At 41.1% G+C, this 71,091-nt stretch overlaps 1 non-coding gene across 1 annotated transcript; it reads left to right on the top strand.

The window, feature by feature from the left end:
- The first annotated feature begins 35,011 nt into the window (after positions 1 to 35,011).
- LOC141610156 (small nucleolar RNA R71) lies at positions 35,012 to 35,118 on the top strand. Its single transcript, XR_012528053.1, has one exon. It is a non-coding gene; the product is annotated as a small nucleolar RNA R71 (small nucleolar RNA).
- Positions 35,119 to 71,091: the final 35,973 nt, after the last annotated feature.

Genomic DNA, 71,091 nt, shown 5'->3' with positions numbered 1-71,091 from the left:
AACATCATCAGGGAAGGAGTTCTGACCAAGGTCAATGGTTTCATTGGCGAGAAATTACAGATCCTGAAGCAAGTAGAAAACAGACGGAAAGTAGCGCGGAAAGGAGATAAAAAACCTGCGAAAAAATAGAATGCATCCCTTTGATTCTGTATTCTATTTTTTTGCAACTCTAGAATGTTGTCAAGAAACTCCTTAACAACTTAGACAACTTGTTGGAATAGATTGTTACTATATGATCTTGGTCAGTCATAATTAAAATCCAAGTTTTACAGATAACTGTTAGAGTTATACACTCTGTGAAGTAAAGTTATACAAATTATGTGCAGGAGTTATACAACACATGATTGCAGTTATGATAAAAGGCATAATTTATTAGACAGCTAAGAGTTATACAAAAAACATCAAGAGTTATACAAACTGTGTACAAGAGTTATACAACATATGACTGCAGTTATTTAAAGGCAAATTTTGAACAAGAGTTATACACTCTGTGAAGTACATTTATCCATATATGGGTAAGAGTTGTACTTAAAGCACTGAAATTATAATTCCTTCTTAAAGCCACTTTTAAATATTGGATATGTTGCCATGAACAGAAGTCATCAAAATAATGTAAAAGAGTTGTACAACATTAGCTTCAAATTTCACACACCATATTACTGAAGTTATACAATGTGGAAGGTGCAATCCCCCTTCAAAATAGACAAAAGCTAGCTATTAAATACCCGTTCCATCTCACCAGATTTTTTACCTTTTAAAGAAAAAAAGATTGTAAATAATTTGTTGAGACGGGGGTATTTTTCTACTGCCTACTACTACAACATGTTAAGTTTCTCTATTCTTCTTCTTCATCGTCTTCGTCTTCTTCTTCTTCTTCTTCTTCTTCTTCTTCTTCTTCTTCTTCTTCTTCTTCTTCTTCTTCTTCTTCTTCTTCTTCTTCTTCTTCCTCTTCCTCTTCTTCTTCTTCTACTCCTTCAGATGCTGGTGAAGACGGTGGATGCTCAGAGAATGGGTTAGGGCGATTCCGTTTATCGTGGTGTGCCATTTGTTTACGAGTTATTACACATGCGCTTTGGCTTAGAAGCCAAGGCAATGGCTTTAGCCTTAGATGACACCATTCTTTTACCATTTGCCTTTGTTTTTCGATTGTTTTGGTGGAAGTATTGTTACCTCGTCACTGGCGGGGCAACCAAGGATTTGCTCAAATTCCTGTTGCTTTGTTAAATCCTTCTTGTACGGTAAAAGTTTCTCCTTGAACTCTCTAATTAACGAGCTTAAGTTCACAACTTGGTCTCACTCGCGCCACGAAGTAAACCAATGGTAGAATGAACTTCTGACCACAACTTCACCATCGCAACTTCTTTTGCATCAGCGCTACTATTTGTTTCCATTTGTTCACCATCACATTCGATAATCAATTGCAATGCATCCTTTTTCCATCTTGTAGAAACGTAATCAACTGGAATTGTCTTCATGCCGTTAGCCGACAAAATCCGGACTATATGTCGGCATGAGTAAATCCCATCCTTTCAAACATCATACGGCTGCCTTTGTGTAGCCTGTGTCCCGTAATCCAATTAAATTATGCCGTTAGTAGTCTTATACATATAATAATAAGAGTTAAACATTATCACTCAGAGTTATACATATGGCAACAAGAGTTATACATTCTGAAAGCCACAGTTATTCAAACTCTAATCAGAGTTATACTACAAATAGCTGCAGTTCAGTGAAAAATTGAATAAGTTCTAATGTTATTCTGAAAGTAGAGTTATACATATGGCAACAAGAGTTATACATTATGAAAGCTAAAGTTATTCAAAATGTAATCAGAGTTATACTACATATGGCAACAAGAGTTATACATTCTGAAAGCTAAAGTTATTCAAAATGTAATCAGAGTTATACTACATATGGCAACAAGAGTTATACATTCTGAAAGCTAAAGTTATTCAAAATGTAATCAGAGTTATACTACAAATGACAACAGTTCATTGAAAAATTGAATTTCTAATGTTATTCTGAAAGTAGAGTTATACATATGGCAACAAGAGTTATACATTCTGCAAGTAGAGTTATGCATATAATAAGAAAAGTTATACATTCAGAAAACTTAAGTTATTCAAACTGTTTTCAGATTTTATACAGCAGATAACTGCAGTTCACTGAACAATTGTATAACTTCTACGTTCAGACAATGTAACTTTGGCACTATATCTAGCAACTTCAGTCAACTACTACATAAAGTTTATGCCAAAATGTTGTTACCTGGGTTGTACTCTACGTTGAAACTTTTCTGTCTGATTGAATCCTTTACGACAGTCACTTCAACTCCATCGACTTCAGCATAGCCGACACTCTTACATGTATCGATTGAGCAAATGACCTCTAGTTGGAATTCCTTGAAAACCTCACGGGTATAAACATCCGACGCATATTCCTCTATGGGTAAATGCGTCCCCATTGCCGGTGTTGAGTGTCGGTTTTCATGGTCAAGTCTCTTCTGCGTATGCCGTTGATGGTCCATAGCGCTTTCAAAACGCATCCAAAACTCCACTAACGTACCTGACTTCTGCTCGAACTTCTTAAAAAAACTATTAATGCTCTCGATCTCCGGGTTGTCCTCATTACACCACCCATGTTCAAGGCCCCGCAATGTGCCATCACCCATTGGCTCCTTTTATCGTACGCACGTAAACCACTCTTCGTTCACAAGACCATGCGCTTCCATTATTTGTGCCCACCTAGCGTCAAAGTCGTGCGCTTCTATGTTGTCGTCCCATATAATGTTGTTCAATTTATGAACGAACTCCTTATAATCCTCCCTTGTCACCCCGACCTTTGATGGCACCTTGTTCATTATATGCCACATGCAAAATCGGTGGCGTGCAATCTTGAAGGCAAGGGGTACGGCCTTAATAATGCCGGACAACGATCCGTGATAATGTACTTGGGTTCCTTTCCTCCCATAGCATTCAAAAACCTGTTGAAAACCCACTGGAAGGATTCATGGTCTTCATGGGCAATCAATGCCCCACAGAATGTCACTGATCGCTTATGGTGATCTATGCCAGTGAATGGCGTGAAAATCATATCGTACTTGTTTGTTGAGTATGTTGGGTCGTACGACACTGCATCTCCAAAAACGGAGTAGTTCCTTCTAGCGGTTCTATCAGCCCATATTGCGCTTCGAAGGCTGTTATCCTTGTCAACTTCATAATCAAAATAAAACCCCTGCCTATTTTGTGCCATATTCTTGAACCGGTCAATGAACAATTGACCGTCCCGTTTATGGATGAAGCACTTCACATCTCGGTGGAAGTTCTTAAAATCAGTTAAGGATGCACCAATGTTCTCGAACCCGTTTACGAACTCCTTACACATGTTGTACGTCCTAGTTGCTCCTATCCTCAACTGTAGTGGACAACATATCCTTATCAGTGCTGATTAATAACCAAGAATTCCTCAACTATAAATCTTTCAGCTATTCTTATAACTTCTTATTATTTATAACTTTTAGGTTTACATAACTCTATCATCTCGATGAATAACTTTAGAAGTTTGCCATTTAATTAGTGGATGTTTGTTTAATAGTAAACTAACCCTTGAGTTGTACATTATCAAGTACTTGTGAAAATCTTCTATGTTCCGCGACATCTTTTGAAACTGACGATCCTCACTCGATACAAGCTCGTGATTATGCCCCATGTGGAATCAGTCAATTACTAGTACTCCATTCTTCATAAATAGCCTGACATGTGCTTTACACCCTACCCTCTTGATTGTATATTTCCTCTCGGTTCGCAGATTCTTTTTCCCCATTGCATTCCTTCTTCCCTAACCCCGATCTCATTTTTTTTTAATTCTCGCCTCTCCTTTTGGGACATATGTGAATCCCTCTCTGTTGCAAACCAGCAACTTTGACCTGATTTCACCGTCGCGCCATTTTTTCGTCGAGTACTTCCGAACATCAAACCCGGTCGCCAATGCATAAACTTTATAGAATGTCACTGCCTCGTCGATTTCAAAAAATTGTTGCCCTACACAAGGTGTAAACTCCGCTGCCAAATGCTTACAATACTCGGTTTCACGCCTTGCGACCATCCGAGCGAGAATCAATCATCCATGAAATGATTAAGAAATACATAACTCTACGCATATACTGTATAACTCTATTCACATACGGTATAACTCTGGGCACAGACTGTATAACTTTGGGTGTATAATGTATAACTTTAGTCATACAATGTATAACTCTGGGCACAGAATGTATAACTCTAGTCAGATAACGTATAACTCTAGTCATACAATGTATAACTTCCGTCACAGTTTGTATAACTCTAGTCATACAATGTATAACTCTAGTCACAGTTTGTATAACTCTAGTCATACAATGTATAACTCTAGTCATTTAATGTATAACCCTAGTCACACTGTATAACTCTGGGCACAGAATGTATAACTGTAGTCAAATAATGTATAACTCTAGTCACAGTATTTATAATTCTAGTCATTCAATGTATAACTCTAGTCACAATGTATAACTCTACTCATACGATGTATAACTCTAGCTACACACTGTATAACTCTGGGCAGAGACTGTAAGATGTATAACTCATTCTACACAATGTATAACTCTTAGCAAATAATGTATAACTCTAGGTATATAATGCATAACTCTAGGCATACTTTATATTCTAAGAGTTATACATTTAATGAAACGGCACAATATATGGAATGCAAAGGGTTATAAGATTTCAAGTAGGGATATGGCACAACTTCCTAAACAAAATTCTTATTAATTTAAGCATCAAACCCCAAACATATTAATTAAAAAAGAACTCAAATGACACATTACTAATTATAAATTCATTCCACTATCTAAAAAACCAGTTCATTATATCCCTATCTCCACCCTAAACCCCAAACCCTAAATCGTTAAAACCTAATAATAAATTCCAAACTTCCTTCAACAACAATGAATGATGCCATTCGTAATACATGCATTATGACCGAGTACAACAAGAGTTTCATACGCCGGTTGCTGGACATCGAGAGGAGGTACAGGACCTACCTTGAGGACGCTCAGATCGCACTCAAGGACGCCAAAGAAAATGGCTTGTCAGAGCAGCAGATAATGCAGCTATTAGAAGATATTGCATCTGCGGAACGAAACCTCCAAATTGCAAAGGAGGAGAGGATGAATATCATCGAAGAGAATTCATCCCTATATGAACATCTAAGAACTGTATTTTTAGCAATGCATTAAGTTTATGTATCTATATCTATTAATTAAGTTCATGTATGTTAAATGTGGGTTTGTTTTACTATCCTCTCCATCATCCTCTTTGTTTTGTTTTATTTAATTTGTTTTACTAACAAACACAGAAAAACTAAGCGAATAATAATTACAGCAAAAAACAATGACGGAGAAAAACACATGCAAATAACATGTATAACTCTGGGCACAAAATGTATAACTGCAGGCATTTAATGTATAACTCTAATCATACAATGTATAACTCCAGACAAAATGTGTATAACTCTAACCATACAATGTATAACTCTAGACACAGCCTGTATAACTCTAATCATACAATGTATAACTCTAGACACAGCTCGTATAACTCTATGCATTTAATGTATAACTCTATGAACAGTCTGTATAACTCTAGTCATGCGATGTATAACTCTAGCTACACAATGTATAACTCTTAGCATATAATGTATAACTCCAAACACAGTCTGTATATGCTAAGAGTTATACATTATACTTTACGAGTTATACATTATATACTGTATAATTCTATGCACAGACTGTATAACTCTGGGCACAGACTGTATAACTTTGGGTATATAATGTATAACTCTTACCATATCATGTATAACTATAGTTACACTCTGTATAACTCTAGGTAGATACTGTATAACTTTAGTCATACAATGTATAACTTGTATAACTCTTACCTATATATGAATAACTGCAGTGATGTGTTGTATAACTCCTGTACAAAACGTGTATAACTGTAATCATACAATGTATAACTCTATACACAGTATGAAGAACTTTAATGATACAATGTATAACTCTAGACACAGCCTGTATAACTATATCAAAATTGGTTCTTTAGTAAGATTTGTACGCACAATTTAGGGTTTGAATTACTGTGTTACCTGAAGTTGCAGGAAATTGTCAAAGAATTTTACAAAAAACCTCTGGAGTTATAACACGATGAATATAAGAACTGCATGTGTACCCTGTATTATTGAAGTTATACATATTTGGGTCAGAGTTATACTAAAACCCACTGAAGTTATAATTCGTACTTGATCAAGCTTTTAAATTTCCATCATTTTTTGCGATCAACAACAAGCTACCAAAATGAAAGCACAAATCTGATGAACACCATGAAAGTACAACAGCATTAAGAATAATGAACACAAATTATATAACTACAACCTACAATAATGAACATTCGGAACTCACCATCGACGGCAACTTCAATCTGCATATAATCGTTTTCACGAACACTGACTGTCATTTTGATCGTGTTTTTGTGATGAACAATGACAAATTATTTATTTTCAACAAAGCAAATGAATTTTATACGGACAGATGATGTAGTTAAACAGTTGGAATGAAATTTCTTTTCTCTTTTTGATGATTTATAATGGATTTGCAGAATTATTCAGTTTTTTTGGATGATTTTTATGGGTTTTGCTTGTTGAGAGGTTTTGAATGGTGAAAAGAGGAGGGAAGCATGCAAAATGATATAGGAGGCTTGTTTGTTTTGCTATTGTCGCGGGATTTGATATGGAGGCGATACATAAAAACGGTGAAAGTGGTCCCCCTCTCACACAATCAACATTTTCTTTTTTTTTTTGCTCTAAAAAACACGCCCTCTCTCCTCATCTCATCCCTTCAATCCCTTCATCCAAGGGCTCTTATAAAGACTTAGGGCCTTATAAGGTATGAAGGCCTTATAAGAACCCTTCTCTATATATATATATATATAGGTGGGATCCGGTGAGTCCACCTAAATATTTGAGTCCATGAGTCCATAAAACAATATCACGTACTATACAAAACAATATCACGAATTTTTTTTTCCAAAATTATTTTTTTTTAAAAAAAAAAAATTTTTTTCGAAATTTTTTTTTTTCGAATTTTTTTTTTTCGAATTTTTTTTTTTCAAATTTTTTTTTCGAATTTTTTTTCTTCGAATTTTTTTTTGTCGTGTAAGCTGTGATATTGTTTAGTATAACGTGTGATATTGTTTAGCATAACTTGTGATATTGTATTACAAAACAATATCACGAAATTTTTTTTTCAAAATTAATTTTTTTTAACAATTTTTTTTTCGTGAAAGCTGTGATATTGTTTAGTATAACGTGTGATATTGTATTACAAAACAATATCACGATTTTTTTTTCAAATTTTTTTTTCTAGCTGTGATATTGTTTAGTATAACGCGTGATACTGTAAGCTGTGATATTATTTAATATAACGTGTGATATATATATATATATATATATATATATATATATATATATATATATATATATATATATATATATATATATATATATATAATCGGGATCCCGTGCGAACTATTTTACGGTGCGAATTGTACGAACTCAATAAGAACTAGTAGATTATGTCAAATGAAAGGGCGGGATTAAGTAGAAAAACAACACATGAATCTCTCTTCCTCCCTGTACAACCAGCAACTCCAATCCTAACTTCCCCTTACACTCACTCTTACCATCGTACAACTCCGGCGAACACTCTGATTCCGGCGCACAATGTTGCCGACGAACTCAGGCGACCACCCCAGGTCCGTTGCGCACTCGCGGCACCGCACGGTCACCAAATGGATCCGGCCATCTTTCACTTTTTTCCATCTTCAGTCGCTTATCTTACTCCGTTCACTTCCGCCGACGATAACGAAGCCGACGCATATTTTTGGCCTAAATCTCGCCGAACACCATTAATAATCCACAATTTCTCGTCGAGAATCGTTGACCAAGGTTGAACACGAAGAGTTCGCTCTTTATGTAGATCTACAAATAACAACGAAGAATTCCAAAATAAAAAAAATGTACTGGTGAGTTTTTTGTTTCCGAATGCGGTGGTGCGTCATTTTCTGCTGTAGTGGGTAGTGTGGTGGTGCGTCATTTTTTGCGGCAGTGTGGAGTCGTAATGTAAGCCAAGTATACGGCGATAGATCTTGGGTATGGTGCTAGTTTAGGGATTCGTGGTGGTGGTGGTGGCGACAATGAGTAGTGGTAATTCAGGTTTGGTGTTGGATGCACAATATATGACCCTAGATACACATATCAATACTCTAGATACACAAATCAATTTATGTATTCGGGAGTATTGATATGTGTATCTAAGTTACTAACATGTGTATCTAGGGTGGTTGTGGGGGTTGTAACACCCGTAATTTTATAAAATATATTTTTAGCTTTTAGTCACAAATTTATATTTTAAATTGAATTTATAAAAATATAGGTTGATATATATATATATATATATATATATATATATATATATATATATATATATATATATAGAGAGAGAGAGAGAGAGAGAGAGAGAGAGAGAGAGAGAGAGAGAGAGAGAGAGAGAGAGAGAGAGAGAGAGAGAGAGAGAGAGAGAGAAAGAGAGAGAGAGAGAGGTTCTTATAAGTCCCTTATATCATATAAGGCCCTAAGTCTTCATAAGAGCCCTTGGATGAAGGAATTAAATGGATGAGCTAAGGAAAGAGGGCGCCGTTTTTAGAGCAAAAAAAAAGGAAATGCTGATTGTATGAGAGAAATTAGACAGTGCACTGTTTGTGTACTTGTTGCAGTACAATCCCGCGGACAAAAGGAATAAACAAAGCCTCCTAATTCATTTTGCATGCTTCCCTCTTCTTTTCACCATTCAAAACCTCTCAACAAGCAAAACCCATAAAAATCACCATTACAATCATCCAAAATTCTGTAAAATCCATTATAAATCATCAAAAAAATAAGAGAAATTTCATTCCCACTGTTTAGCTACATCATGTTTCCGGATAAATTTCATTCGCTTTGTTGAAGATAAATAATTTGTCATTGTTCATCAGAGAAAGACGATCAAAATGACAGTCAGTGTTCGTGAAATGGATCATATGCAGATTGAAGTTGCCGTCGCTGGTGAGTTATTTGCCTTCTTATTTGTGTCTTGGTTATTGTTGTAGCTTAATATTCATGAATAAAATGCTATATGTAATTTTAGCTTGATATTCATGAATATCATTTGTGTCGGTTCATTGTTCTTTCATGGTGTTCATTAAATTTGGTATCATTGTTCTTTCATGGTGTTCATTAAATTTGTTCTTTCATTTGGTAGCTTGTTGTTCATGGCAAAAATGATGGAAATTTAAAAGTTTGATAAAGAACGAATTATAACTTCAGTGGGTTTAAGTAAAACTCTTACCCATATATGTATAACTTCAATACAGTTTGTGTATGGAACCTCAAGCATATTATATTCTTAGAGTTATACATTCTCTGCTACAGCTTCAGGTTAAACATTATATTCTTGGATCATACAATTTTATATACATCGTGTTATAACTCCAGTGGTTTTTTGTATAACTCTTTGACAATTTCCTACAGCTTCAGGTAACAGAGTATATAACTCCTATAATTCTAACCCTAAATTTTGCATAAAAAATATTACTAAACAACCTATTTTGATATAGTTATTCATGTTATAGCTGAAGTTATACATTCATTAATTGAAGTTATAGGATGTAGAGTGTTATACATTGTATACTTAGAGTTATACATTATATACCTAGAGTTATACATTGTATACTTAGAATTATACATTATATGCCTAGAATTATACATTATATACTTAGAGTTGTACATTATATTTTTGGAGTTATACATTATATGCCTAGAGTTATACATTCTACGCTTAGTGTAGTACATTATATTCTAGGAGTTATACATTATATGCCTAGAGTTATACATTCTCTGCTTAGAGTTATACATTATATGCCTAGAGTTATACATTATATTCTTAGAGTTGTACATTATATTCTTGGAGTTATATGTCTAGAGTTATACATTCTATGCTTAGAGTTGTATATTATATTCTTGGAGTTATACATTATATGCCTAGAGTTATACATTCTATGCTTAGTATTGTACATTATATTCTTGGAGTTATACATTATATGCCTAGAGTTATACATTCTCTGCATAGAGTTATACATTATTTGCTTAGAGTTATACATTATATGCCTAGAGTTATACATTATATTCTTAGAGTTGTACATTATATTCTTGGAGTTATACATTATATGCCTAGAGTTATACAGTCTCTGCTTAGAGTTATACAGTATATGCCTAGAGTTATACATTCTATGCTTAGAGTTATACAGTAAATGCTAAGAGTTATACAATATATGCCTAGAGTTCACTACTACAAATACAGGCAACCACAACGGCCCTTTAACAACGCTTATTCACGAAAATCATCAAAACACGTTGTAGAATTGATTCCGCGAATTTTACCAAACTTAATTACAACGGTTCTGTGTTGATAACCGTTGTTATTGGTTTTAACAACGGGTCATACTTTAAAAACCGTTGTTAATGAAAAAACTAATAACAACGGTTAAATTTTAACCGTTGTTAATGGTTTGGCGCCAAATTAGTGAAAAGTAATCACAACGGTTATATTAGAACCCGTTTTTAATACTTTTTAACAACGGTTGTAGACTCAATAACCGTTGTTATTAATGTTATGAAAATCTTAAGAACAACAGATTGCTTTATTCTGCTATACGCTACAAAACACAAACACAAGCTAATACTGCTACTATATCATCCTCCATTCCTCCCTGATCGTCCCTCTGTCTTCATCTCCGTCACTTTTGTCACCGTCTTCTCTCCCTCATCGTGTTTATCAATCAGGTATATATATGTTTCTTAGCAACGCTTATAGATATAGGATTTTTTGGGTTATTATCTAATTTGTTGATAATTTAGCTTAATTGCTTTCCTGAATTTCGTTTATTTGTTTGCCTATTATTGTATTTTCTGAATTAGTTGCCTATTATTACGAATGTAGAATAATGACTCGAACTTGGATGATTGATGCAAATATGAGTGACCGCACCTACAAGGATGGTTTAGCTGAATTTTATGAATTCGTTTCGAACAATTTGAAAGGTTCTTCTAGTATTGCATGTCCTTGTGAAAGATGTGGTAATATTAGCTATATGGCTTTTATGGACGTTAAAATACACCTAGAAAAGTGGAGATTTAGTCGATCTTATACACGTTGGATTTTTCATGGGGAATCATTAGAGGAAGAGAATAACTCTGAAGAAGATGATGTTGAGGTACACGAAAGGCTAACCGATGATCCTGAGTTTGCCGAGTTTTTGAGTTGGAAGAGTTGGAAGTAGAGAAGTTGAATGTTGGGTCTATAGATAATGAAGAGAATGATGATGAGTCCATTGCTTTTGAAGATGTAGGTGATGACACTAGTAATTGGGATGACCTTAACAACATGTATGAGAAGTTGTGTGAGTCCGAAGCACCTCTGTATCCTGGTTGTAAGTTCACAAAAATGTCGTTTGTGGTGAAGTTGTATAATATCAAGGGGGCAAATGGGGTGAGTGATACGTGTTTCACTAGTTTTTTAGCCTTGATAAAGGAGTTGCTTCCAGATGGTAATGTTCTACCTGTTAAGACATATGAGGCGAAAAAACTAATAAGAGGAGTGGGTATGAAATATGAGAAAATACATGCATGTGCAAATGATTGCATATTGTATCGGAAATTATATCAAAACTTAACCAATTGCCCTAAATGTTTGGAGTGGCGTTATAAGGATAAGGAAGGGATCCCGGCTAAGGTGTTGTGGTATTTTCCATTGATACCAAGAGTCATAAGGATTTATGCGAATCCCGATGATGCAAAAATGTTAACTTGGCAGGAAACGGGGAAGAATAAATGATGGAAAGCTAAGACACCCGGCAGATGGTAAGCAATGGAAATCGTTCGACGCTAAGTATCCCGAGTTCGGCAATGAACCTAGAAACTTACGTCTAGCGCGTCCCCGATGGAATGAACCCACACGGAAACATGAGTAGCCAACATAGTACATGGCCAGTAGTGTTGGCTATTTATAACTTACCTCCATATGTGTGCATGAAAAGAAAGTATTTGATGTTGTCGTTGTTAATTTCGGCCCTAAACAACCTGGAAATGATATAGATGTATATTTGGAACCTCTTCTAGATGATTTGCGATTGTTGTGGGATAGTGGGATAGAAGTATTTGATGCATATAAGAACGAAACTTTCAATTTGAGAGCGATGTTATTGTGTACAATAACTGACTATCCGGCTTATGGCGACCTTTCTGGGCACACAGTTCATGGGAAAGAGGCTTGTCCATTGTGTGGGGAGGATATCGAGTCTGAATACTTGAAGTCTTCTCGTAAGTATGTGTATATGGGAAATAGGAGGTTCTTGTATCATGACCATTGTTATCGCAAGATGCGGAAAGCATTCAATGGAAGACAAGAACTTCGTCAACCTCCTAGAATTTTGAGTGGGCATGAAGTTTATCATAAAGTAAAGCATATTGAGATAGATTATGGGAAGAAGAGCGGCTCTAAATTGTCTACTCGTGGGTATAAGAAAAGATCCATATTTTTTGATAAACTTCCATATTGGCACGACTGGAGGTCGGCATTGCCTCGATTTCATGCACATTGAGAAAAATGTCCGTGATAATATTATCAATACCCTTCTGAATGTTCCTGGTAAAACAAAGGATAACGCCGCAGCTAGGGAAGATATGAAAATGATGGGTATTAGGCTAGAGTTGGCACCACGGAAGAGAGGTAATCGTACATTTTTACCGCTTGACTTATACCCTTTCACGGAATGAGAAAAAAGAGTTCTGTGCATGCTTGAATGGAATTAAAGTGCCACATGGTTATTCGTCAAACATCAAAAGCCTAGTGTCGATGCAAGACCTAAAACTCACCGGGTTAAAGTCACATGATTGTCACACTTTGATGCAACAATTACTACTTGTGGCTATTCGTTCCATTTTACCTGAAAAGGTAAGATATGCTATAACTAGATTCTGTCTCTTCTTCCAGTCCATATGCGAGAAAGTCATCGATCCCGATGAAGCGGATTCATTGCAGGACCTCGTTGTAACCTCTCTTTGTCAGTTGGAAATGTATTTTCCACCCTCTTTCTTCACTATCATGATTCATCTGACCATTCACTTGGTTAGGGAGATTTTGTACCTTGGGCCCGTGTACTTGAGATACCAGTATCCTTTCGAAAGATTGATGAAAGTCTACAAGGACTATACATCTAATGGGTATCGTCCGGAAGGTTGTATTCTTTGAACGCGCTATTTTAGACGAAGCTCTTTCATATTGTTACGCTCATCTCTCCCCGAAGGAGTTGATTGGCGTTCCTAAGAATCGTCATAGTGACTGGATGACCGGAAAAGGTATTAGGGGCCAGGTTGAAAAAATTGTGACACGTGAAATGTTGCATTTAGCACACATGTATGTGCTAAACAACGAAGATGAGGTGCAACCTTATATTCAACAACACAAAGATGAGCTCAAATACGATCACCAAAACAAGACCGAGAAGTGGATTGCGAACGAGCATACGAAGACGTTTGCAGAGTGGTTTAGGAATATTGTCTTAGAGTGTATTGATCAAACTGGTGATGACATCTCTCCTAGGTTACTACGTCTTGGTTTAGGTCCAAATGCCGGGGTCACCTTTTACAACGATTTTGCCATTAATGGATATACTTTTTACACCATGAGCAAGATGAGTTGAGCACAATGCAAAATAGTGGTGTGAGTTATGAATTTGAGGCAATGCACTTTGCTACTTCAAAAGATAAAAAGCCTATTTGGGGAAAATGCCTTTATTATGGTGTTATTCAAGAAATATTGGTACTAGATTACATTGATTTCACAATGCCTTTGTTTCGATGTAATTGGGTTGATAACAACATCCATTGTGTCCGAAAGGATAAGATGGGATTTACGTTGGTCAATCTGGGTAAGGTTGGCAATAATAAGGATGATCCTTTCATAATGGCATCCCAAGCTAAACAAGTGTTCTATGTCACCGATCCTATGGATAAGAAGTGGTCATTGTCTTGTCTATAAGGAGTAGAAGGAGTAGTCCATCCGATAATGGTGATGATGATCGGGATGTCGTTTTTGAGGGAATGGATCAGTCTACCACTGTATCTTATTTCGACGATGTTGACACTGATCATGAGGACACTTAAAGCATCTATATGCGTGATGACCATGGTGAAGGTATTTGGGTTAACGAAGAAACTATGACATCAAGAAACGCCCCGATCCCGAGATAGTTCATCGGGACACGGTGATATGGATGACCAACATTTTGAGTCATTTTCGGACCAATAATTTGATGGTTTAATTTATTGGTAAATCAATAATGGTCATTATATTGTTAAATAAAAATTCCCAAATTTGCATGGCATGGTAAATCCTGTAGCTTAGATATGCAGTATGCATGCATGCTGGTGTTGTCTTATTTTCTTGATCTTATTATTAGATGTGGATCTTTGGTGTTGAAATTCTTTGAATAATGTTGCAGTATATGGTGTGCTTTGTTATAGTATGTATTATTCTGAGTTTGGACTGTAATGGAATTCTGATAATTTAAAAAAAAAAAAAACGGTTCAACAATAACAACGGTTATATTTAAATTACCCGTTGTTAATACTTTCAACAACGGGTGTAGTACCTCTACCCGTTGTCAATGCTTTTTTTTGACATATTTCATTTTGGCGCAAATTTGGTAAAAATATATTACAACGGGTATATTTTAACCGTTGTAATAAAGTTTTGACAACGGTTGACTTTTATTGACCCGTTGTTATTAACATATAACAACAGTTCTTCTTTGAGCACCCGTTGTCAATAGTTTGTCTTAATAAAAAACTAATTAACAAACCCATACAGCATACCATACACAAACACACACAACATTAGTTCAACCGTTGGTATCCTGAGTTAATTCTTCTCTCGCTTTCTACATTCTCGTTGCCGACCGTCGCCCAATTTCCGACGCCCAGATTCCGTTGCCTTCCCTTATCATCCTGCTCGTTTTCTTTATCATCATCATCATCAGGTATGTTCACTTTAATTTTGTGTTTCGTCATTAGGGTTTTAAGACGATCATCTTTTTTCTTTTTCATGCATCTGTTTGTTTTTCGTCTTCTTTGTTATCTTTATCATCCCGCATCATCTACTTCACTCCTCTTATTAGGGTTTAGGATTTTAGAAGCTCAATCTGTTGTTTTAAATTTTTATTCCTATTAGGGTTTAGGGTTTTAGATAATACTCTGCATGTATGTTGTTAAGTTGTTCATTTCCTATATCATTCATATTTGGGTTTTAGGATTATCATGGGTGAAAAACGTAAAAGAAGTCAAAAGAATAATAAGCCTGGTGATAATAAGCCTGGTGAGAGGGGTGCTACGAAGTGCCAGAAAGTCCTTGCAGCTATAGCCGCTAAACAGCCGTTCGAAATAACATGGAGTGAGATGGGTTTCCCTACTGGTCCAAATGCGGGTCTTTTCTCCAGTTGGATTGGTACTTGCACAAGACAGTTTGTGCCTATCCATTTAGATGATGTTAGAACTTTGAATCCAAAATTGGCGGAGTTATACTTGGCTCGTGTAAAGGAAGGCTTTATTATACCCGATGAAAGTCATGATAAGTATTTAATGCATAAGGCAGCGGATGTCCACAGGCAGTGGAGGTGTGACGTTGCTAGGGATTGGTTGTATGTGGACAAGGCAACGAGGGAGATGTGTAAGAGCCCACCGGAAAACAAGTGTCCCACCATCAAGCAGGAACAATGGGATCTTTTCAAAAAGATGAGAACTACTGAGAAGTTTCAAGTTAAATATCCTCGCCTTTTAACGATTTAGCTATCATTTTTTAATTAATGAGTCCTTTATATAATCTTTTTATTATCTCATCTACTTGCGCTTTTATATAATTATTTGAAGGCCGTTAGCAGAAGAAATCGTGCTAACATTTCATGCAAGAAGGGGAAATGGTATGGTTCTCGAGGCGGTTACAGAAAGATAGAAGAGAACCTCGTAAGTAGCATGCATTATTCCCCTGTGATCAGACTTTATTTTTTTAATCACACTTGGACTTGCATTGATACACATTTACGTGTATAAATGTTACCATGTTAATGTGTAGGTGGCAAAGGGAGTGAAAGAGGTGGATCGGCATGTAACTTATAAAGAAGGGCACACGCCTAAAGGATCCCGGTCGCGTGACAAATATGATGAGGAAGTGTTGGCCAACATAGTAAGCATTATTTTATTAAGACGAGTTCATTACTAACTTTATTATTTTAGTCACAAATATAATTTGAAGTTTATTTAATATATTATAGGACAACGTATTGAAAGAGGTAGAAGAAGGGAAATTCACTCCCAGTGGTCGTAATGACGTTCTTGCTAGAGCGATCGGCCGACCCGAACATCCAGGTCGTTTGAGGGGCGTCCCGTTACAGGTTGGAGTAACGAAATATTATGGGACAACTTCCCGATAAAGAATAAAAGGAAGACTAAGTCGAGAGAAGGTGACATGGTAACATTTATTCTATTATTTTCATTTAAGTTCAATTCACATGTTATTGTTGGGATAAAAATGGCTGACACATTACATTCTTGGCAAGCGACTTGATTAATGGCATCCGTACTACTAAAGTGAATCTTTGGAGGTAAGCTTTTCGAAGAAGAAGTGAAGATGATGGAGGATGTCATTTCTAAAGGGGGTAATAATAAGGTACAACAGATTGGTCAAGAGGCCGCTACTACCTTGGCAATACATGAGAAGGAAGTATCGGTCAACGAGATTCAGAAAGATCAGGTACCTAATAATGCTTCTGAAGTTGTAACAACTAAAGCCGATCAGGTACCTAATACTTCCTTATTTTTTTTTTTGGGTAAGATCAGGGGGTGTGTTCCCTGCCAGCTCTAATGCTATAACTTCTGACATGGTGCCATTGGTTAATTTTATTAGGTAAATAATGGGTCTGAAAAGGAGATGCAACTTGAGAAGACGGCTGATGGAAAACAGCATACATCCCCTTCAAGTCAGTTCCATGTTTTCAGTAAGGTATGCATGAAGTGTTTAATTAGTTAAATTTATATGAATACTGAAGTTTGTGCAAAAATCGGCTGAGACGAAAGCGTTTTTGCAAAATCTTTTGAATCAAGCGTTTTTGCAAAGATATAATAATGTATGTGTATATTCTTCAGGTTGTAAACAAGAGGCCGATTATTCTTGCGACCTAAAACCGAAAAGCCACATGTGCGTGTTGGCCGGGCTCTCGTAGAAACCAAATCTGCAGCAATGAAAGCGTAGTTCATGGCGAAAAACTTTTGCCGAATCATACCAAAGTAGAGATAACTACAGTCTTACCAGGCCATGAAAACTTGTAAATGTACTGTCCCGATTCGTGACGACATTACCATTACGGGAGATGCGCTTGGAAGTTTTATCCAATGGCCGATACTCACATCTACTTGGCTCGGCCGTCTCGCCTCGGCGGAAAGCGATTGGGGTTAGAAGAAATACCTTTATATATATATGTTAAATTTTTAATTGTTGAATGTTTTTATATGTTAAATTTATATGTTATTTTTTTTTTGTAGGGAACAAAAAAGCCGGCCAGCGGATAAGCCTAAGTCCACAGACATGCCAACGACCTCGTCGAGACAACAACTTGATGAGGTATTTAATTAACTTCTCCATTTTTTAAAAACCTCCCTTTATTTATATTTTGTCTGTATTTCTAAAAAGCATGGAAATTTTGTGTAGGGGACAAAAAAGACTGATAAGCCTAAGTCCCAGTCTTACCTGCTACTACTACCTCATCATTGAAAGAAGCGAGGTTGACGAGGTATTTAATTAATTACGCTTTTATTTTTATTACTCCAACTAGGATATGTTACCTTTGGATTTTTTATTATTTTAATTATCTACTACATGTGTAGGCTGGTGGTAGTAGCACAAAATCAAAGACTCATTCTTTCCCGAACCTGAAAGTTAGGAGTTTAAACTCCACACAATATAAAGGGAAGGATTACATGGGATATGTAAGAACGGTGACGATGAGGAAACTGCATGAGGAGGCTGGCCATCACATAGCCACCGAGCAATTGATAGTTATTCCGCTCGAGGAGGATATTCTAGGGGTTGAGCGCCAAGCACATCTATCATGGGATATGCTAGCCGTATGGGCTGGCCTAGACCAGATTGATATAGCACACGTATTTGTTTGGATGAAGTAAGTTTCTTAATAAATAATTTCATAGTCTAATATTCTGACTACTAGATAGTGTTTTAAATACCGGAATTAATACCGTAATAATGTAGGATATTGAAATTGAGAGTGATCCCCGAGAAGAATATTCCATCTGATCAATACGGATTCCTGTGCCCCTATGTTTTATCTTTATTTATTGCGGATTTCTCGTTCGAACAACGGGTAGATTATATTGCTCAGCAATTGGCGACAACCAAGAAGCTGATTTTTGGCGCTTATAATGAAAAAGGGTAATAAACAAATTAATATTACGTTTCCCTCTACAATTGCATTTTCATAACTAATATATGTACTTGTTAATAATGATGATGTCTCTTGATGTAGGACTCATTGGGTGCTAGCAGCCATCATGCCGACAAGGAATAAAGTTTTACGGTTGGACTCTTTACATCATCAACCAAGCGAGACTTTTAAGCGCTTGATTAATATGTAAGTTTATAATACTGATTTATTTATAATAACATTAAGTTTCAATTTTTATTTATAGAAAAAAGCTCATTTTTGCCCCTAAAAAAATGAGTTTCTGCCTCCTTTTTTATTTTTTAAAAAAAGGGCCTTTGAGAAGAAAAGAGCAAACGAGCAGGATCAACCCACGAAAGATTCTGATGTTGGCCCTGATTTTATTACGATAACAGGGGTACGTGCTCAAATACAATAACATTAAGTGCAAAATCTGTGTTTAATACTAATACAATACCTAAAGTTCAAGATTCTGATGTGAGCCTTCTCTCGTCTGTTTTTTTTATGTAATAATAGGCCCCTCTTGAGCCGGATAGCATACAATGTGGATACTACGCTTGTCGGTTCATGTTGGAGATTATTAGGCGAAGATATATCATTATTCCAGAAAAGGTTAGTAATTTAATAATGTGTTTATTACTTTTTTTAAATTAGAGCTAATGTTGTCTTGCTTGCTACTATATATACCGTGATGTTGCTAATGTTGTCTTGCTAACTTTGCTATATATACCATAATGTCTTCTCTTTGTTTTTTCCCAGTATGCAATCAACCCGTCAACAGATTGAAAGTACTCAAGTATAGATATAGACGAGGTAAGAGACATGTGGGGCAACTACGTCTTAGAAAATCGAAATGCATGATACTCAGAGTTTAGATCAACTTATTAGTAAATTTTTTGTTGAAGTTAGGGAATGATTAGTTCATGTAAATTCAACTCCTTGTAAGTATATATATATATATATATATATATATATATATATATATATATATATATATATATATATATATATATATATATATATATATGATCTTCTTTGTTGTGGTTGAATTGAATCTATTGAATTCGATGAACCCATTTGTGATTTATCTTTGGTCTTTGGTATATGGTGTCTTCTTTGATATATGCGAGGTTTTGAATGGCATGAAACAAATTTAATTTTTCAAAACATTAGGAGTTCGTAATAAAAACGGTTACTAAAAAAAAACCGTTGTGAAGACCTTTCACAACGGTTAATAAAAAAAACACCGTTGTGAATGACTTTTACAAATACCCGCGCATAATATTCAACAACAGGTTTTAAACGAAGAACCGTTGTTAAAAGTCTTCACAATTTTGAAGGTAAAGTTACAACAACTGTTTGCTTCAACTAAGAACCGTTGTTACTAACAATTTCAACAACGGGTATGTAGCATAAACCCGTTGTCAAAAGACTTCACAATTTTGGAGGGAAAGTTACAACAACGGTTATACATACGACAACCGTTGTTATATTATTCCCTCCAAATTTTTGAAACACTTTCAACAACGGAGAACACCCAACAACAACGGCTTTTAACCGTGGTGAATACTTTAGACAACGGTTTCATTAAATAACCAAACCGTTGTAAATACCTTCTACAACGGCCGCTTTTTGTTTTTACAACGGTTTTTACCCGTTGTTATAGCCTGTATCTGTAGTTGTGGTTATACATTTTATACTTAGAGTTACACAGTAAATGCTAAGAGTTATACATTATATGCCTAGAGTTATACATTATATACTTGGGGTTATACATTCTATGCTTGGAGTTATATATTCCTTAATCATCTCATGGATGTATGGTTCTACTCAGATGGTCGTAAGGAAGCGGAAACTGAGTATTATAAGCATTTGGCAGCGGAGTTTACACCTTGTGTAGGACAACAATTTTTTGAAATCGACGAGGCAGTGACATTCTATAAAATTTATGCACTAGCGTCCGGGTTTGATGTTCGGAAGTATACGACGAAAAAATGGCGCGATGGTGAAATCAAGTCAAAGTTACTGGTTTGCAACAGAGAAGGATTCACATATGTCCCAAAAGGCCAGGCAGTAATTAAAAAAAATGAGATCGGGATTAGGGAAGAAGAAATGCAATGGGGATTAACAACTGCGAAACAGAGGAAATATACAATCAAGAGGGTAGAGTGCAAAGCACATGTCAGGCTATTTATGAAGAATGGAGTATTAGTAATTGACCGATTCCATATGGGGCATAATCAGGAGCTTGTATCTAGTGAGGATCGTCAGTTTCAAAAGATGTCGCGGAACATAGAAGATTTTCACAAGTACTTGATAATGTACAACTCAAGGGTTAGTTTACTATTAATCAAAACTCCAGTAATTGAATGGCAAACAAGACTCGTTGATGTTATACATAAATGTGGAAGTGTTATACGTAGTGTAGTCTAAAGTTATACACCGAGATCTTAGAGTTATAACTCTAAGACACTTCTGTATAACTCTTAGACCCTTCTCTACAACAGTATGTACAACTTCAGACAAGTTTATGTAAAACTCGAGTAATTGATTGTGAAACTTCTAATTATTTTTAAAAAATCTAGAATAATTTATAACAGCCTTAGAGTTATAAAGAAAGTTATTAGAGTTATACATAATCGCAGTCAAGGTTATACTTTCAGATGTAAGAGTTATAAATAATAAGAAGTTGCACAATCCATGAATGGAGTTATGCATATGTTTCATGAAGTTATACGAAAAGGTGTAAGAGTTATAGTTAAGGAATTTTTGATTATTAGTCAGCACTGATCAGGATATCTTGTCCATTGCAGTTGAGTATAGGAGCAACTAGGACGTACAACTTGTGTAAGGAACTCGTAAACGGGTTCGAGAACATTGGTGCATCCTTAACTGATTTTAAGAACTTCCACAGAGATGTGAAATGCTTCATCCATAAACGAGACAGTCAATTGTTCATAGACCGGTTCAAGAATATGGCACAAAATAGGCAGGAGTTTTATTTTGATTATGAAGTTGATAAGGATAATAGCCTTCGAAGGGCAATGGGTGTGAAGGCTAGAAGGAACTACTCCGTTTTTGGAGATGCAGTGTCGTACGACCCAACATACTCGACAAACAAGTATGATATGATTTTCACGCCATTCACTGGTATAGATCACCATAAGCGACCAGTAACATTTTGTGGGGCATTGATTGCCCATGAAGACCATGAATCCTTCCAGTGGGTTTTCAACAGGTTTTTGAATGCTATGGGTGGAAAGGAGCCCGAGTACATTATCACAGATCAGGATGCGGGGATTATTAAGGCCGTACCCCTTGCCTTCAAGACTGCACGCCACCGATTTTGCATGTGGCATATAATGAACAAGGTGCCAACGAAGTTCGGGGTGACAAGGGAGGATTATAAGGAGTTCCTTGAGAAATTGAACAACATTATATGGGACGACAACCTAGAAGCAGACGACTTTGATGCTAGGTGGACAGAAATAATGGAAGCGCATGGTCTTGTGGACGAAGAGTGGTTTACAGAAGCGTACGATAAAAGGAGCCAATGGGTGATGGCTCATTGCAGGGACTTGAACATGGGTGGTGTAATGAGGACAACCCAGAGATCAGAGAGCATTAATAGTTTTTTTAAGAAGTTTGAGCAGAAGTCAGGTACGTTAGTGGAGTTTTGGATGCGTTTTGAAAGCGCTATGGACCATCAACGACATACGCAGAAGAGACTTGACCATGAAAACCGACACTCAACACCAGCAAGGGGGACGCATTTAGCCATAGAGGAATACGCGTCGAATGTTTATACCCGTGAGGTTTTCAAGGAATTCCAACTAGAGGGCATTTGCTCAATCGATACATGTAAGACCGAGGGCTATGCTGAAGTCGATGGAGTTGAGGTGACTGTCGTTAAGGATTCATGCAGAGAGAAAAGTTTCAACGTAGAGTACAACTCAGGTAACAACATTTTGGCATAATGTTTATCTATGTGGTAGTTCACTGAAGTTGCTAGATATCGTGCCAAAGTTACATTTTCTGAACATAGAAGTTATACAATTGTTCACTGAACTGCAGTCATTTGTTGTATAAATCTGATTACATTCTGAATAACTTTAGTTTTCAGAATGTATAACTCTTGTTATTATATGTATAACTCTACTTTCAGAATGTATAACTCTTGTTGCCATATGTATAACTCTACTTTCAGAATGTATAACTCTTGTTATTATATGCATACCTCTACTTCTATATGGACGGAGACGTTATTTAGATGACAGTAACTTCATAATTTAATTTGATTACAGGGACACTGGCTGCATGGTGCAACTGTGTGATGTTTGAAAGGATGGGAATTCTATGCCGACATATAGTATGGATTTTGTCGGCTAACGACAAGAAGACAATTCCAGATGATTACGTTGCTACAAGATGGAGAAAAGATGCATTGAAATTCAGATTATCAGAATGTAATGGTGAACAAACAGATTCAAATAGTAGCGCTGATGGAAAAGAAGTTGAGATGGTGAAGTTGTGGTCAGAAGTTCATGTGACCATTGGTTTACTTCGTGGCATGAGTGTGACTGAAGTTGTGAATTTAAGCTCCTTAATTAGAGAGTTCAAGGAGAAACTTTTACCGTACAAGAAAGCTTTGACTAATCACCAGGAATTGGAGCAAATTCTTGGTTGCCCTGCCAGTGACGAGGTAACAATACTTCCACCAAAACAATCCAAAAACAAAGGCAGCGGTAAAAGAATGGTGTCAGCTAAGGCTAAAGCCATTGCCTTGGCTTGTAAGCCAAAGCGCATGTGTAATAACTGCAAACAAATGGCACACCACGATAAACAGAACTACCATAACCCATTTTCTGAGCATCCACCGTCTTCACCAGCATCTGAAGAAGAAGAAGAAGAAGAAGAAGAAGACAAAGAAGAATAAGGAAACTTAACAGGCTGTAGTAGCAGGCAGTAGAAAAATACCTCCGTCTCAACAAATTATTTACAATCTTTTTTCTTTAAAAGGTAAAAAATCTGGTGAGACGGAAGGGGTATTCAGTAGCTAGCTTTTGTCTATTTTGAATGGAGTTTGCACTTAAATGATATAATTTGGTAACTTCAACTTCCAGATTGTATAACTTCAGTAATATGATTGTGCAACTTCAAGCTAATGTTGTATAACTCTTTTACACAATTTGGATAACTTTACTTCACAATTTGGCATTCAGTAGCTAGCTTTTCACAACTGCAGTCATTTGTTGTATAACTCTTTTACACAATTTGGATAACTTTACTTCACAGAGTGTATAACTCTTATAGTTATCTGCATAACACTTCTAATTATGTCTAACTTTTACCCTTATTTGTATAATTGTGGATATATTTGACTAAAGCCTTCAACGTATAACTCTTAGCCTTTTTTGTATAACTCATAGCTTATTATATTTTGCCTTTTCATAACTGCAGTCATTTGTTGTATAACTCCTTTACACAATTTGGATAACTTTACTTCACAGAGTGTATAACTCTTATACTTATCTGTATAACACTTCTAATTATGTGTAACTTTTACCCTTGTTTGTATAACTTTGATTTTAATTTCAACAGACCAAGATGATATAATAACAATCTATTCCGAAAATGTTTCCTAAGTTGTTAAGGTGTTTCTTGACAACATACTAGAGTTGCAAAATAGAGACTATCTTTCTATCAAAAAACAAAAAACAAAACAGAGACTACAGAATGAATGGAAATACATTCAATTTTTTCCCAGGTTTTTTCTCTAATTTTTCGCCTGTTTTCGTCTAGCTTCTAGTTGCTTCAGGATCTGGTCTTTCTCGCCGATGAAACCGTTGACCTTGGTAAGAACTCATTTCCCTATGATGTTCATATCAGCTAGCACAAGGGTCGCTGCCAGCTGGATTACCAAATATCGACGGTTCACCTTCCTCTCAAGATGAACATGACCAAAAGTATCACCTTTGTACATTAACATATGCATCATTGTGAACAAGTCAGACTCTGTGTCGTTGATCGTTTGCTTCTGCCAAGCAAACTGAACCTGACGAAATTGGTACTCCGGTAGGAATTTCCCTCCGTCCTCGTCCCTAGATTCCATATAGTCGCTCATGTGGCTCGCCTGGCACAAACAAGAAACGTCAAAAGTGAAATTGTAAAGCGATAACAACACTTTTGAGTTGAACGTAATTACATGTCACCTCCACTTACATTTATCTGACACGCTTTGCATATCTCTGACAAGCCCGCATTTGAGTAGTACTTATTGTCAAGGAGATCAATCGTACGTGAATTAAAGTTGATACACGCACATGCATTGTAACACCCTCATACTCCAAGTGCCTTACCAGGACCACTCAGGTATAAAGATGCTACCATCTCGGTTGCCCGAGGCAATGATAATCATAAGACAATAACGAAACAGCATTTAAATAGTATAACTTTAGTGAATAAGATACAATCCAAAACCAAATACCAAAATACTGTTACATGTTCTCAAAACCAACTGTCTACTCAACTAAATGAAATGTTTAATAAACTACTCAGGCTACAGCGGAAGACTCTATCATTTGAAAGTGGCACATCCCAGTTATCCCATGTAACTCGACTCATACCTGCTCAACAACTGCTCACCATCCCCGAATGGATCACCACAGTTTTTAAAACAATAAACGGGGTCAGTACTAATCACACAATTTATATAATCCACAACACAACAAACAACACAGCTCAATCATCACAGATATACTCCGAACTCCATTCCCAACTCTACAATACTGACTACACACTAAAGTGTGTAGCCCTGCCCAGAGTGCCCATCGCAACAGGTCACTCCACGCCGCCAGTGGGGGACCGCAACCGTTCCCACCTAATCCCCGCTCATCTCTGTCGAGCGATAAACCCAAATTCCTTAATGTGCACATCCCTTCTATGGCGGGTTCCACAGAAGGCGAATAATGGGCGTGAAGCCACTCCCGCAAGTGACTCCACTCAGCCAGGGACGCACCCCGAAGAACACAGACAGATACAAACAATCACAACTACTAAACAACAATCAACACCAACAACCGTCACAATACTCGTATGATAACAATCAACAATCACAAATCACCACCACATATTATGGGACTAATACTGAGTAGGGAAACCCTACATGGAAAGCAACACAGCCAGACGATCTCAACAGCTGTTATCAAAAGGCTTCTTCTACGAATCCTCCTCCTAACATACAATTATACAATTACTACCAATCAAGAAATACAACAAAACCCACAATCCCCAAATTAGGGTTTGACTAACTTTAACGAAATACCATAAAAACAGTACGTAGATATTACCCTTGACACAAGGATCACAAAGGTATAAAGAAAGACGAACTCCGACCTTCCAAGCTCCGGGATTTGCCAATAATGCGATTGATGCGAAGAACGTAGATTGTTTTCTCTCTTGAAAGTAATTAGGTTTGTAAAAGTGTATTAAGAAAGTGACGGAAGTGATTATATATTAAATCGCATTATTAACAAAATCCGACAAATCATCCCCCCGTAAACCGGCTACTCGATCGAGTAGATGACATACTCGATCGAGTGCCGCCTACTCGATCGAGTATCGAGGTTACTCGATCGAGTACCCAACAGGTCAGAAACTGTTTTAAATCATAAAACACCCTTACTCGACAGAGTAAGGCCCACTCGATAGAGTAACCAGAGGCTCATAAAACCGTAGCATTACAGTCTTCCCTCCTTAAAAAGAACTTCGTCCCCGAAGTTCAAACCACAACAAAACAAAGACACACACTACTACACTCCCGACTCAACAACCAAAACAAAACTCAACATGAAACATGTTACTAACCCAAACTCAACCCGACTCAACCACAACAAACATACTGGTCGGAGACAATCTTTCGGTAACTTGTCGTTAGGAGCACCTAGACCAAAACACAATTTATAGCTTCACAAACAACTCTACAATTAGTAAAGAGGCAAGTAAAGGTCGGATCCCAAGGGACGGGAATTGAGATGAGATTTCTATTGCAACTAGTGGTGTCTTAGGGGTGTCACAATTGGGGTTTGAATAGAAGGTCACTAAACTAAATAACAATGAACGTAAACAAGCAAGATGAATTAAAAGGGTTGTAAACAATTGATAAAAAGCACTAGGGTGTCATGGGGTCATAGGGGATTCATGGGAATTGATCATACAAACATGTTCTCAAATTATAAGCAAGCAATTATTGTTGTGATGGATCGAGTTGGTTTATATCTTACAATCCTAGGAAAGTTTGGGTCCCGGAGCCGAATCGATTAGATTGTACAACACCTACAAGTCGACTTAGTCTTCCCTACTCAACAACATGCATGGTCTAATGAGACTCGAGTTGGTTTATGTCTTACAAGTCTCATTGAAAAGATAGGTGATGGGTAAAAAATGCAAGGATTCATAGGCTCGCATTTCATCAAACATAACATGTGCATGAGTTGAGATCAAAACAAGCAAGCAAATAAACCATGAAAGCATATTAATTTAAGCATGAATCATTCCCCATGTTGGTTTCCCCTAATTACCCATTAACCCTAGCTAAGGAACTACTCACTCATTATCATGTTGAACATGCTAGCAAGGTTGTCAATCATACCAACAAAGTGAAACATGATGAATAAATGAAAGTAATTAACAATAATTAAAAAGGGATTAAGAGAATTATACCTACTAATGATTCCAATAATAAAGCAAGAATAAAAGAAGTACTTGATGCTTGATTGAGAGGTTGTCAATCTCCCAATAATAACCCAAATAATCTTCAATTACCCAAAATAAAGGATGAACAAGAGAGAGATTAAGGAAATAAAACTTGTATTAAAACTTGATTAATTGTTGATTACAAGATTAAAGAGAGATTTGATTGATATTAACTACACTAGAGATTTCTAAGAAGAACATGCTCTTCCAATTAGACTAATGGGGTATTTATAGTGGAAATTAGGTGGATGCATTAGGGTTAACTAAGGGCTTAAATGACGATTAAGTCCCTACTTAAGGAAACGCCGGTATTTTTAGAAGGATGGGCATCTTTCTTGAAACTTGAAGAAACGAAGTTGTGCTGTCTTGGAATTCGTGCGTCTTAGGCACAGGACGTGCGGATTCAGGGGTCTCTGCACGGGCGTCTTTGGGAGAAGACGGGCGTCTTTGGGATGCTGCTGCCCGGGCGTCTTTGGGAGAAGACGCACGGATTGTGGTGCAGGGGACGGGCGTCTTCAGGACAATCCGCACGGATTGCTCCTCAGTCTTGTTTCTTCTTCTTTTCTTCCCTTTTCTTCATAAAATCCTTGGGGATTTCCTTGGGGATGCAAGGATCTTTACTCATCATTGCCCATCTACTATAATATGTACAAAGGCCTTCTAATCTTGTCTCTCCTTGATGCTTGGTCATTGAATTCAATCAATTTAGTCTCATTTTGCCATGAAAATGCAAGATTTATACTCCTTTCCTACCAAGGGATCAAAATCTCAAAGAATATGCAAAACAAAGAACTAAAGACAATAAATGACCCAAATATGCACTAAAAAGCATGGGAACAAGGCTAATTCAGGGGCTAAATATGCTCTAATTATGGTCACATCAAATATCCCCAAACCGAACCTTTGCTCGTCCCGAGTAAAGAGGTGACAAAGACTAGGACCATTATTTAAACTAACCTAATAACATAGCCGATATGAGACAATTAGCGGGTGTCACTCCGCCCCTTCAACTCACAACAAGACAACCATGAGGTAGGATGCCTTCTTGCAAGGCAAGGTGGGTCTTGCCAAAATGGCGACACATCCAAACATTAAGCACACAAAATCAAATAATGGATGCATATACAAAAGAATAGCCACTTTCCTCATCTAAGTGGCGGAAATTATCTACAAGGGAAGCAATTCAAGGGTACACACTCCTTCATAGATGCAATTTATTCAAACCACTAAGCCTAGAAGGATACCAATAAATCACCTCCAAGTTAGGTCAAGCTAGGGTACCTTTTTCCTCAATCTTTAAATGCTTTTGTCAAGAGTAGACTCCCTATGGTGTTAGAAACACTGGAGGATCGCGGAATTCCCCCTCTTGCCTAGGCAAGAAGAATGGTCGTCCCCTCTCTACCATGCACAAAAATGGATACGATGGATAAAGGGATCGATAGAATTTGAGTTTCATTTTGGGAGTTTGCTTTTGTTGATGTTTTCCCCCCCAATTTCTTGTGGCATATAACATTTGAGAACACTTTCTTGCCATTTCTTTTTGATTTTTGGCATTTCAATACTTGACAACTTTCAACTTTTCTTTGCATTTCTTTTGAACATTTTCAAAGTCACCCCATATGTAGGGAGGGTGCTTTATATTTGAAGCTTTAGGAGTCTATTTTTGCTCCTCCTTTCATTTGATGCATTTTGCAAACTTTCTTTCACTTTTCATTTCATCGAACTCAAATTGATTTCTTTTTGTGCCCATTCCCTTTGATGACAAAAATGTGGTAGAACATGGATGATGGATGGATGCATGGTTTCAAGGGTCACCTTGGAATAAACGGTAGCCAAGGAGTTATCACACCACAAGGTACTCTTGACTAGGCCTTAATCCATGGGTCAAAGGATACTAGCATTACACATCCTAGGGTGTTTTACAAGCATTCTAAAAAGCAAAGTCTTAAGAACAAAAAGCATCTACTAGGGCCTATATACACTTGTCAAGCTTCCCAAGTAGACGGTTTCACAAAATTTTTCTAACATGCAACTACATGCCATGATGCAACTAACATTTATACATCCTAATGCAAATAATTCTACCAACTAAAATGACATATAAACTAAATGCAAGTCCTAAGTTCAGATTGCTATACCGTATCAATCGAAATAAAGCCACATAGTCATTAACATAAAGAGGAAAAAGGAGATTGGAAAGATCATACCATGCGGTCTTCAATATCCTCATGTCTCGGATGTGGCGTAGTCGATCAATGTGAACAAGGATAAAACAAACACAATATATACAACAATATATACATGACTACACTACAAAGGAAATGAACTTGTTTTTGGTTTTTCAATTTTTCAAATTTTTATGGTTTTTGAAATTTTTCAATTTTTTTATTTTGGCTTTTTGAATAAAAGTTAAGTTAGAATTCCCCATCCCCACACTAATATGGGCATTGTCCTCAATGGCCAAAATGATGGGAAATTATGCAAACATGATGCATGATTTCTACACTAAATGCAAGCTACACTACTTTACACTACATGATGCATGAGTTTTTGTTTATGACGGAGAGGATAATTTAGATTACCTCCCGTTGCGTATGCATGTACTTCCCCAAACCGAGTTAGACATTATTTCTAATGTCCTAAGGTTGGGTGTAGTTCATGCACACAAATGCAATGCATGAAACTAAATTTGTCATTTTGGATTTTCAAAAGTGGGAACAATGAAATAAGAACACCTCAATGGGGCCGAGGTGTTAGTCCTCTATGGTGCTAGGACTACTCCAACCATGATCAAGATAAATAAGTAAATCAAAGAAAGAAAGAAACAAACCTCAAGAGGGTAGGAGCCTCCAAAGCTTTGCTAGTCTTCCACCATATCATCGCTATCATCATCTTCCTCACTAGAAGTGGAATCATAACCACTTCCCTCTTCACTTCCTTGTTTGCTTTCTTCATCATCCTCTTCTCCTTCATCACTAGTCTCTTCATCAATGTTATCATCAACAACCTCATCACCGACAACCTCATTGTCACCCGGAATCTCACCCCTAGATGCACTCGGAAAGAAGACTTCCCTATCCGCCCAACTAGGCAAAGGACATGAAGGATCAAGTAGTCATTGCCTAGCTAAGTGAAGGAGGGGTGGATATTGAGCTAAGTAAGCATCTTCCCGGTCCTTGAAGGCTTGCTTGTGCATCTCTTGCATAAGAAGAGTCATATAATCTTTGCTTGCTTCAACACCTTCGGGTTTGAACTCTTGGTACTTGAAAGGATAGGGTGGTGTGACAATGGAAGAGGAGGGCATTTCAATTTCACCCTTTTGTTGTCGGATGATATATTCGGCCTCTTTTGAAAGGGGAAGGAGATAGTTGGTCCGATGGACACTTAAACGACAAATCTTCGAAGGCAAAGTAAAAGATCTAGCCTCACTTGTGAGCCATCCATACTTGTTGTCAAGAGGGTTATGAGAGACACACTTGTATTTGTTTATCAAAGTGTCAATATCAATGAGATGACCACCCTTCTTTGCCACATACTTGCTATCCTTTTTGAAGTTCGGATCAAAGTATTTAGCTAGAATAGTGACTAGACCTCCATTCACAATAACGGTAGTGCCTTGCTTCCCACAATCGACATTTAGCCATCTATCCACCAAAAGCCTTAGAGAGTTGAAAGGCTTGGTGTGTTCCCTACCAATATTCAAGGCCGACTCAAGAAGAACAAAATCGAGCTTTGTAAAGTGATTGGTGTCTTTTCTTGCAATGATTGTGTTCCCTATGACCTTATGCCACACTCTAATGCCCGGATGGTGGACTAATAGAGCGCGACTAACATGATAGTTCTCAAATTTCCTTTCGGAAATCGCCTCCCAAAGAGGAGCGGGGTCATACTTTCCAACATTCTTGAAATAACTCGGTGAATCACTAAGACCCAAAGCTTTACCTAATTCCTTAAAGGAGATGCGCCTACTAACATTAGCTAGGCGGAACTCGATGTTTTCCATAGTCTCAACCTTGGTAACTTTCAAAGAACTCAAAAATTCTAAGGTAAGGGAGGGGTATGTCAATTCTTTTGTTGTAAACAATTCTTCCAACCCCATTTTTTCAAAGAAGGCTCTAGTTTGCTCAAGGACACCCAACTTTTCCAAGGCATCTTCACAAATAAACTTGGTGGATAGAAATGATTTTCTAGCATACTTGGCAAAAGTGTCCCTATGGGATTTGGAAATGAAAATTACCTCCGGATAGTTCGAAAGTTGAGCAATTTCCGGAGTAGTAGATGTTGTTGCTTCCAAGGGAGGTTGTTGTGGTTGCACTTCCAAGTTTGGGCTAGCTACCACCATAGCCAATGCTTTCTTTGCTTGAAGACTCTTTTGTCTTGTTGAGAGTGCCTTTGCCTTTGGTGCCTTTGCCTTTGTTGCCTTTGTTGCTCCCTTTGTCCTTGCCATTGATGATTAAACCAAGAAAAGAGTGAAAATCTTCAATTTCCAAGTGTACCCAAATCGATTTAAAGATGAAAGGCTTTGCCTTTATGAATTCAAAAATCGACTCAAACGTTGAAGATTTTGGTGCTTGGTTTTGATTTTTGTTGGAAGAGGAGTGATTGATTGTTGTTAAAAGGAAGTTTGGATTTGACTTGGTTGAATTTGGTTGAGGAAATTTTGTTTTGGTGGTGGAGAGGATGAGGGTTTTGAGGGTTTTGGTAGTGTTTTGAATGAAGAAATGAAGAAGTGAATGTGGGAGGGGTTTATAAAGAACCCAAAAAATTCGAAATGCAGGGGGAAGACGGGCGTCTTTCCTTCGGGACGGCCGGATTCTGTCTGGATGGGCTACAGGAATTCTCGCCTAAAGACGGGCGTATTTCAGCAAAGACGCTCGGATTTGTAAATGCGGGACGGGCGTCTTGTGGTGAAGACGGGCGGATTCCTTTACAGGGATTTTTCTTGTTTTTCTCAGCCAAAAAGACGGGCGTCTTTCTGAAGACGGGCGGATTCTATTGCAAGACGCCCGGATTTGCTAACAGTCAAGAATTTCAAAAATTCAGCTCATGAAGGACGGGCGTCTTCTGCCCAATATGCCCGGATTGCCTGAAGACGGGCGGATTCTCTTGAAACCGCTCGGATTCTACCCCTTTTACCCGGATTCAGTTCCATCCGTGTATTTTTCATATCCCTTGTCATTTTTCATTCTTCAAAATCCCGTGTTCTTCATTGTGGGGGCACTACTAAGGCATGAATAGCCTAGGCAATTGCTATCCCCACACTATGCTAAAGCACTACACATCAATTGAAATCATTAGTCCCTCCCTCACTTCTCTCAAACATGATAATTATCTTGATCAATGCATAAAAATCCAAAAATGACAAAAAAATGCAATACAAAAATTGAAATGCGAGTTAGGGAGTTAGAAATATTTACAAATGGTGGTTTAGGGAGGACTCCACCAAACTCTCATCCTTAGTGAGATGTCAAGGGGGCATGTCTAAGGTGTTGTTGATGTTGCTCAACACCTAGAAGAAGTAATCAAAATCTTGTTCATTATCGTGATAAAGATCTCCAATAGACCTTTGCCCTTGTTGTCGGTCTTGATCGATAGCATTGCCAATGTAGGGATTGAAAATCCCTTCAAACTCATCGTCCCAAAGACCACAAACTTCATCTACTTGATCACTAAAGATCTCTTGAGTTGATAGAGGCAACTCTCCCAATTTCTTATCTTGGCCAATGAGGCCATCTTCTTCTTTGCTTGACTTTGATGAGATTTGCAAGCTCTCCTTGTCACAATTCACTTGCTCTTTGAATGGAGCATCTTCAATTTTCTTTTTCCATTGGAGTTCCGATTTCTTCCTTTCATCCTTCCGGCTATAATGATCAACCATAAAACATGGTTCATGCAAACGGGGGGCTCTCATGGTCTTGTCAAGATTGAAAGTTATACTCTCATCTCCCACTTCTAGAGTGAGCTCTCCATGCTTCACATCAATCACCGCACCCGCGGTGTGTAAGAAAGGTCTTCCTAGGATGATTGGAATGTTGGAGTCTTCTTCCATGTCAACAATGACAAAGTCCACCGGGATGAAAAATTTCCCAACTCTTATGGGAACATCTTCCTATATCCCTAATGGTGTCTTCGTCGATCTATCGGCCATTTGGAGTGTGATTTTGGTGCGCTTAAGCTCTCCCATACCTAACCTTTTACTCACCGAATACGGCATAACACTCACACTAGCCCCTAGATCACATAAGGCTTTGTTGATCGTGGTGTTGCCAATGGTACACGGTATTGAGAAGCTACCCGGATCTTTGAGTTTTGGAGGTGAACTCCCTTTAAGTATTACACTAATCACCTTAGTGAAGGCGATAGTCTCAAGCTTCCGGATCGACTTCTTCTTTGTGAGGATGTCTTTCATGTATTTTGCATAGGCCGGCACGTGATTGATTAATTCCGTGAAAGGAATTAAGACTTACAAATTCTTCACAATTTCCATAAATTTTCCAAGTTGGTCATCAAATTTGGGCTTGGCTTGACGACTTGGAAAAGGAAGTCTAATCACAATGGGCTCCTTCTCCTTGACCTTGTCTTCATTTTTCTTTGAAATTTCTTCTCCATCCTTGGAGTTTTGCACAATTTCTTCTTTGTCACTAGCTTCCACAACTTCATCCTCAACTTGCTTCTTCGGTGCTTCATACCTTGTACCACTTCTAAAGTGAATGGCACTAACCGTTTCATGTCTCGGGGGATTACTTTGAGGTGGTAATTGCCCTTTTTGTCTTTGTGAGCTTGAAGATGCTAGTTGAGTCAATTGGGTTTCCAACATTTTGGTGTGAGCTAGAATGTTGTTGATGGTGATTTCCTTTGCTTGACTATCTTTTTGCATTTGAGTGAAAAACTCTTGTTGATTCTTTTGCATTTGGAGGACCGCTTTTTGAACATCAAAACCTTGGTCATTTTGTTGATTGTATGGAGTTTGATTTTTATAACCTTGGTTTTGGTTGTAAAAGGGTCTTTGATTTTGGTTTCTCATGGGAGGTGGGGTGTATGTTGATTGAGGGTTTTGCACATTTTGGCTTTTGTATGAGAGATTTGGATGGAATTTGGTGTTTTCATTGTAATAGTTGGAGTAAGGGGTACCACTCTTGTATGCTTGGAAAGCATTCACTTGTTCATTTGTTCCCCTACACTCACTTTGGTCATGTCCCAAAGTTCCACAATTCTCACATATCCCACTTGGGATTGATGAAGATGCCGTAATGGCATTAACATGATGCTTTGGTGATTTTGAGGCTTCTTCAAGTCTAGCCATTGCTTTTTCAAACTTCAAGTTAATGGTATCAATGTGAGCACTAAGTTGATTACCCAATTGAGTAATGGAGTCCACTTCATGCTTCCCTCCTCTAGTAGCCTTGCGAGGTCTACTATATTGTGAGTTATGGACCGCCATTTCCTCAATTTTGTTCCAAGTTTGATTATCGTCAACTTCCGTGAACATTCCATTTGATCCCATGTGGAGAATGTTCCTTGAATCTTCATAAAGACCGTTCCAAAATTGTTGTACCAAGAACCATTCGCTAAGTCCATGATGAGGACATGAGCGACAAATTCCCTTGAACCGCTCCCAAGCTTCATACAAAGATTCTTCATCCCTTTGCTTAATGCCCGTGATTTGAGCTCTTAGCATGTTGGTCTTTTCCGGTGGATAGAACTTTTTGTAGAAAGCTAGAGCCAATTTCTTCCAAGAATCAATACGAGAGTAGCCTTATCAAGGCTTTTCAACCATTGTTTGGCGGTGCCAATTAGAGAAAAAGGAAATAAGACCCATCGAATTTGGCCTTGAGTTACACCGGTTTGTGAGATCGCATCACAATAGTCACAAAAAGCCTCCATATGAGAATGAGGGTCTTCACTAGGCATCCCCCCAAATTGGCTTTTTTCGACTAATTGGATAAATGCAGATTTGGCAATAAAATTTCCGGTTAGATGTTGTGGTGTGGGAGTACCATTGGGTAAATTATCCTCGGTGGGTACGGAATGTGATGAAAACTTAGGCATTGTGGGTTGATTTTGTGTTGGGTTCTCCTTACCTTCTCTTGCAAAAGGGTTGATGAACTCAATAGTTGGTTGAATAACCTCACTAACACCTCTCAAAGTTCTCCTAGCAAGTCTTCTATTGGTTGTCAAAGTCCTTTCAATTTCACGATCAAAAGGTAACAAGTCACCTTGTGACCTTCTAGACATGCAAAATATCAAACAACTCGAAAACAATTAGAACAAACCTTGAGGAGTTTTACTTCCCCAAGGTAAATAAAGACACAACTAATAACAATACAAGAAAATCTAAATCAAGTTAACACCGTCCCCGGCAACGGCGCCATTTTTGGTCGGAGACAATCTTTCGGTAACTTGTCGTTAGGAGCACCTAGACCAAAACACAATTTATAGCTTCACAAACAACTCTACAATTAGTAAAGAGGCAAGTAAAGGTCGGATCCCAAGGGACGGGAATTGAGATGGGATTTCTATTGCAACTAGTGGTGTCACAATTGGGGTTTGAATAGAAGGTCACTAAACTAAATAGCAATGAAAGTAAACAAGCAAGATGAATTAAAAGGGTTGTAAACAATTGATAAAAAGCACTAGGGTGTCATGGGGTCATAGGGGATTCATGGGAATTGATCATACAAACATTTTCTCAAATTATAAGCAAGCAATTATTGTTGTGATGGATCGAGTTGGTTTATATCTTACAATCCTAGGAAAGTTTGGGTCCCGGAGCCGAATCGATTAGATTGTACAACACCTACAAGTCGACTTAGTCTTCCCTACTCAACAACATGCATGGTCTAATGAGACTCGAGTTGGTTTATGTCTTACAAGTCTCATTGAAAAGATAGGTGATGGGTAAAAAATGCAAGGATTCATAGGCTCGCATTTCATCAAACATAACATGTGCATGAGTTGAGATCAAAACAAGCAAGCAAATAAACCATGAAAGCATATTAATTTAAGCATGAATCATTCCCCATGTTGGTTTCCCCTAATTACCCATTAACCCTAGCTAAGGAACTACTCACTCATTATCATGTTGAACATGCTAGCAAGGTTGTCAATCATACCAACAAAGTGAAACATGATGAATAAATGAAAGTAATTAACAATAATTAAAAAGGGATTAAGAGAATTATACCTACTAATGATTCCAATAATAAAGCAAGAATAAAAGAAGTACTTGATGCTTGATTGTGAGGTTGTCAATCTCCCAATAATAACCCAAATAATCTTCAATTACCCAAAATAAAGGATGAACAAGAGAGAGATTAAGGAAATAAAACTTGTATTAAAACTTGATTAATTGTTGATTACAAGATTAAAGAGAGATTTGATTGATATTAACTACACTAGAGATTGCTAAGAAGAACATGCTCTTCCAATTAGACTAATGGGGTATTTATAGTGGAAATTAGGTGGATGCATTAGGGTTAACTAAGGGCTTAAATGACGATTAAGTCCCTACTTAAGGAAACGCCGGTATTTTTAGAAGGATGGGCATCTTTCTTGAAACTTGAAGAAACGAAGTTGTGCTGTCTTGGAATTCGTGCGTCTTAGGCACAGGACGTGCGGATTCAGGGGTCTCTGCACGGGCGTCTTTGGGAGAAGACGGGCGTCTTTGGGATGCTGCTGCCCGGGCGTCTTTGGGAGAAGACGCACGGATTGTGGTGCTGGGGACGGGCGTCTTCAGGACAATCCGCACGGATTGCTCCTCAGTCTTGTTTCTTCTTCTTTTCTTCCCTTTTCTTCATAAAATCCTTGGGGATTTCCTTGGGGATGCAAGGATCTTTACTCATCATTGCCCATCTACTATAATATGTACAAAGGCCTTCTAATCTTGTCTCTCCTTGATGCTTGGTCATTGAATTCAATCAATTTAGTCTCATTTTGCCATGAAAATGCAAGATTTATACTCCTTTCCTACCAAGGGATCAAAATCTCAAAGAATATGCAAAACAAAGAACTAAAGACAATAAATGACCCAAATATGCACTAAAAAGCATGGGAACAAGGCTAATTCGGGGCCTAAATATGCTCTAATTATGGTCACATCACATACCGACACAACATAAAAAGGTATAAAAGCTCTTAAAAACTCTTCGCGATCATCTCCTACCCTCCTAAAAGAAACAAGGTTACGTTCCCGTAACCATACATACCTGATAAAAAAGGAAAGGGTAACGCTCTCTCATGGCCTCCTTTGCCTCCCATGTAGCTTCCTCAGACTCGTGGTTAGACCAAAGGATCTTAAGCAAAACTGTCTCACCACTCCTAGTCTTCCAAACCTTCCGGTCAAGAATCTGCTTAGGCACCTCAAGGTATGACAAAGACTCATCTAGCTCTAAGCTCTCTGCCTCTAACACATGTGACGGATCACTCACATACTTCCGCAGCTGAGATACATGAAACACATTATGCACCCTCCCTAACGCAGCTGGCAAAGCCAAACGATATGCAACCTCTCCAACCCGCTCTAAGATCTCATAAGGCCCTATGAACTTCTGACTCAGCTTGCCTTTCTTCCCAAATCTCATAACCCCACGCATAGGAGACACTTTCAGAAGGACCTTACTCCCAACCTGAAACTCTATATCCCGGCGATGTAGATCTGCATAACTCTTTTGCCTATCCCGAGCCGCTCTCATCCTTTCCCTGATCATCTTAATCTGCTCAACCATCTCATGTACCATCTCTGGTCCTAGAACCATTGCCTCAAAGATCTTTGTCGTCCCAACAAATCGGACTCCTACATCTCCTCCCATATAAGGCCTCAAACGGTGCCATACCAATACTAGTGTGATAGCTGTTGTTGTAAGAAAACTCTATCAAATCCAACCTTTGTTCCCAGTTACCACCAAAGTCCATCACACAAGCTCGTAACATATCCTCAAGAGTCTTGATCGTTCTCTCGATCGACTGTCGTCGCGCAGGATGAAATCTTTGTACTTATCTTCAAAGTTGTGCCCAAAGATTCCTGCAACTCTTTCCAAAACCTTGAGATAAACCTCGCATCTCTGTCAGATACTATGTCCTTAGGGACTCCATGTAACTTAAGCACATTCTTCCGATAAGCCATAGCTAATTGTGCCTTAGTCCATGTATCTTCCATTGGCACAAAGTGAGCTGACTTGGTCAGTCGATCCACTATTACCCATATCATATTGTTACCCTGTTGACTCTTTGGCAAACCCACGATAAAATCCATAGAAATGGATTCCCACTTCCACTCAGGTACCTCTAAAGACTGAATCTTACCTTGTGGTCGTCGCTGTTCCCCTTTAACTTTCTGGCATGTCAAACAACGGGCCACAAACTCAGCTGTTTCTTTCTTCATCCCAGGCCACCAGAACGTGTTCTTTAAATCCTTGTACAACTTGTCACCACCTGGATGTACTGAATACGGTGTACAATGTGCCTCTGTCATGATTGTCTTTTTCAGCTCCTCATCATTAGGGACACACCACCTACCATCAAACCTCAAACTACCATCTGTATGAATAGAGAATCGAGACACTGTCCCTTTCTCTACTCCAGCTCTTCACTCAACTATCTTAGGATCCAATGCCTGTTTACCTCGAATATCGTCATAAAGATCAGGCTGCACTGTCAAATCTCCCATGGCATCCCCTCTCTGCATCATATGTATCCCAAACCTCCCCACCTTATCTCTCAACCTCATCAAAGATAGAGCTGTACACAAGTAATGTACACTCTTCCTACTCAAAGAATCTGCAACAACATTGGCTTCCCTTCATGGTAGATAATATCCATGTCATAATCGCCAATCAGCTCCATCCACCTCCTCTGTCTCATGTTCAACTCCTTTTGAGTGAAGATGTACTTGAGACTTTTGTGATCAGAAAATACCTTAAAGGTCGCCCCATAAAGGTAATGTCTCCAAATCTTAAGAGCAAACACCATTGCACCCAACTCTATATCATGTGTAGGATAGTTCTCCTCACAAGGCTTCAACTGCCTAGAAGCATAGGCAATCACCTTACCGTTCTGCATCAACACACATCCCAACCCATTCTTTGAGGCATCTGTATAAACCTCAAAGTTCTCGATCCCTTCAGGCAATGTTAAGATAGGAGCTGTGGTCAAACACTCCTTTAATGTTTGGAACGCCGTCTCATAACTCTCATCCCAACGGAACCTGTTCTCTTTTCTCATCAAAGCTATCATAGGTCTAGCAATCTTGGAGAAATCTTTCACGAACCGTCTGTAGTATCCAGCTAAACCCAAGAAACTCCTGATCTCAGCAACATTCTTTGGTGCTTCCCACTTTGTCACTGCCTCAATCTTTGCCGGATCCACAGCTACCCCATCCTTAGAGATCACATGCCCCAGAAAAGCAACTTTCTCTAATCAGAACTCACACTTGGATAGCTTAGCATATAACTCATGCTCCCTGAAGGTCTGCAACGTAATCCTCAGATGTTCCTCATGCTCCTCCTTAGTCTTGGAGTAGACTAGGATGTCATCGATAAACACCACCACGAACTTGTCCAAAAAATGTCTGAAGATTCTGTTCATCAAGTCCATAAACACAGTCGGTGCATTAGATAACCCAAACGGCATCACCACATACTCATAGTGGCCATACCTCGACATGAAAGCTGTCTTTGGTATGTCCACCTCTCTGATCTTCACCTGATGGTACCCCGACCTCAAATCAATCTTGGAAAAGACTGATGCACCACTCAACTGATCAAACAGGTCATCTATCCTTGGCAAAGGATACTTGTTCTTCACCGTCACTCGGTTCAACTCCCTGTAGTCTATGCACAACCTCAAGCTCCCATCTTTCTTCTTCACAAAAAGAACTGGTGCTCCCCACGGTGATACACTAGGTCTAATGTATCCCTTCTCTATCAGATCATCTAACTGTTTCCTGAGCTCCTCCATCTCTTTAGAACCCATCCGGTACGGTGCCTTAGAGATTGGCCCCGTCCCCGGTTTCAACTCAACCGTGAAATCTATCTCCCTCTTCGGTGGTAACCCTGGAATCTCCTCTGGAAAAACATCTGCAAACTCCCCCACAACTGGTATCTGATCTATCGTCGAACTCTCTATCCAATCATCTCTCACATGGCACAAGATCAAAGGGCACCACTTCCTCAGATAGGACTTCAAGGTCACATCTGCAATCAACTTAACTTTGGGTTTGACCACAAACCCACGATAAGACACACTAACACCCTTAGGACCTCTCAAAGACACTTTCTTTTGATGACAGTCTATCTTAGCTTTATACTTTCCCAACCAATCCATCCCGACTATCATCTCAAAACTATCAAAAGGAATCTCTAGCAAGTCTACAGGTAGATCAACTTGCCCAACTATCATAGATACATCCCTATACAACCTCCCACATGATACAGACTCACCCGAAGGTATAAAAACTTTCTCACTTACAGACTCATATACCCTCAAACCCAATCGTTTAACATGACTCGAAGATACAAACGACTTTGACGCTCCCGAATCAAACAAAACAAAGGTATGAATACCGTTAACAAGAAAAGTACCAGTGATAACATGTGCATCATCCTCTGCTGCTTTCTTGTCCATCATGAACAATGACTTTCCTTTGGTCTTGTCCACCTCCTGGACAAGATCTTGGCCGATGTGGTCGGCTTAGCACCCGACCCCCGATTGTTGTTGTTGTTCGTAGCTGGTTTTCGATAGAAATTACCGCCATTGCGGTTACCTCCACCCTGATAGCTCTGACTTCCCCGGTTAGACCATGACCCAGACGGTCTATTGCTCGCATAACTCTGTGCCGGCCCCTGAGAATAGCTGCCTTGAGCCGATCTCTGAAAAGCTCCAGGTACACTCGTGCACTCAGGTCTCTTGTGGCCTACACCGCCACAGCCATAGCAGGTCATTCCCCAACTACCACTACCACTCATACGGCCACACCCAAAGGAAGCCCCACTACTGAACCCTGACCCAGAAGAAAACGCTCTAGCCTGATTGTGGTTGCCTTTCTTGTGGCTAGATTGGCCACCACCTTCACTCTCAGCCTTTCTTTTCTCAACTACTCTCGCCTGAGCCATCTCCACCAACCTCTCAGCTCTCCCAGCCCTCTCATAAGCTTCCTTAACACCAGTAAGGACTCCCACGGGTAACTTGTCCATGATTTTGGGGGTCAACCCCCTCTCAAATCTCAGCGCTAGGTTCTCCTCACTCAAACCCATGTCCTCAGCATACCTAGACTTCTCATTAAACTGTTTGTAGTACTCAGCAACTGACATATCAGATGTCATCCTGAACCCATCAAACTCCTCCCTCAACTTACTCCTCACATGCTCAGGTACAAACTCTTTCCTCATAACCCTCCGAAACTCTTCCCAAGGTATAGCAGGTAAGCCCTGCTTCGTATACATCTCTCTAGCACTCACTTTCACCTTGTCCTACCACTCACCAGCTGCTTCCCTCAAGTAGAACGCAGCTTGTTCTACTCTCATCTCATCGGGACGAGTGTACCGGGTCCGATATGTTCTCCATCTCACGATGCCGTTGTCAAGAAGGTTTGGCTCCCGGTCCCCTTGTACTCTTTTGGGTTAAACCTCGCTATATAAAGGCTGATCTTAGAGTGATCAACCTCCTTATCCTTTCCCACTCTCTTTAGGGCCTCCGTAAGAGCATCCTGATGCTCCAACATCTTAACGATATCATCGATGTTCATGTTCTCAGCTCTCGCATACAAAGCGTTTTTCTTGGGCGGCATCTTGAAACTATATAAGAAAGGGTAGATATAAACATACGCACTATAACCCTAAAACACGAAAACAGACTGCCCAGAACACACTCGATCGAGTGCCTAAACCTACTCGATCGAGTAGAGGCTACTCGATCGAGTGCCCACCATACTCGATCGAGTGCCCCAACATCGACCCAAAACGGACCTTCGATCTCTAACATACTCGACCGAGTAGCACGACCACTCGATCGAGTGACCCCTACTCGATCGAGTGCCCTATGTACTCGATCGAGTACCCCAAAACACGATTCTGGTTATAAAAACGTCAAATACCCACTCGATCGAGTCAGACCCACTCGACCGAGTACCTCACCTACTCGATCGAGTACCCCCTACTCGATCGAGTCATGCTGACTCGTATATACTACCCGCATGTTATCTCTCATATTCCAACATACTATACAACTTTATAAACTCAACATTATAATCTAACTATGCATGCGATTCTACACAACTCCTCATTCAATCAACAAAACAACTATTTCATGTTATCAAATGCCACATAATAAACAACCATCATGCTTCTTATACGAACAACATATATATATACTTCACTAACTTTTCAATCACCATATCAATCTTCTACTCCCAACATCCATCAATTCACAAGATATATCATCACATTCACATACAAGCTAACAAACACCACATACGACCTTGACATATACCCCCCATGTGACCGGTTCAAAATTGTAGGGCGAGTTCGCGACTTTAGGACGTCTCCCAAGCCTTTGCATTAGCTCCTACAACCTTTACCCCGGGTTCATTTTAATTGACTCCCTATGTTCATTAGATTCATTGGTTACAGGTTTCAGGATCGTCTCTCTGATACCATTTTGTAACACCCCCATACTCCAAGTGCCCTTACCAGGACCACTCAGGTATAAAGATGCTACCATCTCAGTTGCCCGAGGCAATGATAATCATAAGACAATAACGAAACAGCATTTAAATAGTATAACTTTAGTGAATAAGATACAATCCAAAACCAAATACCAAAATACTGTTACATGTTCTCAAAACCAACTGTCTACTCAACTAAATGAAATGTTTAATAAACTACTCAGGCTACAGCGGAAGACTCTATCATTTGAAAGTGGCACATCCCAGTTATCCCATGTAACTCGACTCATACCTGCTCAACAACTGCTCACCATCCCCGAATGGATCACCACAGTTTTTAAAACAATAAACGGGGTCAGTACTAATCACACAATTTATATAATCCACAACACAACAAACAACACAGCTCAATCATCACAGATATACTCCGAACTCCATTCCCAACTCTACAATACTGACTACACACTAAAGTGTGTAGCCCTGCCAGAGTGCCCATCGCAACAGGTCACTCCACGCCGCCAGTGGGGGACCGCAACCGTTCCCACCTAATCCCCGCTCATCTCTGTCGAGCGATAAACCCAAATTCCTTAATGTGCACATCCCTTCTATGGCGGGTTCCACAGAAGGCGAATAATGGGCGTGAAGCCACTCCCGCAAGTGACTCCACTCGGCCAGGGGACACCCGAAGAACACAAACAGATACAAACAATCACAACTACTAAACAACAATCAACACCAACAACCGTCACAATACTCGTATGATAACAATCAACAATCACAAATCACCACCACATATTATGGGACTAATCGAGTAGGAAACCCTACTTGGAAAGCAACACATGATCAGACGATCTCAACAACTGTTATCAAAAGGCTTCTTCTACGAATCCTCCTCCTAACATACAATCATACAATTACTACCAATCAAGAAATACAACAAAACCCCCAAATCCCCAAATTAGGGTTTGACTAACTTTAACGAAATACCATAAAAACAGTACGTAGATCTTACCCTCGACACAAGGATCACAAAGGTATAAAGAAAGACGAACTCCGACCTTCCAAGCTCCGGGATATGCCAATAATGCGATTGATGCGAAGAACGTAGATTGTTTTCTCTCTTGAAATTAAGTAATTAGGTTTGTAAAAGTGTATTAAGAAAGTGACGGAAGTGATTATATATTAAATCGCATTATTAACAAAACCCGATAAATCATCACCCCGTAAACCGGCTACTCGATCGAGTAGCTGACATAATCGATCGAGTGCCGCCTACTCGATCGAGTATCGAGGTTACTCGATCGAGTACCCAACAGGTCAGAAACTGTTTTAAATCATAAAACACCCTTACTCGACAGAGTAAGGCCCACTCGATAGAGTACCCAGAGGCTCATAAAACCGTAGTATTACATGCATAATGAGCTTCAATCTTAATGGGTACGAAGATTAAATCAGCCTTCAAGCTGAAATCAGATCCACTGTCTTGTCTAAAGACGTCCCACACATCGTACAACTTTTCGGTGTTCTGTGTTTGTTGGACAGGGTTTCGTACAAAGTCCAAGATTGTTTCCTTCTCAGGTAGAAGTATATGTATGAGAATAGCAGAGGAGTTATAGGGGTTGTGCAATGGAGTTGCACCGTAACTCTTATAGCATATTGAAGTATGACTAATGATGTGACCATAATTAGAGCATATTTAGCCCCCGAATTAGCCTTGTTCCCATGCTTTTTAGTGCATATTTGGGTCATTTATTGTCTTTAGTTCTTTGTTTTGCATATTCTTTGAGATTTTGATCCCTTGGTAGGAAAGGAGTAAGAATCTTGCATTTTCATGGCAAAACAAGACTAAATTGATTGAATTCAATGACCAAGCATCAAGGAGAGACAAGATTAGAAGGCCTTTGTACATATTATAGTAGATGGGCAATGATGAGGAAAGATCCTTGCATCCCCGAGGAAATCCCCAAGGATTTTATGAAGAAAAGGGAAGAAAAGAAGAAGAAACAAAACTGAGGAGCAATCCGTGCGGATTGTCCTGAATCCGCCCGTCCCCAGCACCACAATCCGTGCGTCTTCCATCAAAGACGCCCGGGCAGCAGCTACCAGAAGACGTGCGTCTTCTCCCAAAGACGCCCGGGCAGAGACCCCTGAATCCGCACGTCCCGTGCCTAAGACGCACGGATTCCAGTCCATCATCACAAATCCGTTTCTTCAAGTTTCAAGAAAGATGCCCATCCTTCTAAAAATACCGGCGTTTCCTTAAGTAGGGACTTAATTGTCATTTAAGCCCTTAGTTAACCCTAATGCATCCACCTAATTTCCACTATAAATACCCCATTAGTCTAATGAGAAGAGCATGTTCTTCTTAGCAATCTTTAGTGTAGTTAATATCAATCAAATCTCTCTTTAGTTTTGTAATCAACAATTAATCAAGTTTTAATACAAGTTTTATTTCCTTAATCTCTCTCTTGTTCATCCTTTATTTTGGGTAATTGAAGATTATTTGGGTTATTATTGGGAGATTGACAACCTCTCAATCAAGCATCAAGTACTTCTTTTATTCTTGCTTTATTATTGGAATCATTAGTAGGTATAATTCTCTTAATCCCTTTTTAATTATTGTTAATTACTTTCATTTATTCATCATGTTTCATTTTGTTGGTATGATTGACAACCTTGCTAGCATGTTCAACATGATAATGAGCGAGTAGTTCCTTAGCTAGGGTTAATGGGTAATTAGGGGAAACCAACATGGGGAATGATTCATGCTTAAATTAATATGCTTTCATGGTTTATTTGCTTGCTTGTTTTGATCTCAACTCATGCACATGTTATGTTTGATGAAATGCGAGCCTATGAATCCTTGCATTTTTTACCCATCACCTATCTTTTCAATGAGACTTGTAAGACATAAACCAACTCGAGTCTCATTAGACCATGCATGTTGTTGAGTAGGAAAGACTAAGTCGACTTGTAGGTGTTGTACAATCTAATCGATTCGGCTCCGGGACCCAAACTTTCCTAGGATTGTAAGATATAAACCAACTCGATCCATCACAACAATAATTGCTTGCTTATAATTTGAGAACATGTTTGTATGATCAATTCCCATGAATCCCCTATGACCCCATGACACCCTAGTGCTTTTTATCAATTGTTCACGACCCTTTTTAATTCATCTTGCTTGTTTACTTTCATTGCTATTTAGTTTAGTGACCTTCTACATCAACCCAATTGTGACACCCCTAAGACACCACTAGTTGCAATAGAAATCTCATCTCAATTCCCGTCCCTTGGGATCCGACCTTTACTTGCCTCTTTACTAATTGTAGAGTTGTTTGTGAAGCTATAAATTGTGTTTTGGTCTAGGTACTTCCAACGACAATTGTTCCGAAAAATAGAATATAGTTCCGACCGACCAACTAACTTTATACTGGCTGTTAATAACTTCTCATTACAGAATGTGTAACTCCATAGAGGATATGTATAACTTTAGTCTTATTTTCCACTGTGAAAGTTTTAAATATCATACCCTCTATGTATAACTCCATAGAGGGTATTTGTAACTCTTATAGCATATTAAAGGATTGATTACAACCATACCATATGACGGATACCGAAGAAAGACGAACGAGAAAACGCGCACTCCTCTGCCTCCAAACGATTAAGCAACATGGACCAACACTCAATCACTGAATCATCCATTGGGGTCTCAGGGAGCATGGACAACATTTTCAACCTATTCATCGTTGCATGACGAGCATAGTTCACCAGTGGTTCACTGTGGTTCAGACAGCAAGTGCTAATCAGGCTATAACGTCTACTAAATGGAAAGGTAACTGCTATTAAAATGACTGCATAACTTCAGTGATGAAACGTATAACTGCAAATTAAGATTGTGTAACTCCATTAACGATATGTATAACTTTAGTTGGTAAAGTTATACATTTCATAGATGAAGTTATACAAAGCATAAAACAGTACTCAAGTGGTTCTGTTGATTTTAGACAGCTTACCCATTTGGAAATTTGTAGTCCTCAAGGAAAACGTAATCTGCCACTTGTTTGCGATACACCGGGATATCCTTAATTAATGCCTTGTTTAACTTGAGCATCTTGGCGACCACTGTAAGGTCGGGGTCTGGTTCCCCGCAAAATGGGGTGCAACCAAGACCATCGCCCTTACCCCGGGAGCGGCTACTAACAGTTGAGAGGGCCCAACTAGACGGCGTCTGGCCCAGGGCTACTTTGGAAGGTGGAGTCCGATAGGATGAACGGACTTTAGAGCAAGGGCGTTTAGTAGTACTGTTCTCTCCGGCGATTCCGATACCTCTCTTCCTTCCACTTGTGTTGCCGACTAACCTCTGTGCCTCAATCATCGACGCCAGTTCACGGTCTTTAACCGCCTTAAACGTTCTTACCCTAGATAACACAACTTCCCTTTCCTGGTTAATGTCACCGAGGACAAGGGTGGCAACAATTTCCGCGCGCATGAGGTCATTGCTGTCCTTTGTCCCTATGGTACACTCGAATGGCTCTCCACGGTATAGCAACATATGAACCATGACGTAAAGACCACAGTCATTCTCAGAATACGCTGCTCCCTGCCAGTTGAATTTAATGTTTACAAAATTAAACCCTTCAACTTTCTTCCCTTTGTCGAGCCCTTTGGAGACCATATACTTTCCCATCTCATCAGCCTGGCAGAAGTTAGGCAAGGCGTTTAAAGGGAAGATAAATTAACAAAACCACGGAGCTGAAAATTAATCTAGTCACCAGTTTAGTAAGTCTTACAGTAATACGCGCAAGCCCTCCATATGGTAACGTCAGAAGATCGTCCTCGTAAAAACGATTATCAAGGTACTCGATCTGCTCAGAGAGGAAATTTATGCAAATGCAAGAGTAGTGATCTTGATCGCCAGTGCTTACCGGGACGAAAACCTACAAACATGCACCACATGATTAGTTGATTATCCTGAAAAGTCTAAGAGTTATAAAACATCTATTTTGAAGTTAAACTGATGGGACAAGAGTTGGTCGTCACACATCCAATCAAACACATTTAGATACTCAACAAACAACTAGTTAGCGGTAAGTCGAGGTCGATTGATGGGACGGTGTGCTTTGGGTTCTAAGTCCATCTATCTCAATTTATGCTAGTGTCAAAATTTGTTTGGATTTGTAGCCGTGTCTAAACTAATGCAAGCAATAATGTAAAACAAGCAATAGAAGGAAGGATGTAAACAAATGATTAAAAGTGCTAGGATATCATGGGTTCATAAGGGATTCGTGCGAGTTGATCATACAAACATGTTCACAAAGTTGCAAGAAATTAATGTTATAGAGGAACCGAGTTAGTTTATGTCTTACGGCTCTTAGGAAGAGTTGGGTCCCGGAGCCGAATCGATTAGATTGTACAACACCTACAAGTCGACTTACTTTCCTCCTAATCACTTCCATACATGGTCTAACAAGACTCGAGTTTGTTTATATCTGATGGGGCATATTCTGCACCCGCTGACCGAGTCAACATATTGAGCAAGGTCAAAGATATCCACAGCAAGTCAACGACTTAGACAGCCTAGCCGACGCAGCCTGTCGGCCTGTCTCTTGGGTCTCGGCCAGGCAACCAGCCAGCCGGGGCACATATCCGCGTACTCATATCCAAGACCCCTCGGCCGGCCTGCCATGGGTCCATCGGCCGAGGGTAGAACGGTCTTTCCACCTGCTAGCCACTTGGCCACTTGGCCACTACGTGACAAAAGGTGAAAGTCTATAAATACTCCTCAACCCTCATTGAGGAGAGGATCCACAATTTAACCTAAGAATCACTATTCATCTGGTAATATCTTCCTTATCTCTCTACAATATATACTTAGCCAAGTAACAACAACTTATCTCTTTAAGTTTACTGACTTGAGCGTCGGAGTGAGTTCGCTCGGTCCAAAGCCGAGCCCTCAGTTTGTTCACTGTTTCAGGAGGCCGAAAGGAGGATTCAACCAAAGACGTCATTCTACAAGCACGGGTGGTAACAAATAACTGCTCTGGAATTATACCCGGAACAATTGGCGCCGTCTGTGGGGAAAGATACTAGAAGCTAGTCACATTCATTCCCAAACAAAAAAAAAGAAGAAACACACAAAAACCCACCTAAAAAGCTAAGAAGATGTCGAAACAACAAGAGGTATTCGTGACTGACGAAACCGAATTCTGTCAAGATGATACCGTCCACAATTCTAGAGTTGCGCAGCCCTCCACCGGCCGAGTAATCCAACCGGAGTATGGGATGCCAATAATATCAGATACGCCGCTGCCCGCCGACCAGGTCACCATCATGGGACATGTGGTTGATGCAGCTAAGCTGAAGCTACTCCTGGACCTAATCAGTAGTACGCCGACTCACACTGTCACACCGACAAGAGCGGCGGAACCCGTCCAGGAAACCAGGGCCCAAAATGTGACTCCGAGAAACTTGAACGGAGCACTAGGGGAAGCTGACCCTGCCAAGACGCCGGGGGAACCCAGAGTGCCAGTGGTAGACCTGAGCCCTTCCCGCACTCGAGGGAGGACAGCGTCGCCGCGGCATCAACGAGGCCTACCCCAGAGGAGCGAAAGAAGTCCGACTCGCCAGAGTTGGAGAAGAAGCCCGACTCACCAGAGTCGGAGGAGAAGCCCTTCCTGCTACGGGGAGGGGAGCCGGACTAGGAATGCGAGGAGCCGATCGCCGCGTGTCGTTCGACACGTGTTCAGACAGCCCCTCAGTGCCTATGTCCTTGAAACCGCCGTGCCAACCAAGCTGAAGTTGCCGGCGCTCACATACAAAGGGGATAGCGACCCCACCGACCACACCGAAGCTTTTGAGTCGTACATGTCGGTGTGGGAACAACCCGATGAAGTCTGGTGCCGAGTCTTCCCAACGACCTTGCATGGGATGGCTCAAAGTTGGTACAAGGGGCTGCCCGACGGCTCGGTATACTGTTATGCCAACCTAAGGGACGCCTTTTTAGCCCAGTACTCTTGCAATAAGAGAAGGGCCGTGGAGACATCGGATCTCCTAACTATCAGACAGGAGGGGGGCGAGTCTCTACGAAGCTATGTGAAGAGGTTCGACGCTAAGGTTCAGCAGATTCGAGAGATTAATCCCGAGCTGGCGGCCTTCGCGCTGATGAAAGGCCTCCCAAGGGGAGACTTAAAAAACGAGCTCATCAAGTACGGAGGCCTGGGCTTAGACGCCGCTAGGAAGATGGCCGACCAAGCCATCAAGGTGGAGGACTATCACAAGACCTGGGTAGGCCACAGCGAGGCTGGGCACTCAGAGAAGAAGAGCCACCGGGAGGACAACCCGGATGAAAGACGCCGTGACAATAATAGGTCACGGTCTGACAGATCTGCCAGGAAGCAGAACTCGGCGGATGCCGGGGGGAGTTCAGGACCGTACTACCAGAAACGGTTCAATGGCCACACCCCCCTGGTTGTATCTGCCGCCGAGGTCTTTGCCCTGAGCAAGAACGAGGGCCAGAAGTGGGAAAGGCCCCCCAAGCCGAAGGGGGACGGTGACACGAGCCAGGACTGTGAGTACCACGGCCACACCGGTCACCTTACTGACAACTGCCGGCATCTGAAGAATGCCATTGAAGAGCTGATCCGGAAGGGGAGCCTCGGCAAGTATGTTGCCAAAGGCCAAAAGACCGATGCCGACGTTTCAAATAAGAAATCCGTCTTTGAAAGGATAAGAGTGATCCATGTTGTCATCGGGGGCAACGAGAACGGTGGGTCCGCTCATGGGCACAAACGGCACCTGAACGAGCTGTATCAGGCCATCAACTTTGTGCCCAAAACAGCGGTCCCCGCTTCCAACATCCCCGACATGACTATTGGAAGGAAGGACTACGAGGGAGTCATCGCCCCTCACAGTGACCCACTCGTAGTCCACTTGGACATATCCAACCACCTGGTCAAGAGGTGCCTGATTGACACAGGCGCCTACACGAACATCATGTTCAGGGAGTGCTTCCTCAACCTCGGTCTGAAAGTCGGGGACTTGAGCCCCTGCGCCAGTCCACCGCACGCCTTCACTGGGCCGGCACGGTACCCCGGGGTCAATCGGGATCGCCGGTGATGTTCGGCGGGGAATGCGGCTAAGAATGTCCTAGCTGAGTTCGTGGTCATTGACGGCTCGTCCGCCTACAACGTTCTCATAGGCCGAGTCACTCTGAGCGAGGCCGACGCAGTGATGTCCATCCGGGCCCTGACACTGATGTATGTCTCGGACCGGGGGGAAGCGCATAAGCTCGTCTCCAAGGACGAGAAGGACGAGGTGGTCAACGTCCAGATATCTGCTAGAGGATGCAACATGCAATCCCTCAAAGTGGCAAAGAAGTCAGAGAAGGGGAAAAGCCCATCCTTACAACAGGAGGGCGACCTCATGGATGCAACTGACGGCTAACTGGGAAGGTCCCTACAAAGTTGTTGAAGAAATAAGGCTGGGTACACACCGGCTGACAGACATGGAGGGTGTGCCTTCGATGAGCCATTATGACACTGACAATCTCGGGAAAAACTTTGTATAACGGCGGAGGTGCCCAAGACAACTGTGGGCACCCCGACGCATGTTTATATCTAATGAAGAATCGTCCAAGTTTTCCATCAAAGTGTTCATTCCCCCCCATAGTTACTATCAAGAAGCAGACGCCATGGAAGTCACCCCAAGAAGTAAACGCCACGGCAGTCACCCCAAGATGTAGATGCCGCGACAGTCACTCCAAGAGGTAGACGCCACGGCAGTCACCATCAAAAAATAGACGCCACGACAGTCACCCCAAGAAGTAGACGCCACAGCAGTCACCCCAAGAGGTAGACGCCGCGACAGTCACTCCAAGAGGTAGACGACACGGCAGTCACCATCAAGAAATAGACGCCACGGCAGTCACCCCAAGAAGTAGACGCCACGGCAGTCACCCCAAGAGGTAGACGCCGCGGCAGTCACTCCAAGAGGTAGACGCCACGGCAGTCACCATCAAGAAATAGACGCCACGGCAGTCACCCCAAGAAGTAGACGCCACGGCAGTCACCCCAAGAGGTAGACGCCGCGGCAGTCACTCCAAGAGGTAGACGCCACGGCAGTCACTATCAGGAAGCAGACGTCACGGCAGTCACTACCAGCGCAGTTGATACTCGCGAAAGCGATCAACATGCCTTAGAAGCGTTAAACACAGTTGAGATACGCACTCTAGACTGCCTCGGCCAGGCCGAGGCGGAAACAAAAGAAGCGCTCAATTAATAACGTAAGAAGACAACTCAGACGAAGACAAGAAAAGACCTTGGCCAAGCCAGAGGCAAAATAAGCAAACTCTTATTAAAAATGATAACAGGTTACAAGTGAGGAGAATACAGACGACGGCCGTCCCCATAGGGATAAGCCAAAACACAACCTACCAAAGTTGTACAAAATACAAGGAAAAGAAAAGCAAAAGGTTACAGACATATCATTTGAAGCGCCAAAAGATGGCAGGGAGGAAAGGCTTAATAATTGGCTCCCGAACAGCTGAAGCTATCCGAGACGCCGGGTGAGCCTGGTGACGACCGCCCGTCTCCCTATGCCTGTTGCTGCTTGCCATCAGAAGCGTTAGCAGCATCATTTTTGATGGGCGACCCAGAAGCTGTCTTGGCAGCCTCAGCTTCAGCAGCCTCAGCCTCGGATTTCTTAGCAGCCTCAGCCTCAGCAGCCTCAGCTGCCTTCATCCTCTCGGCTTCCTCCTTGGCCGCCTTAGTCTTCTCAAAGAAGGGTCGCCTTCTCTCCGCGCCGCCTCTTCCTTCTTCTTCACCCTTACCTCCTCCTTGGCCTTCTCCTCCGCGGCTTTCTCTTTAGCTTCGAGCTTGTCGTCAAACAGCTCGTCAAATTTGTCCCACGGAAAGGAGCCATCAAGAGGGAAGAGCTCCCCAATCACTTCCCTGGCAGCTTCTTCGGCCAGGTCCCGGTATTGGGTGCACATGTTAGGGAGGATAACGGTTTGGAGCGTCTCAATGTCCTCCTCCCTTTGGGCGATCATAGCATCCTTGTTCCGAACCACCTTCCCCTGGGTTTGAAACATGCCCCTCCATTCGTCCCTCTGCTTAATATAAAGGTCGGCGTGCTTCTGAACAAGGTCACGCCCCTCCAGCAGCTTAGCAGCTTCAGCCGCCGCAGCCTCGGCCTTGGCTCTCTCAGCAAGGACCTCCTTTTCAGCGTCCTCCCTGAGTTTTCTCTCAAGACGGATCGCCTCTTCACCTCGGCCTTGGCCCTCTTAGTCTCCTTGTTCGCGCGTCAAGTTCAAGCCTTAGCCGCTCGAGCGTGGGGCGTCACAAGCAATGGTCTTCTCTTGCTCCACAATAAGAGCACCGGCCGTATCAGCCCACTTCGCCAGTAACCTGATCAAACTTAGGCCCTCCGACTTAATCTGGAGGGGGGTAGGCTTCGGGAAGGAGGTGACAACGGTGGCGTCTTGACCACTTGCCTGCGCAGTTTTCTTCTCGGCACGCCGTTCAATAGTGTGACCGGTTGACGGCAGCAATTGATCTACAAAAAATTCAATTAAAGCATCCGTGTCAACATACATGGACATACCGGAGAGCCTGTCATCAGGAACGCCTAATGAACCGGCTAAGTCTGAGCCACAGGATAGATCCGTACCATGCTTGGCCTTCTTGGTCGGAGGACGCATTTCCTTGCCGGCAGCAGTATCAGCAGTAGCAGCAGAAGCATTAGCGGTAGGAGCAGGCTATTTCCTCTTATGGACAAGGGGAGATCCCTCCGCATCAGAGTCCCCCCCGTTGGTAATGTCAACGATCACCACCGTCTCCTTCTGGACTGAAGGGATGGGAGGTGGAACTGATGTCGACGCCGTCGCCGCCGAGGACTTTGTTTTCCGCGTTCGGCGCGGCATGTTACTAGCAACCTTCGCCTGGGCCGCCTCCACATTCAAGCCTTTCAGCTGCTGATCCATAAGGTCATTCGGCGACGTTCTGCGATCACGGGCTAGAGCCTTAGGATGCAAATCAACAACGGTCTTGTCCTTGGCATGCCCCATTCTCTTAAGAATATCCTCAGACAGGTCCGAGCCAAAATGATCTGCAAAAGAAACAAAGCAAGAGTTAAGCGAGGAATGAACCGAAATAAAAAAAAAAAAAAAAAAAAACAGAAACATTGAGAGCAGGGATGGGCCTCACACCGACCCCACTCACCCTGCGCTAGGGCCGGTATGAGGCCGACATGGCAGAGCAGCTCATCCTGAAGAATGATCTGCGTTGGGGGAATCCATCTTTTCGGCACCCCACTCTTGTCCGCCTCAAAAAGCCTCATCGCCAGCTTCTCATCCGCATTAAGAGGGACCTTGCTGGCGTCCATCTTAAGCTTTTTCCGGGTGACCCATTTGTCATGCTCCGCCTTAGTCTCGCACCGCAAATTAACTTGGTGCTGGAAGGACCGGGGCAGCGGATAGTCATCCGGCACCTCAACGTACACCCACCGATCTTTCCAGTCTTTGCAGGAAGAAAGCTTGTCAACGGAGACGTAACCCGACTCCATTTGCACACTGTACCATCCGACGCGACCAGCAAACGACGGCCGAAGGTGGTGAAGCCGACGGAATAAATTAACCGTTGGGACCTCCCCCTTGAAGACACAGAGCCAGACAAAGCCGACTATGGTCCTAATAGCCAACGGGTGCAGTTGGGCCACGGCGACGTTCATGGCTCTAATGATGGCCATAACATATTCATTCAGCGGAAACCGGAGCCCGTACTCCAAGTGCCGGATGTATACGCCGGTGCAACCCGGTGGAGGGCAACAAACGGCCTGACCCTCCTCAGGGATAACAATTTTGTATCCCCTGCCAAAGTAGAAATGGCCCTCGAAAAATGTCTCGCCGGAACAACTGGCGAACTTATGGGTCCAAGCACGGTCAGGGCCGACCTTACAAGGGTCGCCGTGATCCATGATGTACTGCCTCCCCTCATTAGGACGAGCCCTTTCAGCATAATCGTCATCATCATCAACATCATCATCATCCTCCCAATCCTCCAAAGCTTTGGGATCGACCTCGGGAGAAGGAGACCTAGGGCCCCCAGACCTTATCGGGATGGCGTCTAGTATCTCCTCCTCATCAAGATGCGACGGGGAACCCCCCGGCGCACGGTTACTAGGACCGGCATCAGCAGAAGACATGTTTACAACAAAAACTTAACAATTAAAAGTTGGAAAATTTTTTTGTTTACCTTGAAGAAAAAGTGCTACGCAGAAGTGACGATTCTGATGATTTGAAGAGAAAGAAACCCTTGGAAATCTAAGAAAGAAGAAATTTTTTTGAGGAAATAAACTTTGTGCGGAAATCATGGGGGATACTGCTCTATTTATAGAGCAAAGCCCATGAAGAAGGGCCAATCAGGGCACAGCCCATGAAACGTCAGCCAATCAGCGAACAGACACGTGTCAGACATGCAACCACGGAATGTCAATCGTTGCAACAGTCAAACGTCAATCAACGCAACAGTGACCAAGCGTCTTCAATACGCCTCTTCATATCTCTTTGCCTATTCATCTTCCTCAACAAATTCCTAAGTATCTGTTCTCCGCCGGCCACATGACCAACCAAGCTAGGTCGCACCGGCCGGGGGCAATCAAAAACAACCGGCACTCTCAACCCTGGTCTCGGCCAGCGTCACTTTCTTTTTCCACATCGAATGTCCTTTACACATCCATGTGGAGGGGGGATATGGTACGGCCTAAGCAGAACCAAGCCGAGATAGAAGAAGCCGGGGCAGAAAAATGTTTACTTACGCAGAATATACGCTCAACTTACATCGGAGCCCATACCACGGCATAGACTACGCTGGGGGCAAATTGATGGGGCATATTCTGCACCCGCTGACCGAGTCAACATATTGAGCAAGGTCAAAGATATCCACAGCAAGTCAGCCACTTAGACAGCCTAGCCGACGCAGCCTGTCGGCCTGTCTCTTGGGTCTCGGCCAGGCAACCAGCCAGCCGGGGCACATATCCGCGTACTCATATCCAAGACCCCTCGGCCGGCCTGCCATGGGTCCATCGGCCGAGGGTAGAACGGTCTTTCCACCTGCTAGCCACTTGGCCACTTGGCCACTACGTGACAAAAGGTGAAAGTCTATAAATACTCCTCAACCCTCATTGAGGAGAGGATCCACAATTTAACCTAAGAATCACTATTCATCTGGTAATATCTTCCTTATCTCTCTACAATATATACTTAGCCAAGTAACAACAACTTATCTCTTTAAGTTTACTGACTTGAGCGTCGGAGTGAGTTCGCTCGGTCCAAAGCCGAGCCCTCAGTTTGTTCACTGTTTCAGGAGGCCGAAAGGAGGATTCAACCAAAGACGTCATTCTACAAGCACGGGTGGTAACAAATAACTGCTCTGGAATTATACCCGGAACAATATCTTACATGTCAAGTTGAATAGATAAGAGATGGTTGTAAATGCAAGGATTCATAGGCTTAGTATTTCATCAAACATAACATGTGCATAGGTTGACATTACAACAAACAAGCAAACTAATTATGGAAACATATTAAATTAAGCATGATTATTCCCCATGTTGATTTCCCCTAATTACCCATTAATCCTAGCTGAAGGACTACTCACTCTTTATCATGGGAAACATGTCATTAATGGTGTCAATCATTATAACAAGTATAAACATGATAAAAGCTTAAGGAAATAAACAATAAAGAGTAAAGAGTAAAGGAAGTATACCAAACTTGAGATGATCTAAATAATAAAGCAAGAATAAAAGAAGAGAACTTGATTGATTGATGAAGGGCTGTCAATCCTCCAATAATAACCCAATAATCTTCAATTACCCAAAAGTAATAAACTTGAACAATAATTAAGGAGAGATTAATGTCAAATTTGTGGAAAGATTAAAGAGTAATCTAATCTAATCTACTCCTAATCTATTTTGAGAAGATTTTGTAATGTGGAAGCCCCCTTTGATTATTGTGGACAACGGGGGCCCACGGGGGCGCTTGGGTTGGAAAGAGAAACAAGCGTTTGCATTTTTGTTGGAGTCGCCACCAATTTTTATGGGAAATTGGAACCGTTCGAATACCTCATGTCATGTCAAGAAATAAAGTAGTGACATGAACACTAAGCAATCGTTACCCTTAGCATTCTATGTCTAGAATGACTCTCGTGGATGCCAATGAACACGGGTGCTCACGGAGATCTGGAGTAAGGGGTGAGGGTACGTATTAGGAAGCTCTTTTGATCGAACACCTAATCCCGCCCGCCTCGATAGCGGCCTCTACTAATGATTAGGGACATCATTTATACTCGATATATCATCGGTTATATGCATGCAATGCAACATCCAAGTTTTAATCCTAACATGTGAAGATTAATACTAAGTCGGTGAACAATTAGTTTAGCATACAATTAATGTCGAAGTAGGATTTAATGCTCAATTACATGTGAGAACATACAAATGATATGAAATAAAATGAATATAATAAATATAAATTACAATAATGAAAATTACAATAATTACAATGGGATAGGCGATTTATGTCGAAAATACCTCTAAAACGGATAATTTGAGAAAACGAATAAAAGAATAAATTAACGAACAAACAGAAGGTGATAATACGGTTAATAGTAGATTATACGTAAACTAATTAACTAGGTCAAAGCAGAAACGGAGTTCAGAGACAGAACTCAGCCAGGAACAGGCGCAGCAGAGCTGCGTCCTTTGGAATAGGCGCAGCAGACGCTGCGTCTGTTCCCTGGCTCAGTTCTGGCTGTGAAGCCGTAATTGCAAGCCGTTAATGTTAATTGGTGATTTAATGATGGATTAAAATTATTTACTCGGATGAAAGTGATTAGCAGGTTATTTAACATATGAATGAGTCATAAAAACAGTAAAACATGGATGAGACGGAATTAAACGAATTAATTACATGGATAAACGAATGATTAATTAACGAATTATAAACAAACTAAACTAAGTAATTAGTCTAATCATGATGAATTGATGACGAATTAATAATAAACATGTGAATAAACAGATGAAAATATGTCAAAGGATGAATTCCAGAAACTCAATATGAATAAATTGAATTTCTACAACCCGGATTGAATTTAATGACGAAAACCCGCAAATATTGATTATAAGGGATTTAAGTCGGATTTTATGATGAATGAAACGTGTTAAATTATGATAAACAATATACATGTGAATTATATGCTATTATGACGAAGGATTAAAGAACAAACGAAACAAAAAACAAGAATTTGACGAATTACAGAGGACGAAGGAAGAAGAAAGGAAGCAGGAACTGCGGCAGCCCCTCACGAAGAGGCGCAGCAGAATCGCGCTCCTTCAAGAGGCGCATCGATTCTTTGCGTCCTTTCTCGACGGTCATCTTCTTGAAATCCGTAAAAGGAGGTTTTAAAACATTGTTTTAGAAATCAGTTTTAATTGGTATTTTCGACATAAACCTTACATTAATGATTATAATAAATAAAGAACAATAATAAAAGAAGGATTATACACCCTCAGACTTACATGTTTGACGAAACGAGAAGGACTAAGATATCGATTAGTAATGCTCGACGCGAATGTAAAGAAAGTGCCCTCGTAAGAGGAAAACGATTAATTTAATTAAGTTGATTATGGTGGAGTTGGTCAAATTGGTCGGTCATGCAAACGAGGCTGGTACTCAGAAGGATCCGAGCTTACGTGGTCGAATGTTCAAGCACGTAGACGCCAAAAAGTAAGAACAAAGGTCTAGAATGCAAAGGGAGAAGAGAAGGGCGGACACTCGCGTGAGAAATATGAGGAGCGAAGGCTCCTATTTATACCAATCACGTGAAGAAATTAGGGTTTCGGAGACTCTTTGGAAGTGAATCTCGGAAAGATATAAAAAAGATACGAGAATTACGCAGAAAAGGACACGGGGAAGAGCGCGCGAGCCCATCTGCGTATCTTGGAAGAGGCGCAGACTGCTGCGTCTGTTCCCAAGTGGTTTCCTCCTGCGGAAGAAAGATTTCCGTGTTTAAGTTATGGTAGGACGGAAATAATTTGGTTTTCCTTAATATCTTATGTGAATATTTCGGGAAATTGTTTACCAAAGGATAAAAAATTATGAAATATGGAATAGAAATATCCGGAACATTCCAGAACATTCTGACTCGGGATTTAACGGTTATCAGAAAATGAAGACGGTTTTAAGCCCGGACTCCAAATGTACTCTAATTACTGTCAAAACGACCGTATCGGCACATAGATGACAACTAAGAGGTAGACATTAATGTTTGAGCGATCACTTGACGATAATCTTACAAACTGTCACAAATCGTTCCGCGTAGCAAACATGCGGCCCAATCATCACCGGGTGGTTTGCGGGAGGTGCAGAAATGAGATATCTACAGAGCTCCCACTTTGACTGAGGCTTGGACAAGGCGAAAGTCAAAGTATAGCCATCAGGTCAATCGAAGATTACAACCTGACGACTATGGCGACGCGAAGCGGCTCAAGGGGTCTGAGCCAAGGACCTGTCGTCGGGAACATTTTATAGTCTGTCGACTATCGGGGAGGGTCGTTTAAAGTCCATTAGACTACGTAAGGAGGCTCGTCAGCCATAAGAAGAAACCATACCTGAGACTTCTTCCTGAGATGCTTCCGGAGGTGCATAGGAGCTAAGGGTAGGACCTAAAAGAGATATAAAGATTGGTGCTAGGGTGTGGGGCCCTAAAGGAAGGCATCGGTGGGAAGGAGGCCTGGATATAAGTTTAAACTAAAGGGTAACTAAGGCTCGAGTGTAAAAAACTTCTATTGGTTTAGGCACTTAAAGGCTTATGAACCTAAAAGGATTTGGGATCCTATGGTTAAAAATCCTAATTTCGGGTTTACGAACCTAAGAAAGAAGGCTTTGGTTTGGGAACTTCTGGAGAACGACACCTTTGTCGCACTCCGCGGGGAAACAAGAAATATTGTGAGTAGCAGGAAACAGGCGAGAACTGCTGGGGAAAATCTGCTTGGGTAGATGTTATTGGAAGCGGCAGGACACAGGCGGGAACTGCTGAGGAGAAATCTGCTTAGGTAGATGTTAATCTCCATGTCTTGAGAGGGAAAGTCTATCCGCTTACTCTCGCCGGGGACATGATCGGAAATAAATTTCCATGTTGTGAGAGGGAAAGTGTATACGCTTACTCTCATTATTAGGAAGGCGTATCGAATTTTGTGAAGGAATAAATGCTCGTTGCGACAAGCAAAGGTCTTGGAAGGAATAAATAATATGCAACAGTCTGCTGATGGCTTGAGAAAATACGGGCCGGAACGAAAGAAAAGCGTCAAACGGACCAAAAGAATAAAATAGCATCGGGGAAGAGGCGCACCAAAGATGGGCCCACAAATAACGAACTCATAACGAATTTTCAAAAATTCGTATGGAGGGAACACAAGGAAGAGGCGTAGCAAGAGCTGCGTCTCTTGGAAGAGGCGCAGCGCCTGCTGCGTCTATTCCCCCAAAGTGTTTCTTCCTGCGTAAAAACGCGATAATCAGAGGATTATGTTCATTATTTCGAAATACAAATCCTTCAATTTCTCTCTCAAAAATCAATCATTTCCGCCAAGGTTTGATCCGAAAGCTTGCATTAATCATGACTAATCGAGGTATGTGTCTCATTCTTGCATTAATCGTCTATATTTGTCGAATTTTGGATCGAAAAAATTAGGGTTTATGACCCAATTGATCGAAAATTTGGGGCTTTCCCCCAAACGGATTTGCCTTGTGAAATTGACATTAGAAATCGATAATTGGTAATATTAGGAACATAACCATGTATTTGTCTCAAATTTTCGTTGAGTTTTGAGCCCTTGAGCGAATTTTGAGGCGGTTTCACAGCTAAACCGTAAATTGTTTCGAAAATAGCCTTAGGATTGCCCATTTGCGATGAAACTTCATATCTGGGACCCTTGAATGATGGGTAAACTTTCTATCATCTCGGAATTTCGGTTTGTGACAGCTTTTTCAGGACACTTTCCTAGGGCATAATCGCCGTTATAACGAAATGTTGCCGAAATTTCGACTCGAACCCGGAACTAGGCTTCAAATTAGGCTTGAATTGACCCAAGTTACCACATGAATGATCGGGTTGGTGAGAATAGGGCCAAAGATGGCGAGAAAAGAGCGATTTAAGGGCTTCGAAGGCTCGAAAATCCCTTAACCAAGGCTTGTCGTCACGTGACGCGGCCTAAATTTACTTTAATGTTGTAGGTGATGAGGCTTCTACTTCTGGGAGGACTCCCATGGAGATAGACGTTGCTACTGTCGAGGAGGCTTTGGAGCAGGCCTTCACCGCTGCGGTGATGGCTGCTGGGGAAGAGGCCCGTGAGGAGGAGGCTGTTGAGGAGGAGGAGGCCCCGAGACGGGCCAACGTTGGGCGAGGAGGTCGTCAGCTGAGAGGAGCTCCTGCGTGGGCTGAGACTTGGGAGAGTAGGCACTTGCTGTGGGCTGCAGAGGGTCACTTGTCCTACAAGACGGTGAAGAGCTTGGTAAATAGGAATTCACTACTCATTACTCATCCTCTTTCATTTGCTCTTTCAATTTTCATTCAAAACTAAAGATAGCTTTTGTTTCAAATCATAATAGGAGGCCGGGAACATCAGGTCGTTCTCGGGCTACACGACAGCGATGGAGCACTACGAGCAGCTGTCGGCAGAGGAGCGGGCCATGATCGAGCGTGGAGCGTTTGGTCCTTTGGTGCAGGCCTGGAGGGACATCGCGAAGAGGAAGCTGCGGGCTAACCTTAGCCTGGTCCGCGCTTTCTTGGACCGATTCTGGGATACAAATTCCACGTTTCACATGCCTTTTGGTGAGGTGGGAGTCACTCTGGAGGATTACGACATGATTTCTGGTCTGCCGTGTGGGACCGAGGAGGTGGAGTGGCCGGAGATTGCCATGAGGGTGGACTCGGCCGAGGCGAGGAGGTTGATCGGCTTGAACTTGTCGCCGAGGGCTGCTACAGTGCCGGGTTTGATACCCAGCTCCTACGTTCGAGACTACTTTGCGGGAATGATCCCGGCGCTCGTGACGATTGACGGGAGGGAGACGGCTCCTTCTCCCTATACAGCTGAACAGAGGGCTCGTTTGTGGCTCTGGTGGTTTCTGTCTTCGATTTACCTCGGAGACAAGGGCGAGAGGCTGTCGACGAAGCTTCTTCCCTTCCTTTCTGACCTGAGCTCCCTAGGGCGTTGGGACTGGGTCACTGCTGGTTTTGCGGTCCTCATCCGCTTCATGAGGGCCATGGTTCGTCCGGAGTTGATGGAGAAGGGGACTTCTCCTGGCGCAGTCGGACCTGGACTACTGCTGGAGGTATGAACCTTCACTTGGATTGAAATGAATTCCTTTCCTTATCAAATCACGAAAGATCATTGTTGATTATCTTGCTTCGCAGGCGTGGGTGTACTCCTACTTCCCGGGCCTCGCGCCCAAGAGGACGGAGCCGCTGGAGAAGGCCTATCCCGTGGTGAGGGATTGGGTGATGTGCAGGACGAAGAGCAAGCGTTCTTCTCACGGTGTCTACCGGCGGGATGTGAACGCTCTTCAGCTAGACAGCATAAGCATCTCACTTATATTCATTTGCTTCTATATTGTCTTTTAAATTGATCATAGGAATGATCCTTGTTTATCTTGTCACAGTGGGTGCCCAGGCCTTGGGCGGAGTATGCTGACACGCCTCCTTTCGTGGCTGAGGTCCTTCGACCTAGGAGCTCGAGCCGGCTGCTATTGAGGACGCCGATGGGTCCTGTGTGGTACTTGGGCGAGCGCTTGGCTCGTCAATGCTCTCGGGACGTGTTGACGGTTCCCATCGTTCCTCCTAGGACGATGTTTAGGGAGCCTTCTGAGGCAGAGAGGGAGGCGGACTTGGCTGGCGCTAGTGGTGACGCCCTTCTTCTTCCTGGCGAGGACTACTCGGCGTTCCTCTACGGGAGGTTGGCGTACTGGCCGGTATTGGTGAGCATTTTCACTCCTCTTCTTAACTTGATTTTCTTTTGAGAACTATGATGAAAGATCATCGGTTAATGAGAAATTTTTGACTTTGCAGGAGGTTGAGGCGGCGGGCATCGAGCCCCCAGAGTACCCCGAGACCCTTGAGTACACTGACGCGACTGGGAGGACGACGATCTCCGAGCTGCGTGACTTTGACGCGGCTGTGGCGGATGCTGGCCTGGACGACTGGCAGCATCTGATTCGGAGGGTAAACCCTCTAACTTTGCATAACTTTGGTGTAAGAACACATTTGATTAAGTTTGTTCGATTATTGAGAGCTTCTTTTTTTGAAAATGCAGGTCGCGCCGTCTCGGTTCGTGGTGTTGTGGAGGGTGGCCAACCGGCTGCGAGCTACTACCGTCGAGGCACTTGTCGGTGGTCGAGGCCGTCAGGTATGAACCTTGTGCCTATTTCATTTTTGAATTTTTGATTTTCCAACTTTTCTCGTAATTGATTGACACGAGCCAGTTTTGTTGTTTATAGGGTGACCGCGAGTTGGAGCGAGAGTTGACCCAGTCTCGGGAGGAGACAACTCGCTTGTTGAGGGAGCTCGAGGTTCGAGATGCCGAGAATGCCGCTCTTGCGGCAAGAGTCGCAGAGCTGGAGGGCTACTAGCAGTAGTTTTGTGTAGCTTTTTTTTGTTTGTTGGCTGTATTTTGCACAGTCATACATTTGGACCATCATTTTGAACATTTTTGGACTTTGTTTGGGGCTCGAGCCCCCAGTTTGTTGCACATTTCCCTTTCTGGTTGTATATAAGATGGCCTGAGTGCCTTTGCTGTTGGGTTGCGTTGCTTGTACCTGCAGGTTAGCTTTGAACAAGTTTGGTAGATGACGGTTTACGCCGTCATGCTGCCGAAATTTACATAGAAAATCACGCAAAGCATACATTTATATATACATATGGCCTTAATTAGCGCGAAACGAGTGACTCAAAAGAATGCAAAAAAATGCAAAAATTTTGCCGGAAATGACCGGACGGTAGGGAGGGTTACCCCCTAAAAAAAAGAAAAAACAGAAATCTATAAGTTAGTGTAGATACCCGTATCCGTCGATATTGGAATTTATAGAGAACCCGACAAACACCCGATGATGATAGGACACATGTATTCTTTAGTTGTCATTGTCATTATTTGGAGCTCGTTTTACGAGGTAGAATGGGCGTCGTCGATGAAGTATTCTATTAATTTAAATGATATTTAAATTAACGTTTTTAGTGAATTCATTCTGTTAATTTAAATGATATTTAAATTAATGTTTTTAGTGGGTTCATTTTGTTATTTTAAATGATATTTAAAATTAATGTGTTTTTTGAGTGAATTCATTTTTATTTAGTTTAAATGATATTTAAATTAAAGCTTTATTTTGAATTTATTTTCTTAAGTTTATTTTTATTGAAAATAAAATAAATATTTGATTTGAAAAATAATTTTATAAGTATATTTGATTTGAAAAGTCATTTATTTCAATTTGTTAATTGATTTGAAAAATCGTTTTTTAAAAGCGAAGAACTCGTTTTGCATCGTGTGTTTTGAGCTCGATTTTAGCTCGGTTTTTAAGCCCGTTTCCTTTGTGAATTGGCACGAATCTCGAGTACACTAACCCACCTGTACCAATACCCATCAACCCATGTTCGAACCCCCTCACAAGCAGCCCAAATTCTCGTTCAAAACCAACCCCAAGCAGCCCGCATAAAACCGCAAACAGTCCCCTGTTTTGCGAGCCAATTCCCGAGCCCAAACCCGCTCCAAACACTACCAAGACCCGTACCCATTAACCCTAACCCATACCCTAGTATCCTACCCATATTATCCTAGCTTGATCACCAAGAAATCCCCCAAAACGAACCCTAGAAACCCCTCCCAAAGCTGCTGGACAGCAGCTATTTCCAGCTAGCCCGATTGCTCCTTACTCCCTTAAACCCTATTTTAAACCCTTATAAATACCACCCCTTCACCATACAATCATTCCTCTAAGTTCTCCATACATCCAACCATCACCCACAAGCTTTAAACCTCAGAAACAAACCCTAAACATCCTCCAAAACCCCTAAACAAAACCGACACACAAACTGAAACTGTTTGTGTGTCTCCTTCGAAAACCCTTTCGTTCCTCCATCAAATCACCATAAAAATTCGAGTTTCTTGTTCCCAATTAACCACATAACATCCATCTACACATTAGACAAAGATTTACGAGCCGAATTGACCTTGAGAGCACACGAGATCCTTCGAAAAACAGAGTGAAATAACACTCTGTTTTCGCGGTTTACTCTTGTCTGTCCAGTTCTGTTTGTGCTCGTTTTTCGTGCCCAATAACCCAAAACGAGCCAGGGTTGCTTTAAGATCCTTGTTCTCCTCTCTTTCTAGTTTCCAAAACATCTTTCGGATCGAATTTTCGTCGTGAAACGAGGGAGATATCACTGTTTTAAAATCGCTGTCCAGAAACTTTCCAAAACCCGCGTGTTGCTTTGTTACTTCGTCGACGACGGCCTCTCGAGATAAAATCTACCATCGATTACGACCCAAGACGGTGTCAACGATACATGTAGGTTGAGGGTGCATCAAATCCCCTTCTCTTCTCTCTTTTTATTTCGTTTTTTTATGCCCTTTTTATTGTCTTTTTTTGTTTGTTTTTCGTTTTAATTATCGTTTGTTTTAAATTAACTACGAAACTAGTTAGTCCGAGTATGAGTTAAAGTACCACCACGAACACCCGCGTTGACTTGAGATGGGAAAAGAAACCGCTCCTTCTGTCGGTCGTACACCCCCGTCTCATTTACATATCCTCGTGTTCAAGGTAGGGCATAAATAAAACAAGTTATCTAACTTCGATCTTCGTTTTCGACCCCCTTTTGTTTCGGCCAAATCGATGGACCTTAGGACCCGTTGCATGTTAGTTTAACTTCTGATTGTTAACCTATGACGTAATTAGATGACTTTAAATCAGTTCAATAATCTAATTAGACACTTTAGGTGGCTTCGACGTAAGTTATAAAATCAATCGACGATTTCTGTAATTAATTGAATGCATCTATCTCTTTCGCCTAATTTCTCGCTAGTATAAGAGTGCGTGATTAGCACCTTCTTATTGACACTCGATGAGTTAAATTATTTAGCGAATTTAACCTAATTGGACCCTTTAGGCCGTGTAGAATGCACCCTTGCGCGACAATCAATCAACATCGTTTTTAACTCGTTTTCTAACTTGTTTTCGATTCCTTTTCGCAATCATTCGATCTAATCAATAAATCTAACTTAGGAACTAGGTTGGCTTTGGTTGGGCCGTGGTTGAGCCGTGGTTGGCCGTGTGTTTGGCCTGTCCTATTTCGTTTGTTTGCGCATCGTTCGTTCTTTATTTTGTTTTGTCATTTGTAATTAATTTATGTTTCTTTGAGTCACGTTTTGTAACTGTGTTTGTAATTAGTTCTCCTTTTTGAGTCAAAACCTTTTCGGAAAACCTTAGTTTTGTTTGGTTAGACGGTTGTTCCCAATGCTTGTAGGAGCGTAGTAAACCGCATGTTGTTTAGAGCAACATGGCCCGGTTTATGCTAATGCATGCTTTGGTGCGTAGCCCAATGTCTAATTCGATGGGATTAAGTGAGAGCACGCAACACGAGGAGGGACCCACGGCCGTGTGTCATGTAGGCCGTGAGTCACCTCCCCCTTGTGCACGGTTTTCAAGGCCAAACGGCCATGTGTGTGGTCGTGTGTCGTTTCGTATGTAGCATTTGTATTTAGATCGAGTTGTATCTTTAATTTGTTGTTGTGTCGGCATGAAATGCCTGGTTTGTAATAGGTAGATCCCAACGGCTCCCCCATTCCCATCAAGCCTTGTTTGTTTGCCTTGTATGTTGTTTAGATCAATCAACCCACATGCTAAATTACAACTTTGACAAAGTTAGTATAGTTGCATCTAAATCAACATAGAAACTTCACATGTTAGGGTTTAAAACAACGTTTGCATTTCATACATCGTAGTAGCTATGACCTTGTTTGAAATCCGACACTTGACTTAGTAGAGGCCGTTATCGACGGGCGGGGTTGGGTGTCCTTATGGGCTTCCCAACACGTACCCTCACCCCTTACTCAAGATCTATGGTTTGTGGATCCGTCTAAATACCATTGGATTACGAGAGTCATTCAATTCGAGTGATATAGGGTACAAGTCTTTATCTTTAATCACTCGTAGTCGATTGGCTTTATGCTTTTCGATGAAAGGTGTAAAGTTGACTTGAACGGTTCCAAGTTCCCAAAAACTTGGTGGCGACTCTAATTTGTCTTAATTCGATTCGAAAGAACCTCGAGTCGATTATGCGGGTGTGGATCCCTCGGACGCAGTTCCCGAGGGCCTTGTCCATTTGGCGACTCACTGGGAAGAGAGGACTAGTTACACTGTGTTTCTAGGGTCTTTTCCTCCGAGGTGAAACTTGAAAAGAAAGTGTTGGAAAGTAAAACATTACTCATAGTACTACGATTCATGCATAAACCCTTAAGGACTTGCCCGGGCCGTCCCAGCGTTTCTTCGTGATGCGTGGGGGGCGACGTCCCACTATGCCAGGAAGCTGCACATTGCTCGCTTCCACTTCGCCTCGCGTGGTTCTTGGGAATGGGGACGATCTTCTAGGTACTTTACCTTAAGACACCTCGCTTTATAAGACCGCAAAAGGATGGAGGGCATAGACCTTCTTGTAGAAGACTTGCCGAGACTTAGAGATGTCTAGGAGCATACATCCTTATAACATGAGAATGACAATGTGCAATATGTTTTCCCGAGTCCTTTTTTTCGAAAATTCCAAGTCCTTTTCAAAACCGAACTTTTGAACAACTTACTTTCAAACCTAGCATGATTTTCAAAACGCGGAATGCTGCCCAAATAGGACTAGAATTTCGGCCCAAATTGAGCTTTTTATAGCGGCATGTCTGCCCATTTCAAATCTCATTTTCAAATCAATCCTTCGTTTTTCAAAATCAATCCAAAATGTTTCTCGAACCTCAACCAAGCATGAAATGCGTCAAGTCGTGTCCGGGTCATGGCCATGTTAGGCCGGGTATGTTTCATTTTAAGGGTCTAGAACACGACCTTGTTGGGTCACCCAAACTCACCTCTTGGGCTTTGAGTCATGTTGGTCGACCTTTTGGTCTAGAATAGTCCATATATATAAAAAAAAAAACGTCCAGGCTAGGCCTTATGGACGTTTCACTCGAACCCTGGGCTATGTTAGCCCAATCACGGGTTTAGTCACACCGAGTCCAGTTTAGAATCGAGTTATGACAGTCTGAGTCATGTCGTTTTGTCGAGTCTAAAATGAACCGATGTCTAAATCAAACCGTGAGTCGAACCCTTGTTTAGTCAATCTCAAGTCGAGTCTTTGTTTGAGTCAAGTTGGGGTCGAGTCCTTAAGTGTGCAGGGGCTCTTACTTTAAATATTGACTCAGTACGGGGTTTTCTTGTAGAAAGGCCGCCAAAAACCCGACGTCAAGCAATGGAAGATGCTGTTAACAAGCTTACTGAGGCCGTGAACCTCATGATGACTAGAATGGATGCAATCGAATCTAAGCTGAGTGAAGATTCACCTCCACCCCCTCCACCACTGACTGATCTGGAGAAACGGTTCAAGTTCATCGAAGACCGTTTGAAACTCTCCCAGGGGAAGAACATTCACTATGAGAATGCTAGGGCATATGCCCCAGTTCAGGATAAGTTGCCCACGAACATGGTACTCACTGACATCCCAAAGTTCAAGGGCACTGAAGATCCAGGTCCACCATGTTAAGGCCTATAAAGGGTACTTAGCACTGAAGGGAGTACCTGCTGATATGCTCTCTGAAATTTTCGCCCAATCTCTGGGAGAACACCCGAAGGCGTGGTTCTAAAATCTTGACCTTAAGAACTTCCCTACTTTCGAAGATATCACGGTGGAGTTCTGCAAGCACTATGCTGATAATGTCGAGATTCAAACCAACATAAGAACATTGGAGGTGATGACACAGAAAGACAAAGAAGGTTTTACCGAATTCCTTGCAAGATGGCGCGCTGAAAGCGTGAAATTAGCCAAGAAGCCTGACGAAGTTGAAATGGTAGATAAGTTCGTAAAGAATCTACGACCTATTTACCGCAATGCTCTGAAATACCAGAATTTTGGCTCTTTCAAAGAATTGATAAGAATCGGGATAAAGGTAGAAGATGATGTCATAAGGGCAGAGGCTGAAAAGCCGAAAGGGTACCAAGGGGCCTCATCGTCTAAGGCCAAGGCCCCAGCAACGACCCATATTGATGAAGCCATCAATCTATTAGAAGGGCAATCGAAGAAGTCGCAGCGCCAAACACCTAGGGCATTCACCGATATCGGATGCACTTATACATATGCTCTCCAAAGGCTCATAGCCCAAGGAAAGCTGAAGCCTATTGGTCCAACTCCGGACCCTCCCGCTGATCAACAAGGTAAATGGTATAAACCAAATGCCTACTGTGCCTTTCATCAAGGGAAAGGCCATGATACTGAAAGGTGCTATCGACTGAAGCACGAAATCCAAGACATGATTGAGAATGGAACACTCCCGATCCCGGCCATAAAGCCCAATAACATCACCAATCCATTTGGCGATCACTCTAACTTTGTTTCTGTCGAAGACAATGTCGATTATTCCCATCTTATCCGCCCATGTCACTTGAAAGGGGTGTTTATCGGGAAAATATTTGTGGATTGCTTTGAATTCTTGCCAAACCCGAAGAATGAAATTCAAGTCGGGAGTCTTGCTCCAGAATGTACTCCTCTCGTTAACAAAGTTAATAAAGGACAATTCGATTCACCGACCTTCATCATTGGCGTAGATCCTCAGAGGACTACCTCGGGATGGAGGCAGACCATCAAAGGGATCAAGGACCAGAGCCGAGCATCTAAGCTGACAGCTGAACAAGGGAAAGCTCATGACCAGATTTGAAATTATGAGTCGGGATCTGTTTTCTTATCTTAGTCGAGTCGATTCTAGGACTTTCTTTTCCTAAAGTTGAGTCGTTTGTTCCGCGATGACCTAGGGTGTGTCTTAGGAATCGTTCCTTCGAGTCTGTTAAGCATTTGTCATTCCAATAAAAGTTGCAGTTTCGTTTCCAAATATGTCTTGTTTCCAATCCTCAATCATTCTGAAAGTATGATAAAATGCACAACACACTCAAAGGCATCCCTGGGGTAGAAATATGTCCCGTTTCAAAATGCAAGGTACACTAGGATCTCGTGTTTGATTCCTTTACCTATTCCATGTCTGGTGGTAGAAAACCTCCATCTGAACCAATGTTTGTGACAAGCTTTTAGATGATTCTATGACAAACTCGGACTAGCTCCTTGTTTCCCCTATCGATGACGGAAGGCAAGCCTTTTCCCTAACAAAATCATCCCATCTCGAAGAGAGAAGATATCAACCCGTTCTAACAAGGAATTGTTAGTTCCTACCCAAATTAGTTGGCGAAGCCCAGTTTTCAAGGTGTATCCATTTATGACTAAGAGAATGAATAGAAGATCATTTTCAAAGAGAGAAAAAAAATGAAAGAATGAGAAAAAGAGGAAAAGAGAAAAATTGGAAAAATGAAAAAAAAAAAGAAAAAAAAAGAAAAAAGAAAAAAGATGAAAGAAAAAGAAAAAAGAAAAAAAAGATGTTGAAGTTATTGCGGAATGGTTTTTGGTTGAATGTCGAAGTTACGGAAGCCAGAATTCAAGTCAAGTACCCATAGTTGAAGTTCAATGGGCGAAGCCCAAAAGATTAAGTAGTAACCTCTTTACCCTCTAAGTCCTTCCTGAGACAGTTACAAAGGGATAGTCGGGAATTTTGAGAATTATTCCGCTTGTGTTGTTACACTGACCTTTAGGGTCCGACATGGAAATTTGAACCCACATCTTTTTTCAACCCATTTGCACTCGTGGTTCATCAAAC

This window comes from Silene latifolia, chromosome 10, assembly GCF_048544455.1.
Source record: "Silene latifolia isolate original U9 population chromosome 10, ASM4854445v1, whole genome shotgun sequence".
Taxonomy (NCBI): domain Eukaryota; kingdom Viridiplantae; phylum Streptophyta; class Magnoliopsida; order Caryophyllales; family Caryophyllaceae; genus Silene; species Silene latifolia.
This window is presented reverse-complemented; position numbering and strand designations above follow the sequence as displayed.